We start from the raw sequence: 58,308 nt of genomic DNA on the forward strand, positions 1-58,308 counted from the left end.
CTGGAGTGCAGTGGCGCGATCTCGGCTCACTGCAGGCTCTGCCCCCCCGGGGTTCACGCCATTCTCCTGCCTCAGCCTCCCGAGTAGCTGGGACTACAGGCGCCCACCACCTCGCCCGGCTAATTTTTTGTATTTTTTTTAGTAGAGACGGGGTTTCACTGTGTTAGCCAGGATGGTCTTGATCTCCTGACCTCGTGATCCGCCCGCCTCGGCCTCCCAAAGTGCTGGGATTACAGGCGTGAGCCACCGTGCCCGGCCTGAAACTTTTCAAGGTTTGTTACAGTGGAAAACGTTTTGGAAAAAGTTCTGGATTGAGGGTAAGGTATTTAGGGCTTAGGAAATGAAATTTGGTGAACCTGATGAGCTCATTTGCCATTTTGTACCTCAGTTCCACTTTTCTGGAGCTAGAGTAACTCTTCTTTATATACTAGTTAATAAAATCAACAGGTGTTTACTAAGCACTTACTATGTGCCAGTACTGTAGGGCTGTAAAGGGAAGTGATTGGTCTTAGTGATTCTTGGCCTTTTTTGGGGGAAGGTGAGGGTACAGCTTATAGACGTTTGAGAATGATAAACTCCTATGCTGTCCTGTATGGTAGCCACTAGCCACATTTGGCTATTACAATTAAAATTAATTATTGTTAAATATAATTTAAAAAGTTGGTTTCTCAGTTGCAGTAGCCACATTTTAAGTGCTCAATAGCTACATGTAACCAATGGCTACCATATAGAACTCAAATATAAAATGTTTTCATCATCCTAGAAAGTTCTGTGGGACAGTGCTACGTGGAGATTCTCCCCAAAATAAAAACACTTTTCTGCCCACATACAATATTTTGCATACAACTGTTACAACTTTGCAGGATCAGGGTCAGGAGGTGGAGGTTGAGGGGGCAGGGAGGCAGGAGTTCACTGATCCCAGAAGCCCATTAATCCAAGAAAAGGAAGCCCTGCTATAAAAAGCTGTTTGAAGGCTCCATCTCAGAATTTAACAAGTTAGTAAAAATAAAGCAACTGAGCTGCTACAAATACAGTATGTTCACTTGAAGTAACTTCATATAAAATCAAGCCCTTGTGTTCCCACCTGTTTGGCCATATTCAAAGAAAACACCAGTTCATTATCTAAAAATTATTGAAAAATAATGTTAAAGATTTTTTGCAATCTCTGAAAAAAACACCAGAGGGGAATTATATTCACAATATACTGCAAATCTTGAATAATCTTTCCCATTTTTCTCTTCTCATCCTCCCACACTTGACACTTGCTTTCCTAAAGCTCACCCCCAATTCCAAACTCTCTTCCAAACCTCCTAGTTCTGCTGCTGTTTCTCTCCTTCCTCCCCTGCATGGCTCAGTTCTTTATTATGTAGCTTTCCAGAATATGTTTTATTTTACTCCATCACACAAGTACAGTGGTAGAGAATGACAGAGAAAGCTCCCAGGGTGCTGTGACCAGGAACACGTTTCCCAGTGACTCATTCCATAGCTCTCCTGCCAAGCGGGACCAGTTCCTCATTTTCTCGGATGGTCTACTCCCCCATCACTTCCTCTCTGCCCACTGATACCTAGGGCCAAGGTCTGGGAGAAGCTCATGACTGAGCCTGACAGAGAGGAAAATGTTTTGCTGGGATGCCAGAGGGGACTGATGTCACAGAGAAAAGGAGAAAACCAGATGGGCAGGTTTGCAGCCTGTTTTATGCCTGGCGTTGTTGGTTTTTTTGTTTGTTTTAAATTTTTATTTCAATAGGTTTTTGGGGAACAGGTGGTGTTTGGTTATATGGATAAGTTCTTTAGTGGTGATTTCTGAGATTTTCATGCACTCATCACCCGAACTGTTGTTGGTTTTGGGTTTTTTTTTTTTTTTTTGGTGGTGTTTTTTTCAGTTGGGCACTGCCCTACACTCTGGTGGAGAATAAATGGCTTGCTGTGGGAACTGCATTAATTCTTAATAGTCTGCCAACATCAAAGCCTTCTTTTCAGTTTGGTGAAAAGAAGGACAAGCCCATTTCTGTAACAGGATCTCACTCTGTCGCCCAGGCTGGAGTGCAGTGGTGCAATATCGGCTCACTGCAACCTCTGCCTCCTGGACTTAAGTGATTCTCCCACCTCAGCCTCCCGAGTAGCTGGGACTATGGGTGTGTGCCACCACGCCCAGCTAATTTTTGTATTTTTTGTAGAGATGGGGTTTTGACATGTTGCCCAGGCTGGTGGTGCCTCAGCTCCTTCTCTCTTCTTCCCTATTTGAACTCCTTGCCTCAGTCACACTAGTGGGGATTTTCCCTGGTCTGCCACTCTGTCTCCTATTTGGGTGATTTCTCATGGTGTCCTTTTTTATGTTTTGAGACAGAGTCTCACTCTGTTGCCCAGGCTGGAGTGCAGTGGGGCAATTGTGGCTAACTACAGCTTCAACCTCCCAGGCTCAAGCAATCCTCCCACCTCAGCCTCTTAAGTAGCTGGGACTGTCAGGTGCCGTGGCTTATGCCTGTAATCCCAGCACTTTGGGAGGCTGAGATGGGCGGATCACTTGAGCGCTAGAGTTCGAGATCAAGTAGCTGAGATCTTAGGTGCATGTTACCATGCCTAGATAATTTTTTAATTTTTTGAGACAGAGTCTCGGTGTTGACCAGGCTGGAGTTCAGTGGTGCAATCTCGGCTCACTGCAACCTCTGCCTCCCGGGTTCAAGCAATTCTCCTGCCTCAGCCTCCCAAGTAGCTGGGATTACTAATTGTTGTGTTTTTAGTAGAGATGAGGTTTTGCCATGTTGACCAGGCTGGTCTCGAACTCCTGACTTCAAGTGATCCACCCACCTTGGCCTCCCCAAAGTGCTAGGATTGCAGGCATGAGCCACCGGGCCTGGCAATTTTTAAATTTTTTGTAGAGCTAGGGGTCTCACTACATTGCCTAGGCTGGTCTCAAACTCCTGGACTCAAGCCATCCTCCTGCCTCAGCCTCCCAAAGTGCTGGGATTACTGCCACTGCACCCAGCAGTCATGCCTTTCTTTTTGTCTGAAATGCCCTTCCCTCTTCCCCCTGGTTAACTCCTACTGGTTCTTCAAGACTGTATCTAAACATCTCCTCCCAGAAGCCTTCCTTAGAATCTCTAAGACTGTGGTAGGTGGCCCTCCATGTAGTCTCAAGCACCTTATCCTTATCACAACTGTACTCTACATGACTAAATAGCAACTTATGTACACAACTCAAGTACGGAGCTGTATTATTGCATGCCCTGGGCCTCATACAGGACCTAAATCATAAATAATGTTGAATATCTAGATGAACAAAATGTTTAAAAGGTGTCCCTGCCTAGAGTCTCTGGCCTTAGCAGAGAATGGAACCTATGAACCCTTTGAGCATGAAGCCATAATTGTGGTCTCGTTTGTGTTCTAACCTGCAAAGGTCAGTATAGGAATAAAGGGGGTTTCATGGATGATCATAAATGCCTCCTAATGATTTAGCTGTGCTCTGTCTAATCCAAGAAGTCTGTACTAACCACATCCCTATATTTTCTGCTGGGTAACTGAACTCCTTTGGAGATTGTATGCTGCAGGACTTTGCACAAGTAAAGCTGAATTATTATTATTTGCAAGCAGTTTTCTACCTACAGTCCTATTGAGTCACTTAGCTGACTCTATTTCTCTCTCCCTAGGACACTGCCCAATTGTCTCCAACAGCACTTTTTTTTCCTTTTTTGTCTTTCCAGGCAACAATCACATAGGAGTGGTAGGACTCAGAGAATGGTATTAATACACCTAAGCACACCACCCAAAATGAGGAGGCATCTGGACTTTCGGATGCCTTTAGGATATGTAAGCTCCTATAAGGCTGCATACTTAGACTCGAGATCATATTTGGCCAGGGCTCTTTCCTGCTTGTCTAGAGAACAGCTAGACGCTTTACATAATCCAGAATACAACAGACAGTTATAATGGTTTTATTTTAGGAATAATTTATTGTGTTTTATTCCAATTATAAAAGTAGTACATGCTAATTACAATTTGAGAAATACAGAAAAGCATAAATAAAAACATAGAAATCACTGCCATCAAGAGATATCTCCATAACATTTGGAAAGCTTTTTCTTTCTATTATTTTTTGTTACAAGCAGCAAATACATTATATATGTGTATACATTAAATACCACTTTCAATTCACTTTAACTGTAAATTAGTGACTTTAATATCTGTCATATTAAAAACATGACTTAATAATTGTGTAACATTCAAAGTTAATGTGTTGAGCCACTCCCTTATTATCAAGTTTAATTTTTTTAATTGCACAGGATGCAATGATAAACATACACATGTAATTTATTATGAGAATCTCTTGCTTATTTCCATCTGATAAAAATCCTACAAGCAGCCGGGCACAGTGGCTCACGCATGTAATCCCAGCACTTTGGGAGGCTGAGGCGGGTGGATCACGAGGTCAGGAGATTGAGATCATCCTGGCAAACACGGTGAAACCCCGTCTCTACTAAAAATACAAAAAAATTAGCCGGGCATGGTGGCAGCCACCTGTAGTCCCAGCTACTCGGGAGGCTGAGGCAGGAGAATGGCATGAACCCGGGAGGCGGAGCTTGCATTGAGCCGAGATCACGCCACTGCACTCCAGCCTGGGTGACAGCGTGAGACTCCGTCTAAAAACAAACAAACAAAAAATCCTACAAGTAGAATTACAAGATCGAAGGGTATATGTATATTATGAAAGCCTGATGTATACTATCAACTTGTATTCCAAAAAAGATATACACTCAGTAGTATATGTGGGTGTCTAATTTTTGGTTTGTTTTGATTTTAAAATGCTCAGATGGTATAATGAGAAATCAACTACCTTCTGATTAAATGTTTGGTTTTAGTCTCTTTTTTTGTTTGTTTATTTTTGTTTTGTCTTGTTTTTGAGACAGAATCTCCCTCTGTCACCCAGGCTGGAGGAGTGCAGTGGCACAATCTCGACTCACTGCAACCTCTGCCTCCCAGATTCAAGCAATTCTCGTGCCTCATCCTCCCAAGCAGCTGGGACTACAGGCGTGCTACCAAGCCAGGCTAATTTTTTTGTTGTTGTATTTTTAGTAGAGATGGGGGGGGGGGTCTTGCCATGTTGGCAAGGCTGGTCTTGAACTCTTGGCCTCAGGTGATCCACCCACCTCAGCCTCCTAAAGTGCTGGGATTACAGGCATGAGCCACCACGCCCGGCCAGGTTTCATTTTTAATATGAAAAATCTCTACTTATTTTTAAGACAGTCTCACCCTGTCACCCAGGCTGAAGTGCAGTGGCGTGATCTCGGCTCACTGCAACCTCCGCCTCCCGGGCTCAAGCAATTCTCCTGCCTCAGCCTCCCGCGTAACTGGGATTATAGGAACACGCCACTACGCCCAGCTAATTTTTGTATTTTTAGTAGAGACGGGGTTTCCCCATGTTGCCCAGGCTAGTCTCGAACTCCTGACCTCAAGTGATCCGCCCGCCTTGGCCTCTCAAAGTGTTGGGATTACAGGCGTGAGCCACCGCACCCAGCCTGAAAAATCTTTAGATTAGGAGTATTCCAGCCGGGCGCCGGGCTCAAGCCGGTAATCCAACACTTTGGGAGGCCAAGGCTGGAGGATCACTTGAGCCCAGGAGTTCGAGACCAGCCTCTCTACAAAAAATAGAAAATAAACTAGCTGGACGCAGCGCAGACCCCTCATGGCGCCCCGAGGTGGGAGGATCACCTGAGTCCAGCAAGATCGAGACTGCAGTGAGCCGTGTTTACGCCATTGCACTCCAGCCTGAGCAACAGAGTAAGACCCTGTATCAAAAACAAAAAGTCTTCTGGTGCAAGGCCTCACTGTAAGGTCCCTGGGTTCAATGCTCCGCGTTCTGGGATGTGAATGTGGAAAAGTATGTGCCAAGGTGGGTGTCTACCTGAGCTCCGTAAGGACTCAGTACTTAGGATGCGAGCATGGCTCTGGGTTCCATTCCTGACCCCTCTGTGGCCTCAAGTCTCCTCCCGGGAGAGGATGAAAAGCAGAAGTCGGATGCACTCTATAGTGATCGCTGTGATAGTCATTACGAGTCTTCCTCGACTCCGACAAACTCAAGGCCAAGCTATGGAGTCCATCTCATGCTGACACCGTCAGTTCTGAGCAACTGTAAAATGGGGACAGGGTGGCCCGGAGGCCTACTGACCTGAGGCTGGGGGCCGCGACGGCCCAGCCGCAGGGGGCTCCTTGCGGCCGCTGCGCGGTCAGCCTGCGGTCTCCGCCTGACTCCAGCTCTCCTGCGCCCCGCAGGCCCTGGGCGCTACCCACGTCAGTGAGTGCTCACAAGTTTGTGAGGTAGGCGGCGCCACAGAGAGAAACTGAGGCGCGGGAGCCCAAGTCACTTGTCCAGCGCCTCAGCCGAGCGCGAACCGCGCTCTGGGGTGGCATCCACACGGCCCGGCCCCAAACTTTCCCTGTCAGCGCCCGAAGGCCCTTCGCACCTCCAGGGGGCGCCGGCCTGCGCGCACGCGCAATGGACGCATCCGCGTTCCCTTTAAGAGGACTCCTTTTGCCTCCGCCGATCCTTTCGCTTCCGCTCCGCGTTCCCACAATGCAGTGCGGCTGAGCGCCTCGGAGCCCGCGGGGACGCTGCGGGGGGACCCGTGCTGAAGCGGCGGCGGCGGCGGCGGCGACGTGGGCTGCGGCGGGCCCGCGGCGTCGGGCGGTGCGGATGTCGGGCTGGGCGGACGAGCGCGGCGGCGAGGGCGACGGGCGCATCTACGTGGGGAACCTTCCGACCGACGTGCGCGAGAAGGACTTGGAGGACCTGTTCTACAAGTACGGCCGCATCCGCGAGATCGAGCTCAAGAACCGGCACGGCCTCGTGCCCTTCGCCTTCGTGCGCTTCGAGGACCCCCGGTGAGGCCCCCGCGCCCCTGCCCTCTCCCCCTCGGTGCCTGAGTCCCCCGCCTTCCCTGCTGTCCCCTCCCCCAGGGCTCCCCTCCCCCCGGCCTCCCCTCCTCCCGCCTCCGCGCAGACCCCTCACGGCGCCCCCTCACGGGTGGAGGATGAGGCAGCCTCTCCTCGCAGGCCCGGGCCGTCCTTCGCGCCGTCGTCACTTCCTTTATTTTTATTATTCCAATATTTTACTTAGAAACCCAAAAGCTGAGCCTTTGGAGGGCCCAAGCCCGCCTGCACCGGCCTCGGGGGGTCCCAGTGTGCCCTGTCCGCCTCCTGCCTGGGGCAGCACCGTGGGGGGAAGCGGCCCTGGGACAGCGCGGGGGTCGCCGTTCGCCCTTCCCGCCCGCCTCTCCCCCGGCCTGTGCTCGCCGTGACTGGAGAGCAAGCTGCAGGGTCGCGGATGCCGCCGGAGGTCGGGGAGGGGTCTCTGGTGGAACAGCTCGCCGTTCGCGCGCCCCGCCCCGCCAGGCCAGGACCTGGGCTTTGTAGAGGGATCAGGGATTTGGGAAAACTTCTAAAACAGCCGGAGTGGGGCTCTGATTTCACTTCCCTCCTTTAATGAGGGAGGCTTGGCGAGATGCTAAAGGTTCCAGGGGTTTGGAAACTCTAGATTCCTAACCCGGCTCTAAGGAGTGCTTGTGATTTTGCAAACAGCGTCGGCCCTCAGGCCGGAAAAAGCCCAGGAACTTTCAAAACTGTGGTTGGTGGTGGTTAGCAGCTGCGGCGCTGACTTGGTCACTCCACTCCGGCCAAATAAGAGCCCGCACCCTGTTTTCCTAGCATCATTTGCTCCCGGGGAACGCGGAATGTTGGTAGGGTGTTCGACCTACCTGGGGTGGACGTACTGATAGAGCAAGGAGAGCATCTGAGGAAGGGCAGGCAGGAAGCACCGCGAGGCTTTGATGGCTGAAGAGTCGACTCTGACAGCTCATCCCTAGTATCTCCTCATTTGCCTCAAAACCGGAACTGGGCATTTTTACCTCTAAGCTGGAAAAGGCTATGCCTCGCTTATTTAGTAACCGTGCCATTGTGGTTTTTCAACAGTTGCTATGGGTTGAGTGCCGTGGTGTGTATTTAGCTTTTTTTCTTTCCTTTTTATTTTTTTAGATTGACAAAATAGGGGGTTTCACCATGTTGCCCAGGTTGGTCTCGAACTCCTGAGCTCAGGTGATTCGCCCATCTCAGCGGATCAAATTGTTAGGATTACAGGCGTGAGCAACCCGCCCAGCCTGTATTTAGTATTTTTAACAATTTATGAGGTGTAGGTGCTTTTTTTTTTTTTTTTGAGACGGGTCTTCACTCTTGTTGCCCAGGCTGGAGTGCAGTGGCGCGATCTCGGCCCACCGCAGCCTCCGCCTCCTGGGTTCAAGCGATTCTCCTGCCTCAGCCTCCTGAGTAGCTGGGATTATAGGCATGCGCCACCATGCCCGGCTAATTTTTTTGTATTTTTATTAGAGACGGGGTTTCTTCTTGTTGGTCAGGCTGGTCTCGAACTCCCGACCTGAGGTGATCCGCCCGCCTCAGCCTCCCAAAGTGCTGGGATTACAGGCGTGAGCCACCTCACCTGGCCTGTATGGTTAACCAGATTTTACAGATCAGGATATTGAGGATCTAGAGTTACTAATAAAAGAGAAAGCTAGTGGCAATCCCAGCACTTTAGGAGGCCGAGGCAGGCGGATCACAAGGTCAGGAGATCGAGACCATCCTGGCCAACATGGTGAAACCCCGTCTCTACTAAAAATACAAAAATGAGCTGGGCGTGGTGGCGCGCGCCTGTAGTCCCAGTTACTCGGGAGGCTGAGGCAGGAGAATCGCTTGAACCCAGGAGGTGGAGGTTGCAGTGAGCCGAGATGGCGCCACTACATTCCAGCCTGGTGACAGAGCAAGACTCCATCTGAAAAACAAAAAAAAAAAGGCAGGGGTGGGGGGGAGAGAAAAAGCTCTTAAGGGATCGAGGGATTTTTTTTTTTTTCCTTATTTTTTTGAGACAGAGTTTTGCTCTTGTTGCCCAGGCTGGAGTGCGATGTCACTGTCTCTGCTCACTGCAACCTCGGCCTCCCAGGTTCAATCGATTCTTCTGCCTCAGCTTCCCAGTAGCTGGGATTACAGGCGCCCGCCATCACACCTGGCTGATTTTTCTATGTTCAGCAGAGACGGGGTTTCTCCATGTTGGCCAGGTTTGTCTTGAACTCCTAACCTCAAGTGATCCACCCGCCTTGGCCTCCCAAAGTGCTGAGATTACAGGCTTGAGCCACCACCCCAGGCCGGGATCAATGGATTTGAACTCCCTCTTCTGTTTTTTGAATGCAAACCTACTATATGATACGCTACATTGTCATCTTCCCTCATTCCTTTCATAATAGAAAAACTATCTTTTGGTGTCACTAGATGTGAAGACTCAAGCAAAGCATTTCATGTAGTATCTTATTTAACCATTATAGTAACCCTGTGAGATAGGCATACTATTCACATTAGAGATGTAAAAACTTGATTAAACACTTACCCAGAGATGACTACTAGTAATTTGCAGAATAATGATTTGAATGCAGGCTAATTTTATTTATTTATTTATTGAGATGGAGTCTCGCTCTGTCGTGCAGGCTGGAGTGTCGTGGCACAGTCTCAGCTCACTGCAACCTTCGCCTCCTGGGTTCAAGAGATTCTCGTGCCTCAGCCTCCTGAGTAGCTGGGATTACAGCTGCGCACTGCCATGCCCAGCTAATTTTTATCTTTTTAGTAGAGACGAGGGGTTTCACCATGTTGCCCAGACTGGTCTCAAGCTGCTAACCTCAAGTGATCCACCTGCCTCTGCCTCCGCCTCCTAAAGTGCTGGGATTACAGGCATGTGCCACAGCGCCCAGCCTGAATGCTGGCCAATTTTTATTCAGAGTCTGTTCTGACCTCCTAGCAGTTCTGCCTCTCCCAGTCTGCATTTTACGTAGTCAAGGTTGCACTGGATATGGTCCTTGTTGCTTTTAGTTCTAAAATCTTACAAGTGATTATGTGCCTGTGACACTGAACAATGCCTTCATTAGCACATTCACCTCCTCTCGTCCACCCAAGCTCCAAGGTCACACTTTCTACCATCCAATACTGGAGAATCAGCGTGGCATTCCTGACTCTTCTAGAGTCCTAGGAAAGACTTAAAGTAATTTTATTGATATTTATCTCTTTTGGCAAAACTGCATCCAAAGAATGTTTTTTGACAAAATAGTTCTCCAAACTATGCTGAAAAGGTACACTTAAGAGTTCCAAGGCCAGGCGCAGTGGCTTATGCCTGTAATCTTAGCACTTTGGGAGACTGAGGGGAAGGATCGCCTGAGCCCGGGAGTTCAAGACCAGGCTGGCCAACATAGGGAGACCTGTCTCTACAAAAAATCCAAAAATTAGCTGGGTGCAGTGGTACATGCCTGTGGCCCTAGCTATTCAGGAGGCTGAGGTGGGAGGATTGCTTGAGCCCAAGAGTTAGAAGCTGCAGTGAGTTATGCTCCAGCCACTACACTCAGCCTTGGTGACAGAGCAAGACCCTGTTTCAAAAAAAAAAAAAAGTTCCACATTCATCACAAAACACTCTTGCAGTTGTCTTTTGTCCTTTGAGCCTTATTTATTTTTTTAAAAGACTGGGTCTCACTATATTACCCAGGCTGGCCTTAATCTGGGTTCAAACATCACGCCCAGCTACTTTATTTACCCTCAAATACTCTCCTATCCAACTGGCTACTTTTTTTTTTCTTTTTCTTTTTCTTTTTTTTAAGACAGGGTCTCTGTCACCCAGGCTGGAGTACAGTAGTGTGATCTCGGCTCTGCACTCCCATCTCAGCCTCTCGAGTAGCTGGGACTACAGGCGTGCAACACCATGCCTGGCTAACCGCCTACTTTTTATTTCCATAGACTTTATGACACTAGGCCTTGTAGAAAAATATTAAGAGGTTAGTGTGTGGTGTGCTTTTTGAGAAAATGCTCACCAAGGTTAGGAAAACACTGGTGGTTTATTGGCAAAATCAATAATCTGTCAGCAATTGATTCTTTTTTTTTCTCTGAATTAGCCCTCTTTTAAGTAATCTGTTTGCTCATTCATTATAATTTCATACCTCTAAAACTGTGTGTGACAGCTGTAAAGGTTAATTCCAGTATCATGAAACATCGCCAAACCAAAGCAGAAGTGCATCAAAATCCTGATTTGTGTGTTTTTTTCTTCACTCTCAGTTTCCCTTTTATGCTTACTACTCATGCCCCTCACTTGGAAAGTCACTTGGCCTCCTGAACAGCACTAACTCCAAACTTTTTTTTTTTTTTTTTTTAGAGATGCAGAGGATGCTATTTATGGAAGAAATGGTTATGATTATGGCCAGTGTCGTCTTCGTGTGGAGTTCCCCAGGACTTATGGAGGTCGGGGTGGGTGGCCCCGTGGTGGGAGGAATGGGCCTCCTACAAGAAGATCTGATTTCCGAGTTCTTGTTTCAGGTATGTTTCTTTCAAACAGAATGAGATGATACATGTAAAATACTTAACACAGAGTCTGTCTTCCAAGAAATGATGGCTGTTATTCTTCAGTGCATGGGACACAGGGGCGTTCTTTTCAATAGCCTGTGTGAAGCCTTGCCTTGGATTGCCAGTGAGGCAAGTATCCTGCAAATGAAATTGCGCTGGGAGTGCAGCCTTGGAAGAACATAACCATATTTCTTGTAAAGGAGTTTTCTAGTGGTGAGAAGGGAAGATGATGGGAAAACTCCTTGAGCTACAATCCTAAAGATGCTTCTTTTGGAATATACTTGGCATCAGACATGGTAGAAAGGCATTCAAGGAGCCAGATTTTTTTTTTTCTTTCTTTCTTTTTTTCTTTTTTTTTTTTTGAGACGGAGTCTCGCTCCGTCGTCCAGGCTGGAGTGCAGTGGCGCAATCTCAGCTCACTGCAAGCTCCGCCTCCCGGGTTCCCGCCATTCTCCTGCCTCAGCCTCTCCGAGTAGCTGGGACTGCAAGGCGCCCGCCACGACGCCCGGCTAATTTTTTTGTATTTCTAGTAGAGACGGGGTTTCACCGTGGTCTCGATCTCCTGACCTCGTGATCCGCCCGCCTCGGCCTCCCAAAGTGCTGGGATTACAAGCGTGAGCCACTGCGCCCGGCCTCAAGGAGCCAGATTTGAACAACTTACCCAGCCTTGGATCTTGAAGAAGATCAGATTTTGTGGTGGTTTTAGAATTAAATATTTTTTAAAACCCCGTAACTTAAGAGTCTTACAGATTTTATTGGAAAGTATAGACTATTTCTGTCTAGCGTTTATAGTGATGAAATGCTAAACTGGGAGGTTTATCTATCTTCAAAATATTAACACACTGGAAAGACCTGGGGCCTTCTGCATATTGCATGGGAGTTTTAGGGCCCTGGTGGAATGAAGTAAATCGAGGAGCCTGGCACGTTTTTAAGATGTGAATGTCACACAATCACAGCATACTCCCATGTGCTTAAGAGTGATACTCTCAGTATCTGCCTATCTTGTGTCCCTTTATAATTTTTTAACCCCAGAACTCTATTCCCTCCTTCAGGATGTCATACGTTATCTTTTTTTCTCTCCATGCTGCTCTGAAATCCTGCTTAGAAAACTATTAGGAAATGGCTGCAGTCCTGAGCTGTGAGCGGTAAACACAGCCTTTGAGAGCAGGAGCACATTTCCCTTTCATGACATCAGGTAGGGTTGTATGACTCCCGACTAGTTTTAGCATCTGAGTCTTACCTTCCCCCCCACTGTATTGAAGAATGTTGGTGATCTTTTAAGAGGTACTCTGTATAGTTTGTCATTCACACCTACAAGAAAACAAACTTCAGATTTTTTTGTTGTTGTTACCTTCAGCTACTCTTTGGTTATTTCATTGTCTGGTTTCAAAATTCCCATGTCCTGTGAAACCCTGTCAAGCAATAAATAATTGGTACTGTTAAATTTCATAATGGAAAAAATTGGAACTCTAAGTATTAGGGGTTTGACATTGATTTTAAAGGACAAAGAAAGAGGCTACGAATTCTCGGAGATACTAAACCTGTAATGGGATGAACTTCTTGCTCTGTTGAAAAGGCCTGGTCTCTGGAAGATGAACTTAAAACCAGCTTCTCAAGGTGGTTTATTTACCACACATACTTCAGTGCTCTTTTCTGATTTCATGTCCCTTATCAAGGTTTATGATTTGGGGACCCTCAGGATTTAAGTGATCATGGAGAAGGGACCGTAGGTATTGCTGGCTCTTAACAGGGCAGTTAACATAGCTGAAGGATGTGGGCTTTCTTATGTTCTCCATGCCTAGGACTTCCTCCGTCAGGCAGCTGGCAGGACCTGAAGGATCACATGCGAGAAGCTGGGGATGTCTGTTATGCTGATGTGCAGAAGGATGGAGTGGGAATGGTCGAGTATCTCAGAAAAGAAGACATGGAATATGCCCTGCGTAAACTGGATGACACCAAATTCCGCTCTCATGAGGTGGGTGCTTGCCTTCTGTTGAGCTTGTACTCAAATCACTCCACTTGAACCTGACCTAGCAGAGGTAGCAAGAGGCCATGCCATTTGGTAACCTCACAGTACCATAAGAGATCTATTTTAGATGGACAAAGCCATGGAATTTGCTATGCCTAAGTCCTTCAGGGTCATAGCTGAAAGAAGTATGCATTCATGGTATGTTTGTTTTTTAATATGCTTTATTCTGCATATTAGTATCACATGAACAGTTTGGTCATGGTATTTATTTTTTTTTTTTTTGAGACGGAGTCTCGCTCTGTCGCCCAGGCTGGAGTGCAGTGGCGCAATCTCGGCTCACTGCAAGCTCCGCCTCCCGGGTTCACGCCATTCTCCTGCCTCAGCCTCTCCCAGTAGCTGGGACTACAGGCGCCTGCCACTACGCCCGGCTAATTTTTTTGTATTTTTAGTAGAGACGGGGTTTCACCGTGGTCTCGATCTCCTGACCTCGTGATCCGCCCGCCTCGGCCTCCCAAAGTGCTGGGATTACAAGCGTGAGCCACCGCGCCCGGCTGGTCATGGTATTTATAACCTGGAGAGAATACTAGTGCAGTCAGTCTTGATACCACCCCATTCACAACCAGCTTAAATGACAGTATCCTTCTGTGAACTCAGCTACCCCTCCTGTGGGTCTAGGCTGAGCTCTACAGGCCAGCCTCTTCATCTCAGCCCTTCTAGGTCCTGCTGTCTGGGCTGAACTGTCACTTCACTTTTTTCCCAGAGTAGTGCAGCATCATCTCTGAAACCTGAGCTATCATGACATTTTCTTTTTTAATTTTATAATTTTTGTATTTCTCTAATTTTTTATTTTAGAGACAGAGTCTCATTATATTGCCCAGGCTGACCTTGAACTCCTGGGCCCAAGCAGTCCTCCCACCTCAGCCTCTCCAGTAGTTGGGACTGCAGGCATGCACCACTGTGCCAGGCTAAACCGTAACATTTTCTTGTGGTTGATTACCTCACCCTTGAGACTCAGTAGTTCTTGATGTCTTTCCTTGTAGGAAAGCAGCCGCTGTTTTGGATCTCAGTTTGATTGAAGTGGTGACTATCCCTTTGGTACCACTGAGACCAGAAACCAGACCACCAATTGGACGTTGTTTTTTTTTGGTTATCCTGTCCTGCCTTACTATGAGATTTACAGATGTTTGGGGACACAGGTCTCTGGGCTCATTTCTTTTTCTGAGGATTCATATAATTCCCTAGTTTTTGGCTTAGAGGTTGGTCCTTCCCTGGTTTAATGATGCTTTTGTTCAGACTGTCCTCTAGGACTTGAATTTGGAGCAGAAACAGAACAGTACCTGATCCTCAGTTATACTGCAAAGCAGGGCCTCAGAAAGGGTAACTCCAATTACTGACTTTCACCTAAGGTGAAAAAGCATCCGGCTTCTTTCCCCTTGGCATCTTTGGATCTTCTGAGAATGGTGGCTGAAGGCAGAGGGCCTGGGGACAAGCCAGCCTGGACATGACTCCTCTGCTGCTTATTAATTCCTTACCTGAACTACTCTTGGAACCTCGATTCCTTCATGGGCAAAATGGTCACAAAATAGCACCATCACAAGACTTGCCAGGAATCTACAGCAAGAGAATAACCTCTAAAGCATCTAGCTCAGGTCCTCACACCTGGAAGGTATTAAATACAGGCTAGCTCCTTCCATAGATGCCCATCCAAAGATGCATAAATGAGGTGGCAGGGGATTAAACTATATGACCCCTGAGATTCTTTCCAGTTCTTAGCTTTGAGGGGGGTCAATGGCAGTAATTCAGATATATTGTTTATAATAGTTAATTGAGTATCAACATGTGAAACTTGGCATTTATTGTGTTACCTTGGGCAAATGATGTAACTTAAGTCTTAATTTTCTTCATTCTTGAAATGGGATAATAAGAGTACCTACCTCATAATGTTATGAGAGTTTAATGAGATAGCCTCATGCCAGGCACAGAGTACACAGTAAGTGCTCAATACTTAACTATTATTGTTAGATGTTGGTTTGCTTATTCTTCTGGCTCTGATTTTTTTCCCCTTTGCTCTTTTTGTTTTTGTTTGCATTTCAGGGTGAAACTTCCTACATCCGAGTTTATCCTGAGAGAAGCACCAGCTATGGCTACTCACGGTCTCGGTCTGGGTCAAGGGGCCGTGACTCTCCATACCAAAGCAGGGGTTCCCCACACTACTTCTCTCCTTTCAGGCCCTACTGAGACAGGTGATGGGAATTTTTTCTTTATTTTTTAGGTTAACTGAGCTGCTTTGTGCTCAGAATCTACATTCCAGATTGAGGATTTAGTGTCTTAGGAAATTTTTTTAATTTTTTTTTTTTTTAAAGAAAAAAAAAACTACATAATTTCTACCAGGGCCATATTAGCAGTGAAACATTTTAAACTGCAGAAATTGTGGTTTTGGTTCAGAAACAAGTTGTATATTTTTCACCCCTGATTATGGGAAAAAAATCAGTTCTGTCTTTGTGGGTTGCTCTACTATGGAGATCAACAGTTACTGTGACTGAGTCGGCCCATTCTGTTTAGAAATATATTTTAAACGTTTAGTAATTGACATGTGTGGTTGTCCTTGATTAAGTTCACAGATTTCACCAAATAGGCACACTAATTTAAAAAATCACTGAGTTGTAGTCATAACTTGTACCCAGTTAGTAAGGAGCAGGGGTAGATAACTTTATTTATATGGGGATAGACAGTTGCTCTGATGTTGGTTTGAGAACGTAAACTCCAAGAGCGGGTTCTGGGTTCTTTTTTAATTCAAGGCCAAGTCGTAAATTAGGCTGCCTTAAAGAAAAAAGCATTGCAGATAAAGGAAGGGAATAGGAAAAATAAACACATGGTGGCTTTTGCCTGTGATCCTAGCCCTTTGGGAGGCCAAGGCATGCTGGAGGATCCCTTGAGGCTAAGAGTTCATGACCAGATAGGCAACATAGCAAGACCCCATCTCTACTTAAAAAAAAAATTAACTGGACGCGATGATGCACATATATAGTCCCGGTTACTTAGGAGGCTGAGGTGGGAGGATCACTTGAGCCCAGGAGTTGGAGGCTGCAGTGATCTGTGATCCCACCACTGCACTCCAGCCTGGGTGAGAGCGAGACCCCTGTCTCAGAAAACTAAAAAAATGAGCAGCAGCATAAATATGATTGGGAAATTCTTAGCCAAAACCAACTTTGGCAGTTTGGTTAGAGGAAAAACTCTCTCTGATTCTATCAATCACTTTTTTTTTTTTTTTGAGACTTGCTCTGTCGCCCAGGCTGGGTGCAGTGGCGCAATCTCGGCTTACTGCAAGCTCTGCCTCCCGGGTTCACGCCATTCTCCTGCCTCAGCCTCCTGAGTAGCTGGGACTACAGGTGCCCGCCACTATGCCCAGCTAATTTTTTGTATTTTTAGTAGAGATGGGGTTTCACCGCATTAGCCAGGATGGTCTCTCCTGACCTCGTGATCTGCCCGTCTCAGCCTCCCAAAGTGCTGGGATTACAGGAGTGAGCCACTGCGCCTGGCCCACTTTTATCCCTAAATAAGTTTCATCTATCTTTGGTATCTGAGTTTTATCTTGGACTCATCTCAATTTAATAATCATTTTGGGGGTGGAGAGGGCTCCTTTGTCCCAGGCCCAGGGCTAATTTTAGGATAAGTTCTCTTTTCAGAAAGAGAAACACTAGGTATGACTAGTATCCCTTTGGCATATAATCACTTTGTGGGATGGCAGATAGTTCTAGGTTAGGAGTTCCCAAGCTCTAGTCTACTTTCAACACTCTTCAGACCTTAGTAGGAAGTTAGCCCTTTTCTAGGAAGAAAGTGGGAGCCCAGGAACAAATTCAGGTATGTTCGGTAAAGATAGGCCTGCTCAAATCAATGCAAATGGCAACTAAAAATGACAGCCAAGGTTGTCACATAGTGATCAAGATGCTCCGTCTACCAGTTACGTAGATAGAAAAGTTCACTTTCATGCAGCTGGTATGGTCCTTTGGGGGAGTTAAAGGCAGATAAATAATGTCTTCCATACTGAACAGTCCTGTGAAGTGAATTCCTTGGAAGCTGACTTTTGCTTTTCTTTACCTCAGTTAGCATCAGGAACTCATTGCCTTGTTGGGTCCAGATCTTTCCCAATTCTGTCTTCAGAAGAATCTGTTATTAAGAAATGCTTAAGCATCCATTTTTTTCAGGTGACTGAAAAAAGCAGGAACATTAGTGTTCACAGTAAGAAAATGCTGTCATGCTTCCACATGTTCACAGAGTACCCTTTCCAGAATGAGCTACTCAGCTGTGTGGGAATGGCTCTTGTTCATCCAGCTTTGGCAAAGAGATATTACCTGTTTGAAAATAACAAAAGAATGTTATAGCTGAGCCTGCCGCCCAGCTGGCTCTACTGAGCTAACTGATCACTACTTTCTCATGGAAAATATGGAAGTAATGTAGCTACTGTCCTGTTTTCCTAACTGGGAGTATCTGAAAGAATCAGTTCTAAGTGAAGCCAAGTTTACCTTTTTCAGTAAGGAGTATACAGGTTGATTAGCCACTAATATGCAGATAGGAGTAGAAGGAAAGACTGACCGTGAACTCAGGTGGTCCCAAGAAGCGAAGTCTGAAGTAAGGTTCTGTGTGGGAGATAGCATGTCTGATCAAAAGATATGTCTGCTGGAGCCACAACTATCAGGCTCTGAGATGGAGAGTCTCCTTTCTCTCCACAGTTAACAGGTGGTTTAGTGGATCGGAGGCATGATTAAGTTTAGCTCACGGCCGGGCGCGGTGGCTCACGCCTGTAATCCCAGCACTCTGGGAGGCCAAAGCGGGCGGATCACGAGGTCAGGAGATAGAGACCATCCTGGCTAACATGGTGAAACCCCGTCTCTACTAAAAATACAAAAAATTAGCTGGGCGTGGTGGTGGGCGCCTGTAGTCCTAGCTACTTGGGAGGCTAAGGCAGGAGAATGGCGTGAACCTGGGAGGCGGAGCTTGCAGTGAGCTGAGATCGCGCCACTACACTCCAGCCTGGGCAACACAGCAAGACTCCGTCTCAAAACAAACAAAAAGTTTAGCTCACAGAATTTCTAGCTTTCTTTCCCATCCTTGCATTAACCAGAGCCTGCCTTTAACTGGCACCTTGAGCTGACCAGGGCCAATGTCTTCTGTGGAGTCTGCTCAGAATGATTCTCCCTCAGGGGATGTCCTGAACTGGAAGTTGGCACTTAGCAGGCTACCTGACTGCTTTTGGCTAGTCCCACTCCCAGATGCCCAGAGGGGTAGTACAACAGCTCCGAGTACTCACCTACCTGCAGAGGAGATAAAAACAGTCAACCTATCCAAGGTTCTGGATTTTACTGTCAGCCCAGAGTAATTTTAAAGCTTCTATTTATTTACAGTAGGTAGATGATGCAAATCTCTATACCAGTTGTTGTAAACTGATGGCTCACAGACTGCACCTGGCTTGCAGATGTGTTTTATTTGGCTTGGATGGTATTTTGTTTTTTAAATTTTGAATTGGTTGCCAGCACTTAAAATTTAAGAAATATTGGCGGGGTGCAGTGGCTCACCCCTGTAATCCCAGCACTTTGGGAGGCTGAGGCGGGTGGATCACGAGGTCGAGTTCAAGACTAGCCTGGCCAAGATGGTGAAATCCCGTCTCTACTAAAAATACAAAAAAATTAGCCAGGCATGGTGGCAGGAACCTGTAATCCCAGCTACTCGGCAGGCCGAGGCAGAGAATTGCTTGAACCCAGGAGGCAGAGGTTGCAGTGAGTCGAGATTGCACTCCAGCCTGGGTGACCGAGCGAGACTCTGTCTCAAAAAAAAAAAAAAAAAAAAAAAAAAAAAAAAATTTAAGAAATATCACACAAAATGCCAGGTATCCAGGTTCTCTGGAGAAATGGGTTTACATTCCTGCCTGGCACCACTGATAGGGTAGCAGCCATGCTCCTCCTGCTTTGAATGGGTACAGACTGAGGGCAGACCCTAATGGTGTTTGAATCATGTCATAGGCAAAGATGTGACAGAAACATCTGGGCTAAGGCCACACATGATAACTAAGTTGTCACAATAAGATTCCTTTTGGGAGGCCAAGGGGGGTGGATCACCTGAGGTGGGGAGATCGAGACCATCCTGGCTAACACAGTGAAACCCTGTCTCTACTAAAAATACAAAAAATTAGCCAGGTGTGGTGGTGCATGCCTGTAATCCCAGCTACTGGGGAGCCTGAGGCAGGAGAATCGCTTGAACCCGGGAGGTGGAGGTTGTGGTGAGCCGAGATTGCACCATTGCACTCCAGCCTGGGCAACAAAAGCAAAACTCCATCTCAAAAAAAAAAAAAAAGGATTCCTTTAGGAAAGGACTGTTTTTTTTGTGGTAACCCAGCCCAAAGCTAGACCTAACGAATATTTATTCATGGTACGAATACTAGAAAGTTGGAGTCGATTACAGGATCTGGCACAGTCTTAACTGTGGCTTTGAGAAACACTGAATACCAGCTGCCCCTTTAGGCAGATCTTGAGCTCCAGATTTCCACCTACTCTAAACCCCCCGCATCCCCCCAATCCTGTTTTGCTTATTCCTGTTCCTAACTGCCCCCTAGAGGTGCGTATGACCCTGGACCCTACTGCCACCTTAATGCCACCATCTGTATGCACTTTATCCTTTTCAAAGTGCCTTCACATATCATCTTTGGTCCTCACGCTTCCTGCTTCATTCCTAAGGTTACTGTGAGACTATCTGTTAAACCATTCTGGGCAGCACATACCTGGAGGGGCCACAAAATACTCCTCCATGACGCGATGGGAGTTTTGTAGTAATTCATCAGCACAGTTGCCTTCTACCACATTGTCGGATCTCAGGTATAGACATCTACAAAACCCAGAAGCCCAAGGTTACCCTCTCAGAGAAGGGGGATTTTAGAGGATGGTGGAGAGGGGCAAGAAGGAGAGAACAAGGAAACGGTATATTCTTGAGTTAATGGGCACCGTTCAAAGATAGAGAAGCTGGGATCATCGGTAGACCAAATAACAGCCTACAGTTTATAGACTGTCCGAACAACCCTGAGAAGTAAGTGCTAATTACTTCTCTGGATTGATTTAACAAATAGTTTTTAATGATTATATGGGCAACTGTCTTTTGGTGGGGACAGGTAAAAGCAATTACAAAACAATATTTTAGATCTAACAGAAGTTAGTACAGCCTGCCAAAGGATAGAAAGGGTACCTAGTCCAGCCTGGGTGAGTAGCACATCCTCAGAATAGCTGATGTCACTGTTCAAGGATGGGCAAGAAATAGCTGGATTGGGGGATGAAGGTATGAGAAAGGGACTTCCTGGCAGGTATAGCAGCATGAATCCCAAAGCAAGAGAGCCGAGAGCGCAGAGATTCAGAGAAGGACAGGGAGTTTAGCAGGCTGGGGTGTGGTCTGCTGGAGGTGAAAGATGAAGCTAGAAAGCTAAGCAGAGATGGGGAAGCAAACTTGCTGCAAGAGTGACTTAAGGATGTTGGCTCCTAAGTAACAACTGGGATCTTAGCCCAATATGGTACCCCTAAGATGAATGCTTTTTCCACCACAGCAACTTTGGTGGATGTGCCTGCCCTTGAGCAAGATGTGCCACAAACAGCTCAAGAATCTCCCAGTGTTCTGTGGGACCTAGTGACTTTACTAAAGCCTTCAGATGGCAAACAGGTAAAAAGGAGCTTGAACATATGCATGAGGCTTCACTATTGTTTCAAGGTGTAAAAGTGTGTAAGCCTGCTTCCACATACTTGGACTAAAAAAATAAGCAGTCTGTTAAATCACTGATACTGTATTCAGTAGTAGCCATGCTCCTCCTGCTTTCAGTGGGCACAGACTGAGGGCAGACCCTAATGGCATTTGTCATGTCAGAGAGGCTGCACATGACTCGACTCACAGAGAGGCTGCACATGTCTAAGGCTGCACATAAGAACTAAGTTGTCAGCCAGGCGCGGTGGCTCACACCTGTAATCGCAGCACTTTGGGAGGCCAAGGCAGGCAGATCACGAGGTCAGGAGATCGAGACCATCCTAGCTAACACGGTGAAACCCCATCTCTACTAAAAATACAAAAAAAATTAGCCGGGCGTGGTGGTTGGCACCTATAGTCCCAGCTACTTGGGAGGCTGAGGCAGGAGAATGGCGTGAACCTGGGAGGCGGAGCTTGCAGTGAGTCGAGATCGTGCCACTGCACTCCAGCCTGGTAGACAGAGCGAGACTCTGCCTCAAAAAAAAAAATAATAAAATAATAATAAGTTGTCACAATAAGATTATTTTAGGAAAGGACTAGTTCTTTTTTTGTGGCACCCAGCCCAAAGCTAGACACAACAAATATTTACTCATGGTATGAATATTAGAAAGTTGAAGTCTGTTATGGGACCTGGCACGTTCTTAACTATGTGGCCTTGAACAAGTATGATCTTTTTAGACATTAAATTTCTTTTTTTTTTTTTTTTTGAGACGGAGTCTCGCTCTGTCACCCAGGCTGGAGTGCAGTGGCGCAATCTCGGCTCACTGCAAGCTCTGCCTCCCGGGTTCACGCCATTCTCCTGCCTTAGCCTCTCCGAGTAGCTGGGACTACAGGCGCCCGCCACCACGCCCAGCTAATTTTTTTTTTGTATTTTTAGTAGAGACGGGGTTTCACTGTGGTCTCGATCTCCTGACCTCGTGATCCGCCCGCCTCGGCCTCCCAAAGTGCTGGGATTACAAGCGTGAGCCACCGCGCCCGGCCAGACATTAAATTTCTTGAGGGGGTGAGGTGGGGGAGAAAGGCCGGGTGCGGTGGCTCCTGCATGTAATCCCAGCACTTTGGGAGGCTAAGGCGGGTGGATCACCTGAATTCAGGAGTTCAAGACCAGCCTGGGCAACATGGGGAAACCACATCTCTCTAAAAATACAAAAATTAGCCAAGCGTGGTGGCACGCACGTGTAATCCCAGCTACTCGGGAGGCTGAGGCAGGAGAATCGCCTGAACCCAGGAGGCGGAGGTTGCAGTGAGCTGAGATGGCACCACTGCACTCCAGCCTGGGCGACAGAGCAAGAAGGAAAAAAAAAAAAAGGCCAGGCGCAGTGGCTCACACCTGTAATCCCAGTGCTTTGGGAGGCCAAAGCGGGTGGATCACCTGAGGTCAGGAGTTCGAGACCATCCAATATGGTGAAACCCTGTCTCTACTAAAAATACAAACGTTTGCCGGGCATGGTGGTGCATACCTGTAATCCCAGCTACCCGGGAGGCTGAGGCACAAGAATCACTTGAATGTGGGAAGCAGAGTTTGTAGTGAGCAGAGATCACACCGTTGTACTCCAACCTGGGTGACAGAGTGAGACAGTGTCTCTCTCACACACACACAAAAGAGAGTTGTACTAGATTTTTTTTTTCTTTTTGTAATAACACAAGGACTGTGTATTCATTTAAGAAAACTTGGGAGAACAAAAGTAAAATAAAAATCATAATTATACCATTCAAAGGTAACCGTTGGACTTTCTGGAGTTTGTAGTTTCTGTTGGACAGTATTAAAAAATGGCTAAGACGCCGGGCGCAGTGGCTTATGCCCGTAATCCCAGCACTTTGGGAGGCCGAGGCGGGCGGATCACGAGGTCAGGAGATCAAGACCATCCTGGCTGACAGGTGAAACCCCATCTCTACTAAAAAGAAAAAAAAAATTAGCCGGGCGTGGTGGCGGGGGCCTCTAGCAAGAGGCTGAGGCGGGGAACGGTGTGAACCCTGGAGGTGGAGCTTGCAGTGAGCAGAGATCATGCTACTGCACTCCAGCCTGGGCGACAGAGCGAGACTCCGTCTCAAAAAAGAAAAAAAAGGCTAAGAGCTTAGGCTCTCAAGTCACAGCTGAATTCAGATCCCATTGCTACACATTACTTATCCTCTATATTTCAGTTTCCTTGTTTGTTGAATGCTTCATAGGATTTCTGGGAAGATTAAATGAAATGTTAAAAAACAAGATCTGATAATGCTGAGGCTGCATTCACAGCAGTAAGAGAGGGCTCTGAGTAGCACCTGCTCCTTTCAGAAAGCTTTAGTGCACCGCAGTACATCTCAGTCCCTACCACTCTCATTCAAAGTCTGTGCACTCCTGATGAGGCCTAACCTGCCTAGCATTTGAAGGTTTGGGAAGACTCTCTACTACCGCCAACAGGCGGTTAAATGCTACTGCTTCCCCAAGAGTAGATCTAATAGCAACTAATTTATTTACTCATCAAGTAATCAAGTTTGGTAATTAAGTTTCCTGCGTAAGTGAAATTTCCAGGAAAACAAAATTCACCCCTTTACATACCTTTCTATTTATGTATGTATGTACATACATACATACATTTCTATTTATTGTTATTCTATCTAGTTATTGGTTATGATGGAGTTGTTCCTAAAATAGACACATTTTCTTTGTTTGTTTTTTTGGGTTTTTTTTTTACTATTTTTTTGAGACAGGGTCTTGCTGTGTTGCCTAGGCTGGTCTCAAACTTCTGGGCTCAAGTGATCCTCCCGCCTTAGCTTCCCAAGTAGCTGGGATTACAGGTGTGCACCACCATGCCTAGCTTTATTAATTACAGGCTCCTGAACCCACAGTCTCTGTGACAGGGGTACAGCAAGCATACCTCTCACTTGGTAAGTTGCTTCACTTTCTTGGACCTCAGAATTGTATAAAACACCGAACAGGACCAGATGAGCTTTTCAGATCAATTACTGATTGACCAAACTTCTACCTCACCACCTGTCTTTCCCAATCAGGGTTCTGTAAGATAAGTTAGCCTACATACCCCAAGACACCCATTCTGATGATAAATTAACTTATCTCCTATGTGTTTGAGTTAACATTTGTCATATACTGTCCTTGGGAGAACTGAAAAAAGTCACTTGAATCTTTCTGTGTTCTGGTTTGGCTGAGGAACCCTGGTTGAGAAAGACTAGAAGTCCCTGCTGGTTAAAACTCAGGAACAATAACTTAAGTAACTGTGGGAAATGCTGCTACGGTGGCACTGGAAAGTGCTGTGGCAACAGGGAGGACAAAGTGGCTCCATTTGTGATTCTGTCAGCCCTTGGACTCACTGATGGGACAGTTCTCCCACTGCTTTTCTTTCTTTGAGCTTCTTTCCTGCTATCTGGCTGGAAAGAATAGCTTCTTGTGGACCCCTCTACTTCCATCTAAAAGCCTTTTCCCTTCCTCCTACTTTATTTCTAGTTTGATGCAGACTGAAATGGGGGCTAATTAACTTGGTTAAAAGTTCTGAGCCAGGCAAGGTGGCTCACATCTATATTCCCAACACTTCAGGAGGCCGAGGTGGGTGAATTGCTTGAGCCCAGGAGTTCAAGACCAGCCTGGGAAACATGGTGAGACCCGATCTCCCCTAAAAAATACAAAAGTTAGCCAGGGTGGTGGCATGTGCCTATAGTCTCAGCTACTCGGGAGGCTGAGGTGGGAGGATCACTTGAGTTCAGGAGGTGGAGGCTGCAGTGAGCCAAGATTGCACCACTGTACTGCAGCCTGGGCAACAGAATGAGAAAAAAAAAAGTTCTGGGTTCAGGCCAGGCATGATGGCCGACCCCTATAATCCCAACACTTTGGGAGGCTGAGGCAGGAGGATCACTTGAGCCCAGGAGTTCGACACCAGCTTGGGCAACACAACAAGATCCTGTCTCCACGAAAAAAAAAAAATAATAATAAAGAAAAAAATTAGCTGGCCATAGGGGTGCACACCTGTAGTCCCAGCTACTTGAGAGGCTGAGACAGGAGGAGGGCTTGAGCCCAAGAGTTTGAAGGTTTTGGTTCATAAGACTATGAGGGACATTTAACTATTTGGCTGCAATCAGAGTTGCTGTCAACTCATTCTCTGGATTTCAGATGAAAGAGAATAAAGTTCCTAGGAATTGACTTTAGCCGGCATATCTTAGAACAGCATTTGGCAGCAGAAGCTCTGAGTTCCAAATCCTCTGTTTATTACCTGTGAAACTTTGGGCACATTATGTAACCTTTCTGAACCTCAGTTTTTTCCATCTATAAAATAGATAACTTGTATTGACCTTCCAGGACCGCATGTGAACATTGAAATAATTTAGGCCGGGCACGGTGGCTCATGCCTGTAATCCCAGCACTATGGGAGGCCAAGGCAGGTGGATCACCTGAGGGCACCTGTAGTCCCAGCTACTTGGGAGGCTGAGACAGGAGAACTGCTTCAACCTGGGAGGCAGAGGTTGCAGTGAACTGAGATCGTGCCACTGCATCCAGCCTGGGGTGAGACTCCGGCTCAAAAAAAAAAAAAGAATTTATATAATTTATTAGCCCCTGGCACGTAAGCACACTACTGTTTTTAGCTCAAACCAAATGACATGTTATTAGTGTGCAAAGAGGTTTCTATTAGCCAGTCAAGGTGTTTTTTTTGTTTTTTTTGTTTTTTTTTTTTGAGACGGAGTCTTGCTCTGTCGCCCAGGCTGGAGTGCAGTGGTGAGATCTCGGCTCACTGCAACCTCTGCTCCCCGGGTTCAAGCAATTCTCCTGTCTCAGCCTCCCCGGGTTCAAGCAATTCTCCTGTCTCAGCCTCCCGAACAGCTGGGACTACAGGAGTAGGCCACCATGCCCGGCTAATTTTTGTATTTTTAGTAGAGAAGGAGTTTCACCATATTGGTCAGGCTGGTCTCGAACTCCTGACCTCAGGTGATCCACCTGCCTCAGCCTCCCAAAGTGCTGGGATATAGGCGTGAAACACCACGCCCAGCCTTGTTTCGTATTTTTTAAGACGGAGTCTTACTCTGTTGCCCAGGCTGGAGTGCAGTGGCTCCATCTCAGCTCACTGCAACCTCTGCCGCCCTGGTTCAACCAATTCTCCTGCCTCAGCCTCCCGAGTAGCTGGGATTACAGGCGCCTGCCACCTTGCCTGGCTAATTTTGTATTTTTAGTACAGATGGGGTTTCACCATCTTGGCCAGGCTGGTCTTCAACTCCTGACCCTGTGATCCACCCACCTCCGCCTCCCAAAGTGCTGGGATTACAGGTGTGAGCCACCGTGCCCAGTCTACCTTTTTTTTTTTGAGATGGAGTCTTGCTCTGTCGCCCAGGCTGGAGTGCAGTGGCATGATCTCGGCTCACTGCAACCTCCGCCTCCTGAGTTCAAGCAATTCTCCTGCCTCAGCCTTCAGAGTAGCTGAGATTACAGGCATGCACCACCATGCCTGGCAAATTTTTGTATTTTTTAAGTAGAGACAGGGTTTTGCCATGTTGGCCAGGCTGGTCTCGAACTCCTGGCCTAAAGTGATCTGCCTGCCTCGGCCTCCCAAAATGCTGGGATTATAGGAGTGAGCCATCGTGCCCGGCCAAGTCAGGGCTTTTATAGCTAAGATGCCTACTACCTAAAACATTTAAGCAACTTGGGGTCCTGCAAAGAAGGATGGTGAGAAGAATGGCCATTATGCCATCAACTAGGTGGTGACCCAAGAGTACACCGTTAATATTCACAAGTGTATCCATGGAGTGGGCTTTAAGAGGTGTGCCCCTCAGGCTCTTAAAGAGACTGGAAATTTGCAATGAAGGAGATAGAAAACTCCAGATATGTGCATTGATACCAGGCTTAACAAAGCTGTCTGGGCCAAAGTAGTAAGGAATGTCCATACTGCGTCCATGTGTAGTGGATGGTCCAGAAAACATAATGAGGTTAGAAATTCACCAAACAAGCTCTATACTTTGGTTATATACTTGTTACCACTTTCACAAATCTACAGTCAGTGTGGATGGGAACTAACTGCTGATCATCAAATACATCAAATAAAGTTATAAAAACTACAAAAAAAATAAAAGGTTTAATAGTTGTCTTCACTTTACATTCTGTGTGTGCAAAGCATTAAAGTCCTACAAGTGTCACGTTAAAATGATTAATGGGAATCATTAACCCAAACTGGTTTCCAAATTTATGAAAAACAGTACAGATCACTGAACACCAGGTTGAGATGCTAGCTACTGGATCCAAATTCCTCATCATCTTTTTTCACGACCTTTTCCCTTATTAATAATGGTTATATTTCTTTATATTTACCCTCTAGATAACTTGGGAAATTCTGATGACTCTGTGCTTCTAGTCCCTCCTTTCCTAGAGATATTAATAAAGAATACTGGGACCGGGCACGGTGGCTCACGCCTGTAATCCCAGCACTTTGGGAGGCCAAGATGGGCAGATCACCTGAGGTCGGGAGTTTGAGACCAGCCTGACCAACATGGAGAAACCCTGTCTGTACTAAAAATACAAAATTAGCCAGGCTTGGTGGCATGCGCCTATAATCCCAGCTACTTCGGAGGCTGAGGCAGGAGAATAGCTTGAACCTGGGAGGCAGAGGTTGTGGTGAGCTGAGATCGCGCCATTGCACTCCAGCCTGGGCAACAAGAGCAAAACTCTGTCTCAAAACAAAACAAAACAAAACAAAACAAAATTCATTAAACATTTACTGAGGCCGGGCACGGCGGCTCACATCTGTATTCCCAGCACTTTGGGAGGCCGAAGCAGGCAGATCACCTGAGGTCAGGAGTTCAAGATGAGCCTTGCCAACATGGTGAAACCCCTCTCTACTAAAAATACAAAAATTAACCAGGCATGGTGGTGCATGCCTGTAATCCCGGGTGCTCAGGAGGCTGAGGCAAGAGAATCTCAAACCCAGGAGGCAGAGGTTGCAGTAAGCCGAGATCGCGCCACTGCACTCCAGCGTGGGCAACAGAGTGAGACTCCATCTCAAAAAAAAAAAACAAAAAAAAAAACCCAAAACAAAACACATTTACCGAATACTCAGTGCCAACCACTGAGAACATGATGAGGAAAAACAGACATGCTCTGGAAGGTGGGTGAGCAGGAGAGGGGCAGAGACTCAACACATCCCTTAAATAGATGTATAAACGCATGTATAAATCAGCCCTTTTGGATATCACAAGAGCCACAGGTAGAGAACCTAAGTATAGCCAGGTGCAGTGGCTCACACCTGTAATCCCAGCACTTTGGGAGGCTGAGGCGGGCGGATCACGAGGTCAGGAGATCGAGACCATCCTGGCTACGGTGAAACCCCGTCTCTACTAAAAATACAAAAAATTAGCCAGGTGTGGTAGCGGGCACCTGTAGACTCAGCTACTCGGGAGGCTGAGGCAGGAGAATGGCATGAACCCAGGAGGCGGAGCTTGCAGTGAGCCGAGATTGCGCCACTGCACTCCAGCCTGGGCGACAGAGCGAGACTCTGTCTCAATTTAAAAAAAAAAAAAAAAAAGAACCTAAGTATGAAAGAACGAAGACTTGTGGCTCATGCCTATAATCCCAGCACTTTGGAAGGCCGAGGCGGGTGGACTGCGAGGTCATGAGTTCGAGACTAGCCTGGCCAACATGGTGAAACCCCGTCTCTACTAAAAATACAAAAATTAGCTAGGCGTGGTGGTGGGCGCCTGTAATCCCAGCTACTCGGGGAGCTGAGGCAGAGAATTGCTTGAACACGGGAGGAGAAGGTTGCAGTGAGCCGAGATTGAGCTACTGCACTCCAGCCTGGGCAACACAGCGAGACTCCGTCTCAAAAAAAAAAAATAAAAAACAAAGGCAATGATTAGCAGTTCAGGTTTTGTTTCCACTTACACTAGGAGGACACGAGCGAGAGCATCAGTAATGAACAAGGGGAAGAGTGAAGCCACTAACTCGCGAGGTGACCGAGGGCAAGTTCCTGAATCTCGCTAACACTCTTTAAGCCCCTGGAAAACTGTTCGCTAATCGTCACATTAAACGGCTGCGAACGGGCCACGGTCAAGGCTTCGGGGCTGCAGCCGCGAGTTTACCTGTCCTCCAGGACCGACTCCATGGGCTCCACCCCGTCGGTGTCCACGGCGCGTAGCCGGTCAGCGAAGGCGATAGCTTTCTCCAGTCGCGCCACTGCCTCGCGGCTGCCGAAGTCCACAAGCGCTAGACGCTCCAGGTGCTCGATCAACTCGGCCGTGATCCGGCCACTGCCCTGGAGGAGGGATGAGGCGGGGAGTGTGGGTCACCGGCGCTCCGGAGTGCCTCCCAGCTTGCTCCGCCACCCGCCTAGATGGCCCTGGCCTTTACCTGAAGATCTGCCTTGGAGGTGAAGCCCTGGCGCCCGCCCAGAAGGGCCCGAAGGCCCAGCCACCCCAACCGCGACCACATATCTTCCTTCCTTGGCCCCCGTAGTGCGCCCGCGCGTAACGCCGAGCGACGCGCGTAAGAGTGATGACATCAGAGTGCGCCGTCGTCGCCGCCGCCACCACTGTCGCCATGAACAGTGTGGGGGAGGCATGCACGGACATGAAGCGCGAGTACGACCAGTGCTTCAATCGCTGGTTCGCCGAGAAGTTTCTCAAGGGGGACAGCTCCGGAGACCCGTGCACCGACCTCTTCAAGCGCTACCAACAGTGTGTTCAGGTGAGCCCTCCCGCCTCCGTTCCCAGGCCCCGCATTCTCCGCGCTGTGTCCCACCACACTCATCGTATTTTACGGGGGTTGGACTGGACTGGAAGGGTGGAGAAAAGTCGCAGTGAGGCCAGTGGCAGGAGCTCGCTCCCCTACCATCACCACCGAGGCCACTTGGGTGTCTCTCCGAATGACAAATATTGGTGCAGTGCTTTTCAAGAAGCACAGTCACATCCTTTGGTTCATTTGGTGTTCATCCTAAACTCGCAAGGTGGGCATAGTTACTCATATTTTATACATAAAAAACTAACATTCAGAAATGGGAAGTGATTAATCCAAGTTCACTAGCATCAGGTTTCCTTGATTCTTTCGCAGGTGGTGCACTTTTCCACTATTACTGCTGGGGTCTGGGCGGGGTTATACTTTAGACTTCAGACTGGAGGGTCACATTTTTTTGTTGTTATAAACCCTTCGTTAGCCTGTTTATCTCTCTTGACCAGTCTCCGCAACTGCAGCCAGTAAATGTTTATTCTGGCCCAATGGATGTGGAACTGCTTTGAATTGTAAGAACAGCACTGGACAAAGCACTTCCAATAAGTTAACCCAACACATCCTCACGGCAATTCCCCGACGTAGTTGCTGTCTTCATCCCATTTACAGTTGGTCACATAGCCAGTAAGTCCTGGAACCCAGATTTGAACCTAAGTCACTAACACAAAGTGATGATTATTTTTCAAATTTCACTTAATTTTTTTTTTTTTTTTTTTTTTTTGAGACGGAGTCTTTCTCTGTCCCCCAGGCTGGAGTGCACTGGCGCGATCGCGGCTCACTGCAAGCTCTGCCTCCCGGGTTCACGCCATTCTCCTGCCTCAGCCTCCCGAGTAGCTGGGATTACAGGCGCCCGCCACCACGCCCGGCTAATTTTTTGTATTTTTAGTAGAGACGGGGTTTCACCGTGTTAGCCAGGATGGTCTCGATCTCCTGACCTCGTGATCCGCCCGCCTCGGCCTCCCAAAGTGCTGGGATTACAGGCTTGAGCCACTGCGCCCGGCCATTTCACTTAATTTTAACGGTTCCCTCACAACTCCTTTTCCAGTCTCCCTCAGGTCTTACACTTGATTTATTCATTATGGTACTTCTGGTTTTTATTTATTTTTGAGGCACAGTCTCATTCTGTCTCCCAGCCTGGAGTGCAATGGCACGATCTCAATTCACTGCAACCTCCGCCTCCCAGGTTCAAGCTATTCTCATGCCTCAGCCACCCGAGTAGCCGGGATTACAGGCATGCGCCACCATGCCCAGCTAATTTTTGTATTTTTAGTATAAACAGGGTCTCGCCATGTTGGCCAGGTTGGTCTCTAACTTCTGGCCTCAAGTGACCCACCTGCCTTGGTCTCCCAAAATGCTGCAGTTATAGGCGTGAGCCACCACACCCGACCGGTACTTGTTTTTTAAAAAGTATGTGGTTTGAATCATGGTTATAAGTCTTTATAATCAGCTTGATTTTACTTTTGTACTGTCATATTTACAAAGCTTGCAACTTAAGCTTCATATAGGTCTTTATAATGTGTTTTCTCCTCCTACCAGAAAGCAATAAAGGAGAAAGAGATTCCTATTGAAGGACTGGAGTTCATGGGCCATGGCAAAGAAAAGCCTGAAAATTCTTCTTGACCTTGACAGTCACCTTGAAGGATTTCGCAAGTCCAGAAATTGAGGACTCTGGATTTTTGTCAACTAACTCTGTGAACATAGCCATCAGATTTGATGAGGAACGTAGGAGAGAGGAGTTTTATTTCCTCCTTCGATGTTTTCCTCTCAGTTGTAAAAGATGAACTCTTTGAGATGATTTCTCACCTGCTGTGGCATCTTGCAGGAACTCAGTGTGCTAAAATTGAGCAATTTTTTGAGATTACAGTTGCAATACTTGGCGTGGAATCAGCTTTACATAAATATACCTTGTATGCAAACGATGATAAACTAGGCAGGATGAGCAGAGCTGCCTGACCTCTCGATTTCTGCTGCGAAAGACATTATATACACTGTACTGGGGTCATCGTTCATGAAAGCAATTTGTTAGGACCTCTTTTTTTCCTCTCAGGGAACTAATGCTCTGAAAAGGGATCTGGGCACAACAGTTTCAGTGAGTGCTTTTGAGCACACTTTTATTTTTATATAGTAACTAATGGTTAAGATTGGTGGTGGCCTGGATTAGCAAAGAGGAAGACAGCTTTTAACACACTCCCTGCCTTCACAAGAGGTGTCAGATTAAGATGTGAAAGCTGCAAGAATGTTGCAGTGCACACCATTTCAGAGCTCTCAGTGTGTAGTTCTGGAATTAAGATACTTGGAATAGCTGTGGAAGAAGAACCTAAATTGCAAAGATCTGCTATTGCCAGCTCTCAACCCAAGTCAGTGAATTGTCAACCTGCATATCCTAAAAATGTCAAAATGCTGCATCTGGTTAAATGTGGGGGTGGGGGAAGCTGAAGGTGCTCGCTTCATTTGCCTTGTTTACTCATCCTGCCCTGTAATGTCTGTAATCCTGAAGATGGAATAAATTGTAACATTTAGTTTCTATCATTATTTGCCTCTGGAACTCAGTGCATTTTATGGAACTATTACCCTGTTACCCTACAAACCTCATATATACACTGGGGAGAGTTTTGTGTTTTGTAACTTAAAGGTGAAGAAAAAGTGACTTGTCTAAGCTAGGTGGTACAGTATGGCAATCAGAAACCTCACTGATTTTTTTTTTTTTTTTGAGACAGTCTGGCTCTGTCGCCCAGGCTGGAGTGCAGTGGTGCAATCTCGGCTTACTGCAAACTCCACCTCCTGGGTTCCAGTGATTCTCCTGCCTCAGTCTCCTGAGTATCTGGGATTACAGGCATGCACCACAATGCCCAGCTAATTTTTGTATTTTTAGTAGAGATGGGGTTTCACCATGTTGGCTGGTCTTTTTTTTTTTTTGAGACAGAGTCTCGCTCTGTCACCCAGGCTGGAGTGCAGTGGCGTGATCTTGGCTCACTGCTAGCTCCACCTCCCGGATTCACGCCATTCTCCTGCCTCAGCCTCTCCGAGTAGCTGGGACTACAGGCGCCCGCCACCACGCCTGGCTAATTTTTTGTATTTTTAGTAGAGACGGGGTTTCACCGTGGTCTTGATCTCCTGAGCTCGTGATCCTCCCGCCTTAGCCCCCCAAAGTGCTGGGATTACAAGCGTGAGCCACTGCGCCCGGCCTGTTGGCTGGTCTTGAACTCTTGACCTCAGGTGATCTGCCAGTCTCGACCTCCCAAAGTGCTGGGTTTACAGGCGTGAGCCACTGCACCCAGCCAAACCCTCACTGACTTCTAAAATTTCCACAGTAGGCTATACAAATACACTATGGTACCAAAAAAGGATCAGGAGAGCACTCACATACCTCAGAATGTCACGTAATCCCCACAATTACTTGAGTAATTTGGTTTTATTATATGCCCAAAGTATGAAACTTGAATTACAGGCTGGGTATGTGGCTCATGCCTGTAATCTTAACACTTTGGGAAGCTGAGATGGGCGGATCACTTGAGCTCAGGAATTCGAGACCAGCCTGGGTAACATGGTGAAACCCCGTCTCTACAAAAAAATTAGCTAGGTATGGTGGTGTGTGCCTGTAGTCCCAGCTCTCGAAAGGCTGAGGTGGGAGAATCACCTGAGCCTGGATGGTGGAGACTGCAGTGAGCTGTGATTGCACCCCTGCACTCCAGGCTGGGTCACAGAGCAAGACCGTCTGAAAAATAAACCAAGAATCTTGATTTATAGAAGGCCCTAATTCTATTGTCTTTTCTCCACTTTACCAACTGCTACATCATATTTAATGTGACTTGTCCTTAATGTCATTTCAAAACATTCTTCATTTATATTTTATGACTGGCTAGGGTCCATTATCCAAGGATTATAAAAGATGTTTGGAACCCAGCCAAGGGAGGCCAGGCAGCAAGCTTAAATATAATGCATCTGTCCTAAACTCAGACTGGCCACAACCAAAACAGCTCCACAGGGACTCAAGTGCAGGCTGTTATATCACAAAATGGCAAAGATAATGAGATTCTCTATTCCATACTGTATATGCCTTACTTTTGCATTACCAGTTTAATGTAATATAATATGAAATACCTTGTTGCCTGTTGAACCTTACCACGAAAGTGTTCCTTTGAGCCTCAAGAATAAACCAGCTGGCTGGGCGCAGTGGCTCACGCTGGTAATCCCAGCACTTTGGGAGACTGAGGTGGGCAGATCACCTGAGGCTGGGAGTTTGAGACTAGCCTGACCAACATGGAGAAACCCCATCTCTACTTAAAATACAAAAAAATTAGCCGGGTGTGGTGCAACATGCCTGTAATCCCAGCTACTCAAGAGGGTGAGGCAGAATTGCTTGAACCTGGGAGGTGGAGGTTGTGGTGAGCTAAGATCACGCCATTGCACTCTAGCCTGGGCAACAAAAGCGAAAGTCTGTCTCAAAAAAAAATAAAATAAAATGGCTGGGTGCGGTGGCTCACGCTTGTAATCCCAGCACTTTGGGAGGCCGAGGCGGGCGGATCACGAGGTCAGGAGATCGAGACCACGGTGAAACCCCGTCTCTACTAAAAATACAAAAAATTAGCCAGGCGTGGTGGCGGGCGCCTGTAGTCCTAGCTACTTGGAGAGGCTGAGGCAGGAGCATGGCGTGAACCTGGGAGGCAGAGCTTGCAGTGAGCCGAGATTGCACCACTGCACTCCAGCCTGGGTGACAGAGCGAGACTCCGTCTCAAAAAAAAAGAAAAGAACTTGACACGTTCAAGACAATTATGACTACAGGGAAGATTCTGCAGTAAATGCTAGTGGAATGGGACAGGAAAAAGATGAGACCCAGATCAAGCACTTCCTCTTGAGAAATACAGATACCTCTTTCAGGTGTAAATTGCAGCCATTCTGCTAATCATTCAATGTCTTTGATATCTCAGGCCCGTCAAGGACCAATCTTTTGTTTTTTGAGACAGAGTCTCACTCTGTTGCCCAGGCTGGAGTGCAGTGGCACGATCTTGGCTCACTGCAACCTCCACCTCCCGGGTTCAAGCCTCCACACCCAGCTATAGGAGTGCGCTACCACACCCAACTAATTTTTGTATTTTTAGTAGAGACAGGATTTCATCATGTTGGCCCGGCTAGTCTCGAACTCCTTACCTCAGGTATCTGCCAGCCTCAGCCTCCCAAAGTGCTGGGATTACAGGCATGAGCCACCGCACCTGGCCAAGGACTAATCTTGATCCTTAATTAGCACCACTCCACTTGGACCCTTTACCCACATCAGGCACAAGAAACCAAGCGGGGCTGTAATAAACACTTATTCAGTGGGCTGAATTGGACCTGTAACACTAAACAGCAGCCTAGACCTTCACTGTGGAAACAGAAATAACTAATGCCAATTTCTTTTCAACTTGGACACTGACTGGAAGCTCAAATGCTAATTTCTGCGAAAAAACACAACCAAAGAAAGTAACTCTCAGCTCACGACCAATCTAAGTTTAAGTTATTTATTTAAGCCATCTCTTGCCACAAGCAAAGGGATGGAAGACCAGTATACCAGTCATCATTTGATACAAGTAAAGAAGGTGAGCTTAAGGTCCCATATACTTTTTCTGGTCCATGTGCAGAGTAATGGTCCAAACCAGTGCTGTGGTCCCTGGTGCCCGGGTAGTGGTCCAGACTCTCTTTATTCATCTTCGTAGCCAGTTGGAAGTGGATTCACATGAGGGTTATGGAACAGAGTATGGTTACCATCTCCCCAGGGAAACGGCTGTGGAGTGAAGATGTCAGTTAGATAATTCCAGAAAATAATTCAGAAAGAACACTGTCATGAACTGCTTATAACAGGGCGACAGATCATATATAAAAACAAAATGGAAATTAGTCCTTTATCTACTGGCATAGTTCAATCTTCCCATTATTTAAGGAGCTCTTATAACTACCAGGGGAGCCCTTAAAGTTATCCTGGCTACAGGACAGTTTTAATTCCAGAAACAAATATGGATGGCAGAAAATGCAAGCTCAAGTTAGTTACTCATAATCCTCTCCCTAGTAACTAGTATATCCAGTGCTGTGTTTATGAAAGTGTAATCCTCAAATCACCTGTATCAAAATGGTGGCAGTGAGTATTAGGGGAGGGAGATGCTTAATTAAATGCAGACTTCTGGCACCATCCCAGACTTCAAACAATATCTGGGCTGGGAAACTGCAGCCCACCCTCAATTATCTTGCCTATTACCTTTGAAAAGCATTACTTTAGGGCAACGGTCTCCAACCCAGGGTGATTTTGCCCCTCCAGGGGACACCGGGTAGTATGGGGAGACATTGTGATGGGGGTGGGGGAGGAGGAAGCGGGAGCGGGGTTGCGCAGGTACTACTGCCACCTAGTGGGTACAGGCCAAGGATATGGCTAAACATTTCACAATGCGCAGGATAGCCCCCCAACAAGAATTACCCAGCCCCAAATGTTACCAGTGCTGAGGTTGAGAAACCTTTACTGTTTGGCTTCTAATTCCACTGTACAAGGGTGGGAGTGCCGCTCAAAGACTTAAAAAATTCAAGAGTCTAGGTTAAGTTTCTACAAGGCCGGTCCTATATGGGCTAGGTGATGTAATAATAATAACAATAATAATAATAATAACAATAATAATTTTTTTCATCGCTTCTCGGCCTTTTGGCCAATATCAAGTATACTATTATTATTTTGTTTTTTGAGACAGAGTTTCACTCCTGTTGCCCAGACTGCAGAGCAATGGCTGGATCTTGGCTCACTGCAACCTCCTCCTCCTGGGTTCAACCTCCTGGATTCTCCCACCTCGGCCTCCCGAGTAGCTGGGATTACAGGCGCCCGCCACCATGCCCGGCTATTTTTTGTACTTTTAGTAGAGATAGTGTTTCGCCATGTTGACCAGGCTGGTCTTGAACTCCTGACCTCAGGTGATCCACCTGCCTCGGCCTCCCAAAGTGATGGGATTACAGGCGTGAGCCACCGCGCATGGCCAGTATTGAAGAATCAGAATAAGCCCTTGTTAAAGATACAGCAAACAACAGAGGACACATCATTGTAATATTATCTACATCAACAGCCAATGATAAAACAGTCGAGAAAATAAGGTATTGGTGGGGAACAGAGAAAGCTGTCAGTCTCTTCATTATGCAACTAGTAGCTGCCAGATGCCCATGTTTTGTTGTTGTTGTTTTGTTTTGGGACCAGAGTCTCGCTCTGTTGCCCAGGCTGGAGTGCAGTGGCACGATCTCAGCTCACTACAAACTCCGCCTCCTAGGTTCGAGGGATTCTCCTGCTTCAGCCTCCCATGTAGCTGGGTTCGCTTACGCCAACCACCTTCAGACTTTGCCACTCTAATTGGATTTCCCAAACCTCCAGGCTTTACACAACGGACACCTGTTTCAGAACTGTCTCAGAAGAAAGAAAAAAAAAAAAAGAACTGTCTCAGAAGGCAGGAGGTAGGATGAATCGGAGAAAAGGGAAACTTAAGGGCACTTACTGTATGACCTTGAAGAAGAAAATTGAGACGTAATCTCAAGTGTCAGTTGTCCTTCCACAAAATGGAAGAACATACATTTTCTGTTTGTGAGGATAAACAAGCTGTACACGCCTGGCACCCATGCCTTCAGAGAATGAAGAACTTGCACTAAGGCACACATAACGAAAAGAGAACGGACGCTTGAAGAGATGTGCAAGGGCGTACCTTGGTCCTGATGCGGAGATGGGGGTAGGCGATGAACTCGGGTCTCTCGTGCTCTCCGTGGTGCGACTTCAGGTACACATTCAGCATGCTGACTGCCACCCCGGGGAGCGCGACGAAGAAGGTGAGGGTCTTCCACATGCGAGCTGCGGAGAAGCCACAACCGTTCAGCCCCGGTATGAGGCGGGCCCGGGCCTCACTTTCCCTCCCGCAAGGCCTCGGGCCAAGGTCACAGTCCCTCCCTGTCTCGCCCAAGTAGGGCTGAGGCCCGACCCGTCGACCCTGGCTCCAGTACCTGAGCCCTCTTCGCCATGGGCGCCACTCGACATAGGCCGCCCCAGCTGTGGGCGTGACCGACCCAGCAGCCGAGACACCGACAACACACCAACTGCCACCATTTTCGATCTGGACTGCCGCAGCGCCGGAAGCGGAAGTAGAAAATTGGCTATGGGGGCGGGACTGCAACCTCCAAAGGATGTTACTATTGGGCACCGCCCTCCCACTGGCGTTAACCTGAGCACTATCATCCCGGACGACAGAGTCCTTCTCAAAATCCTCGGCGTCTGAGGCAAGAGAGAGCATGCGCTCTGCACCTCCCTTCAGGCTTTACCGTTTCCTTCGTGCGCATGCGTGTGCTCTCCGGTCTCCCTACCGTCCCCACCTGGGCTAGGCGGACGCTCAAGAGAGGTTTGTGCAGGGTGCCCTGGTACCTGGAATCGCTCCCTTCGTTGGAGTCCATGGACGGGCATCTGGAGGTTCTGATCCCAGACTGCCCTATCTAAAATTCCGTTCCCCTTCCTCGCCATCCTCTGACTGCGTGTTCTCATGGCACATAACATTGCACCTTCGTCGTCATATTATTATTTTGTCTGTCTCCACCACTAGAATACAAAGTCTGTGATACCAAGAGTTTGGCACTGCAGCATTCTCAGAATAATCTGGGAATGGTGTAATTTGGAATCATACCTGGCACATACCAGATACTTGATATAAATTTGCTGAATGAATGGATGAATGAATGAATAGCAACAGAAAGTATAAAGAGCACTGAAATTGGTGCCAGCAGATCTGGATCCTAATCCTGACTCAACAGTCTCATCTTTTTTTTTTTTTTTTTTGAGACGGAGTTTCACTCTTGTTGCTTAGGCTGGAGGCTCACTGCAACCTCTGCATCCCAGGTTCAAGCAGTTCTCCTGCCTCAGCCTCCTGAGTAGCTGGGATTACAGGCGTGCACCACCACGCCCAGCAAATTTTTTTGTATTTTTAGTAGAGATGGTGTTTCACCATGTTAGCCAGGCTGGTCTCAAACTCTTGACCTCAGGTGATCTGTCTGCCTCGGCCTCCCAAAATAGTGGGATGACATGCATGAGCCACCGTGCCAGGCCAACACATTCTCATCTTTTGACCTCTGGTCACACTGGCTTTCTCTTCCTTGAAATTGTGGAAACAAAAATTGACATCTGGCCGGGAGTGGTGGTTCACGCCTGTAATCCCAGCACTTTGGGATACCGAGACTGGCGGATCACTTGACGTCAGAAGTTCGAGACCAGCCTGGCCAACATGGTGAAACCCCAACTCTACTAAAAATACAAAAATTACCTGGGCATGGTGGCGCACACCTGTAATCTCAGCTACCCGGGTGGCTGAGGCACAAGAATCGCTTGAACCCAGGAGGGCAAGTTGCAGTGAGCTGAGATCATGCCACTGCACTCCAGCCTGGGAGACAAAAAAAAAAAAAGTTGACATCTGTTAAATTTTGTCTACAAAATTCTTTCCTCCTTACCCCCTTCTTCCTTTCTTTTTCTTCCTTCGACTTGTCTAAAAGCAGCTTTAAAAATAAAACAAAAAAAAGTATATAACATAAAATGACAGCAAACTTTTTTTTTTTTTTTTAAACGGAATCTTGCTCTGTTGCCAGGCTGGAGTGCAGTGGCGCGATCTCAGTTCACTGCAATCTCCGCCTCCCAGGTTCAAGCGATTCCCCTGCCTCAGCCTCCTGAGTAGGTGGGATTACAGGCACGCACCACCATACCTGGCTAATATTTTTTTTTGTACTTTGGTAGAGACGGGGTTTCACCATATTGGCCAGGATGGTCTCCATCTCCTGACCTTGTGATCCGCCTTCCTCGGCCTCCCAAAGTGCTGGGATTACAGGCGTGAGCCACCGCGCCCGCCAGGCTTTTTTTTTTTTTTTTTTTAATAGGCCCCTTTGAGAATGTAATGAGGACCAGCGTGGTGGCTCATGGCTGTAATCCCAACACTTTGGGAGGCCAAGGCAGACAGATTGCTTGAGCTTGAGAGTTTGAGACCAGCCTGGGCAACAAAGCTTTTTTCTTTATTAGAAAAAAAAAGAATCTAATGAAAGCTTTGAACCCTTTCCTGTAAAAACACACCTATGTGTAAACACACAGTATAGCAGACATTGTTGGGAGAATAGGTGACCATAAAATATATTTGGAAACCCCCTAAGCATCTTTGTGCCTCAGATCAAGAGCTCCTGGGGGCTGCATGTAGTGGCTCATGCCTGTAATCCCAGCACTTTGGGTGTCTGAGGTGGGTGGATCACCTGAGGTCAGGAGTTCGAGACTAGCCTAACCAACACAGTGAAACCCCATCTCTACTAAAAATACAAAATTAGCTGAGCATGGTGGTACATGCCTGTAATCCCAGCTACTTGGGAGGCTGAGGCAGAAGAATCCCTTGAACCCAGGAGGCGGAGGTTGCAGTGAGCTGAGATCGCACCATTGCACTCCAATCTGGGCAACAAGAGTTGAACTCCCATCTCAAAACAAAACAAAACAAAAGCCCGGAACTGTGGCTCACGCCTGTAATCCCAGCACTTTGGGAGGCGGAGACAGGTGGATCACTTGAGGTCAGAGTTAGAGACCAGCCTGGCCAACATGGTGAAACTCCGTCTCCACTAAAAATACAAAAATTATTTAGCATCGTGGCACAAGTCTGTAGTCTCAGCTACATGGGAGGCTGAAGCAAGAGAATCCCTTGAACCTAGGAGGCGGAGTTTGCAGTGAGCTGAGATCATGCCACTGCACTCCAGCCTGGGCGACAGAGCAAGACTCTGGTCTCAAAACAACAACAACAACAACAACAACAACAACAACAACAACAACAACAACAAAGTCCTGGGTAGGAGAACAAACAGGGACTCTAGTGTGAGAAGACTGGGCTCACATCTTGTTCCCTTATAGCCTGTGTGGCCTTGGGCAGGTTAGCTGAAACTGATGCCTTAAGGTCATGCAGTTTCATGAAGACGAAACCTTAGGATCATATTACTAGAGCTTTACAACCTGATTTACCATGAAATCTTTCTCGAGTAGCCTAAGTTTTTATACTTCATGGTGCAATCAAGATCATCAAATCTGTCAAACACGTCCTCAAACACAGCCAAAGGGTATATGAGGCCCCACGCTGGGGCCATACAAAGGGTCTAAGCTAGCTGGGCTTGCTTAGGTCTAAGTCCTAGCTACTTGAGAGGCTGAGGCCAGAGGATCCGTTAAGCCCAGGAGTTCAAGTCCAGCCTGGGCAACATAGCAAGACACCATCTCTAAAAAAAAAAAAGAAAAAGAAAGTGTTCAAGACAGGGATCAGGAACTCCTGGGTTCAAATCTCTGGTTTGCCACCAGCTATACTTCCTCTTCTATACAATAGGAATGTAATAATGTAATATGCATTTATTCATTCCTTTGTATATATATATATATAGAGAGAGAGAGAGAGAGAGAGATGGAGTCTTGCTCTATCACCCAAGCTGGAGTGCAGTGGCACAATCTTGGCTCATTGCAACCTCCACCTCCTGGGTTCAAGCAATTCTCCTGCCTCAGCCTCCCGAGTAGCTGGGATTACAGGCGTGTGCCACCACACATGGCTAATTTTTGTATTTTTTAGTAGAGATGGGGCTTCACCACATTGGCCAGGCTGGTCTCAAACTCCTGACCTCAAGTGATCCACCTGCCTTGGCCTCCCAAAGTGCTGGGATTACAAGCATGTGCCACTGCACCCAGCCTACAACAAATATTTATTAAAACCCAGCTCCACCTTGGGAAGTTACTCAGTCTCCATCTCTGTTAATGTAGGTTCATTTAATAAATACTAAGGTGACTACTATGTGTTAAGTGTGTACACTAGTCCACAGAACTATAAGCTCCCTCTCTCTCATGCAGCGTAGTCTAGTGGTGGAGATAGAATTAAATGAAAAATTCCCAATTCCTGGAATATGTTAAGAAATTAAAGAAATGTTCATTTTTTCATAGGGCTTTCATACACCTTGCAGGGTAGCCCTTCTTTTTTTTTTTTGTTTTTTGTTTTTGGTTTTTTTTTTAGACGGAGTCTCACTCTGTCGCCCAGGTTGGAGTGCAGTGGCATGATCTTGGCTCACTGCAACCTCTGCTTCCCAGGTTCAAGTGATTCTCCGCCTCAGCTGGGACTACAGGCACGTGTCACCACGGCCGGCTAATTTTTGTATTTTTAGTAGGGATGGGATTTCACCATGTTGCCCAGGTTGGTCTCGAACTCCTGACCTCAAGTGATCCGCCCACCTTTGGCCTCCCAAAGCGCTGGGATTACAGGCATAAGCCACCGTGTCCGGCCACAGTAGAATAGCCCTTCTAAGTAAAGATTCTGTCTGCCATGTGCTTGACAGTATGTATATACAGCACATACAGAAGCATGATAGCTATGATTTTTTTTTTGCTTTTGTTTTCTTTAGAGATGGGGTCTTGCTATGTTGCCCAGGCTGGAGTGCAGCAGCTATTCACAGGCAGGATCCCCCTACTGATCAGCACAGGAGTTTGACCTGCTCTGTTTCCGACATGGGCCAGTTCACCCCTTCTTAGGCAACCAGGTGGCCCCTCACTCCCCAGAGGTCACCATATTGATGCCAAGCTTAGTGCAGACACCTAAACAGCATAGCGCACTATAGCTCAGGACTGCCAGACTTAAGTGATCCTCCTGCCTCAGCTTCCCAAGTAGCTGGGACCACAGGTGCACACCACCACACCCAGTGATAGCTACAATGTTATTGCCAGGTATGCTCAGCATTTGCAAAGCTTTGTGTGACTGAAGTTAGAAAGCTCAGGAAACCAAAATCATTAATACAAAGAATATCTAAAGAATATCTAATATTTATTGAGCACTTATTTTGTGTCCATATCTGTGGTAAGCACTTTACATAAATTGTTTTCCCTACCTCTAAATGACCACTCCTTAAGTCAGGTCGAGCACTCTAGAATCATCTTTGACTTTCTCTCTGTCTCTCTCTTTCTGTCTCTCTCTCTTTCTCTCTCTCTCACACACACACATACACACGCTTCATATCCAATCCATCAACAACAAATCTTGCCAGTTCTTCCGACATATCTAGCATCTGACCACTTTACCACTTTTTTTTTAGACAGGGTCTTGCTCTGCCACCTAGGCTGGAATGCAGTGGTGTGATCACAGCTCATTGTAGCCTCAGCTTCCTGGGCTCAAGCAATCCTCCCACTCACCTCAGCTTCCCCTGTAGCTAGGACTACAGGTGTGCACCACAACGCCCAGCTAATATTTTTTTTTTTTTTTTGAGACAGAGTCTTACTCTGTCATCCCGGCTGCAGTGCAGTGGTGCTATCTCAGCTCACTGCAACCTCTGCCTCCTGGGTTCAAGCGATTCTCATGCCTCAGCCTCCCAAGTAGCTGGGATTACAGGCATACACTACCATGCCGGCTAATTTTTGTACTTTTAGTAGAGATGGGGTTTTGCCATGTTGGCCAGGCTGTCTCAAACTCCTCAGCTCAAAGTGATCTGCCCGCCTCGGCCTCCCAAAGTGCTGGGATTAGAGATGTGTCAACATCTTTAATTCATTCAACTAGGGTCTCAACTGAGTCCTTGGGCTGGTGCCACAACAGTGGCCCCCATGGAACACCCAGTCCAGAGGGAAAGACTGACAGGTAACCAGATTATAACAACCGGTGTGATGAGCTCTACAATGTGAAGGCAGGAAGGCATGGGCCTTGGTGTCAAGTTCAAGTCTCAGATCTGCTGCTTAGCTATGTAATCATGGAAAAAGTCCATTTACCTCTTAGAGCCTCATCTGGGAATTGCAATTATGACAAGGACGTTATAGGATACAGATATTAGCTAACATTAATTAAGCACTTACTATGTAATGGGCCCTTCACATGTATTAATTTAGTCATTACAAAACAACACTCCTATGAGATGGATGCTATTCTTATCTGTACTTTATGGAGAAGGAAAGTGAGGCACAAAATGGTTAAGTCATTTGCCTGTTCCACAGCCCTTTAAGTGATAGAGTCAGAATCTTTTTTTCTTGCCTTGTCACCCAGGCTGGAGCACAGTGGTGCAGTCATGACTCACTGCAGCCTTGAACTCCAGTGCTCAGGTGATCCTCCCACCTCAGTGTCCCCAGTAGTTAGGACTACGAGTGCACACCACCTCATCCAGCTAATTTTTTTTTTTTAGAGATGGGGTCTTGCTATGTTGCTCAGGCTGATCTCAAACTCCTGAGTTTAAGCGATCCTCCCACTTCAGCCTCTCAAAGTTCTGGAATTACAGGTGTTGGCCACTGTTCCTGACCCAGAGCCAGAATTTAAATCTAGAAGTCTGGCCCCAAAGCCTCCATGTTTAACCACTCTGAGATACTGCATTCTTAGCATAGTGCCTGGCACAAAATGAGTGCTCAATAATTGTTAACTGTTAGAATTGTCTTGTTCTAGTCCAGGTGCGGTGGCTCACGCCTGTAATCCCAGCACTTTGGGAGGCCGAGGCGGGTGGATCACCTGAGGTCAGGAGTTCGAGACCAGCCTGGCCAACGTGGTGAAACCCTGTCTCTACTAAAAATACAAAAATTAGCCGGGCGTGATGGCGGGCACCTGTAATTCCAGCTACTTGGAGGGCTGAGGCAGGAGAATCGCTTGAACCTGGGAGGCGGAGGTTGCAGTGAGCGGAGATCGCACCATTGCACTCCAGCCTGGGTGACAAGAGTGAAACTCTTGTCTCAAAAAAAAAAAAAAAAAAAGAATTAAAAAAAAGAATTATCGTGATCTGTTGAAACAAAACCACTTAAAGTTGGAACTAGTCTTAAATTTTTTGACCATAAAAAAAAAAAACAAAGAATTGTCTTGATCGAGGTGGTACAGGGTCAATAGAAGTGGATCAAAATGGCATTTGGCTTTGGAGGAGCAGTCAGTCCAGTCAGTCTGCCCTCCTGTAGGATATGACATCTAAGTCACCTACCCTCAAATAAATGAGTGAGTCAGAGACAAGTTTGGGCTGGGATGGAAAGAGTTTTCCAGAAAGATATCTTTCCAAAAGATACCACCAGAGAGGCTGGGTGCAGTGGCTCATGAATGTAAATCCCAGCACTTTGGGAGGCCAAGGCAGGTGGATCATCTGAGGTCAGGAGTTCGAGACCAGCCTGGCCAACCTGACAAAACCCCGTCTCTGCTAAAAATACAAAAATTAGCTAGGCGTGGTGACACACACCTGTAATCCCAGCTACTTGGGAAGCTGAGGCATGAGAATCGCTTGAACCCAGGAGGCAGAGGTTGCAGTGAGAAGTGATTGCACTACTGCACTCCAGCCTGGGCAACGGAGAGAGACTCTGTCAAAAAAAAAAAAAAAAAAAAGGCCAGGTGCTGTGACTCACACCTGTAATCCCAGCACTTTGGGAGGCTGAGGCGGGTGGATCACCTGAGGTCAGGAGTTCTAGACCAGCCTGGCCAACATGGTAAAACCCCGTCTCTACTAAAAATACAAAAAAAAAAAAAATTAGCCAGGCGTGGTGGCAGACATCTGTAATCCCAGCTACTCGGGAGGCTGAGGCAGGAGAGTCGCTTGACCTGGGAGGCAGAGGTTGCAGTGAGCCAAGATCACGCCATCGCACTCCAGCCTGGATGACAAGAGTGAAACATTGTCTTAAAAAAAATTAGCCAGGTGTGGTGGCGGGCACCTAGAATCCCAGCTACCTGGGAGGCTGAAGCACAAGAATCACTTGAACCTGGGAGGCAGAGGTTGCAGTGAGCCAAGATCCAGCCTGGGCGACAGAGCCAGACTCCGTCTCAAAAAAAAAAAAGATTTCTGACTGAAGTGCACCTAGAGGTTTGCATAGAAGGCTGGGTATGAGGGTTGGTTTCCTTGCAGTGGGAGGGGGTGGTCCAGCTGGGGTAGGCTGAATAGCATAGCTGTGCAGGTTAGAACACTGGGTTTAGACCTTGAGCCACCCAGGTTTGAGCCTTGGCCCTAGCCCTTCCTGCTAGGAAGACCTAGAGCAATCTGCTTTACTCTGAGCCTTTCTTTCTTCATTTATAAATGGGGCTAATAACTGGATCTTCCAGAGATGTTGTCAGCTTAAATGTGTCCATGTAGGTAGAAAGCCTGACACATGGGGGCGGGGTGCACAGTGATAGCTATTACTTATTTCTGTGTTCCTACCCCCACCTCTCAACCTTCTGCCGAGCTACATTGTCAGCTTTGGAGGGCAGACCCCCAGTATTATCTGTCTCTGTGACCCCATAGAATTTGGTGCCCAGTTATTTTTCCTTGCTGGTCCCTGTTGATGCTCATACACTTGTCTACACCTGAGGTTCTGCTTAGGCCAGCCCCACATGGTTCCCCACCTCTGTCTGCACACATCACACTCGGTTCTCACCTCTTCCAGGAAGCCTTTCCTGGTTACATACTGACCCTGGCCTCTGGTCCCCCAGTGATGTTCGGCTCACTGTACCTCGTATGATGACTATTCCACTTCCTCATTCCACTTCAGTTCCCAGGAGACCCCCTAACCTTTTTTTATTTTTATTTTTATTTTTATTTTTTTTTGAGACGGAGTCTTTCTCTGTCCCCCAGGCTGGAGTGCAGTGGCGCGATCTCGGCTCACCGCAACCTCCACCTCCTGGGTTCACGCCATTCTCCTGCCTCAGCCTCCCAAGTAGCTGGGAATACAGGCGCCCGCCAACACGCCCGGCTAATTTTTTGTGTTTTTAGTAGAGACGGGGTTTCACCGTGTTAGCCAGGATGGTCTCGATCTCCTGACCTCGTGATCCGCCCGCCTCAGCCTCCCAAAGTGCTGGGATTACAGGCTTGAGCCACCGCGCCCGGCTTATTTTTATTTTTTTTAGACAGAGTCTTGCTCTGTCACCCAGGCTGTAGTGTAGTGACACAATCTCAGCTCGTTGCAACCTCCGCCTCCTGGATTCAAGCAATTCTCCTGCCTCAGCCTTCTGAGTAGCTGGGATTACAGGCATCTGCCACCATGCCCGGCTAATTTTTGTATTTTTAGTAGAGACAGGGTTTCACCATGTTGGCCAGGCTGGTCTCGAACTTCTGACCTCAGGTGATCTGCCCACCTCGGCCTCCCAAAGTGCTGGGATTACAGGCGTGAGCCACTGCGCCCAGCCAGGAGACCCCTTTTTTTTTTCAGATTCCTCTAAATTCTCTCAAAGCCTGGCACAGGCCAGGCATAACAAAATGGTTAAGAACTCAGGTTCTCAGACAAAGCTGGATTTAAGTCCACCTCTGGCTGGGTGAGGTGGCTCACTCCTATAATCCCAGCTCTTTGGGAGGCTGAGATAGGAGGATCACTTGATCCCTGAAGTTCAGGACCAACCTAGGCAACATGGCGAACCCCTATCTCTACAAAAAATACAGAAATTAGCTGGGCATGGTGGTGCCTGCCTGTAATCTCAGCTATTTGTGACGCTGAGGTGGAGGATTGCTTGAGTCCAGCCGAGATCACTACTGACTCATCCTGGGCAACGATGAGACCCTATCTTTTTTTTTTTTTTTTTCTGTCACCCAGGCTGGAGTGCAGTGGCACAATCAATCTCAGCTCACTGCAACCTCCGCCTCCCTGTTTCATGCGATTCTCCTGCCTCAGCCTCCCGAGTGGCTGGGATTACAGGCACCTGCCAACTTGCCTGGCTAATTTTTGTATTTTTAGTAGAGACGGGGTTTCACCATCTTGGCCAGGCTAGTCTCGAACTCCTGACCTCGTGATCCACCTGCTTCGGCCTCCCAAAGTGCTGGCATGAGCCACCACACCCGGCCAAAACCCTATCTTAAAATATAAAAATAAATCCAGGTTCTGCTGCTATTGCCGGACAAGTAATTTTATGCTTCCGTTTCTTCATCTGCAGAATGAGGAAAATAATAGTACCTACTATTAGGGGTTTTGGGAGAACTGAACATGATGATGTGTGCAAAGCACTTAGCACTTTCCTCAACCTATAGCAGTGATTTGTGTTATATTATTATTAATAATCCACTATTACATTAAGTTTAAAACAAAGCAGATATATTGTATGTGAAAAGGTGGTATATTGGAATGTATTGATATCAGTCCCTCTTACATTATATCTCAATAAAGCTGTTAAAAACAAGAAAGCAGGCTACAAAATATTAAATGTATACTTCTTTTTTTTTTTTTTTTTTTTTTTCGCAATCTCGGCTCACTGCAAGCTCCGCCTCCCGGGTTCACGCCATTCTCCTGCCTCAGCCTCTCCGAGTAGCTGGGACTACAGGCGCCCGCCACAACGCCCGGCCAATTTTTTGTATTTTTTAGTAGAGATGGGGTTTCACCGTGGTCTTGATCTCCTGACCTCGTGATCCGCCCGCCTCGGCCTCCCAAAGTGCTGGGATTACAAGCGTGAGCCACCGCGCCCGGCCTAAATGTATACTTCTATTTTTGTAAAACACACAGGACAATTCTGTAAGGGCTACACTCACATGTTGACAGAAGTTATGTCTGGGCTTTAAATTTTCTTTTTAAATTTTCTACCATGAACGTACAGTACTTGTATTACAAGAACAAAAGCTTTCATCAAAAAGCAGATTATAAAGTTGCTATAGGCTAGGCGTGGTGTCTCATGCCTGTAATCGGAACATTTTGGGAGGCTGAGGCAGGAGGATTGCTTGATTCCAGGACTTTAAGACCAGCCTGGGCAACATAGGGAGATCCCATCTCTATTAAAAAAAAAAAAAGTTTTTTCTTGCATTGCTGGAAAGAAATTTTAAAAAGGTCAGGCGTGGTGACTCACGCCTGGAATCCCAGCACTTTAGGAGGCCGAGGTGGGTGGATCACCTGAGGTCAGGAGCTCGAGACCAGCCTGTGACCAATATGATGAAACCCCGTCTCTACTAAAAATAAAAAAATTGGCCGGGCACGGTGGCTCACCCCTGTAATCCCAGCACTTTGGGAGGCCGAGGCGGGTGGATCACGAGGTCAGGAGATGAGACCCTCCTGGCTAACACGGTGAAACCCCATCTCTACTAAAAATACAAAAAAATTAGCCCGGCGTGGTGGCGGGCGCCTGTAGTCCTAGCTACTCGGTAGGCTGAGAAGAATCGCTTGAGCCCCGGAGGCGGAGGTTGCAGTGAGCCGAGATTGCGCCATTGCACTCCAGCCTGGAGCAACAAGAGCGAAACTCCGTCTCAAAAAAAAAAAAGTTTTAATCAAGTCGCTAGCAGCACTTCCGTTGCTGGTATTAGTTCCATTAGATTGTAAGCCACATGAGGGCAGGGACCCCTTCTGCCTGGAGCAGAAAAGGCGCTCAGTGAACATTTACAGCAAAGCCACCGGGTGCGGCGACTGACACCCGCGTCTGCAGTACCGCTCTCGCCCAGTGGGTGGCAGGCTCCGCATGTGCGGGCGCCGCCCACGAGCCTGGCCAGAGGAGTCACGCCCGCCACCTTATACGTGGCTGTCTGGTCTCAGGATCCTTGAAGGAGGAGGGGAGGTGGAGCTTGTGCCAGGGCTGGAGAGGACCCGTCCTGGGCCTCAAGGACTCCTTTTTTTTTAAAATAATTTTTTTAGAGACAGGGTCTCTGTCGCCCAGGCTGGAGTTCAATGGCGCCAGGTTAGTGCTCGCTTTGAGAGAAAGACCTCGGCCAGGCGCAGAGTGGCTCACGCCTGTAATCCCAGCACTTTGGGAGGCCGAGGCGGGCGGATCACCTGACATCAGGAGTTCAAGACCAGCCTGGCCAACATGGCGAAACCCTGTCTCTACTAAAAATACAAAAATTAAACGGGCTTAGTGGCACATGCCTGTAATCCCAGCTACTCGGGAGGCTGAGGCAGGAGAATCGTGTGAACCCGGGAGGCAGAGGTTGCAGTGAGCCAAGATCACAACACTGCACTCCAACCTGGGCGACAGAAAGAGATTCCATATCAAAAAATAAAAGAAAGAGACAGACCTCAGCTGTGACGAATTCCAAATCCCTTCCTCTGACCCACCCCTGTGTGTCAAGCTGAGCCCATATTTTTTTTCTTAATAATTATTTCAGTTTTGAATAGCTAATACATCCACATGGTTCAAATGAAAAAAAAAAAAAAAGATAGGCCAGGCATGCTGGCTTACGCTTGTCATCCCAGAACTTTGGGAGGCCGAGGCGGAAGGGTAGCTTGAGCTCAGGAGTTCAAGGCCAGCCTAGACAACATAGAGACCCCATCTCTACAAATAAAGTAAGTTAGCCAGATGTGGTGGTGCATGCCTGTAGTCCCAGCTACTAAAGAGGCTGAGACAGGAGGACTGCTTGAACCCAAGAGGTCGAGGCTGCAGTGCGTCCCTGTACTCCAGCCTGGGTGGACAGAGTGAGACCCTGTCTCTAAAATATATGCATACATACTTTAAAAAAAAAAAAAGATAAGTCCAGGTGAAGTGGCTCATGTCTATAATCCCAGCACTTTGAGGGCCAAGGTGGACAGATCACTTGAGCCAGGAGTTCAAGACCAGCTGGGGCAACATGGTGCAACCCCATCTCTACGAAAAATACAAAAATTAGCTGGGCATGGTGGCGTGTAGCTGTAGTGCCAGCTACTTCAGAAGCTGAGGTGGGAGGATTCCTTGAGCACAGGAGGTTGAGGCTTCAATGAGCCATGAGCGCACCGTGGTACTCCAGCCTGAGTGACAGAACGAGACCTCATCTAAAAAAATAGATAAAGAATGAAAAGGCTCCCCGCTCCTGTCCTCCAGCCACTCCAGTTTCATTCCCAAGAAGTTTACCACACTAGAGATTTCTGACATGGTCTTCTAGAGATATTCTATGCATAGATGAGCATCTATTTTACTGCCTCTCACAAACTCATCACTAATTTTAATTTTTCTTTCTTTTTTTTTTTTTTTTTTTGAGGCAGAGTCTCACTCTGTCACCCAGGCTGGAGTGCAGTGGTGAGCCGTGATCGCACCACTTCACTTCAGCCTCGACCTCCTGAGCTCAAGCGATCCTCCCACTTTATTTTTTTTTTTGAGACGGAGTCTCGCTCTGTCTCCCAGGCTGGAGTGCACTGGCGCAATCTCGGCTCACTGCAAGCTCCGCCTCCTGGGGTTCACGCCATTCTCCTGCCTCAGCCTCTCCGAGTAGCTGGGACTACAGGCGCCCGCCACCACGCCCGGCTAATTTTTTTGTATTTTTTTTTTTTAGTAGAGACGGGGTTTCACCGTGGTCTCGATCTCCTGACCTCGTGATCCGCCCACCTCGGCCTCCCAAAGTGCTGGGATTACAAGCGTGAGCCACCGCGCCCGGCCTCGATCCTCCCACTTTAACATCCCAAGTAGCTGGGACTACAGGTGCATGCCACCATGCCCAGCTAAGTTTTGTGTTTTTTTTGAGGTGGAGTTTTGCTCTTTCGCCCAGGCTGGGGTGAAATGGCGTGATCTCGGCTCACTGCAACCTCTGCCTCCCAGGTTCAAGCAATTCTCCTGCCTCAGCCTCTTGAGTAGCTGGGATTACAGGCGCCTGCCACCATGCCCAGCTAATTTTTGTATTTTTAGTAGAGACCGGGTTTCACCATGTTGGCCAGGCTGGTCTGGAATTCCTGACCTCAGGTGATCCGCCTGCCTCAGCCTCCCAAAGTGCTAGGATTACAGGTATGAGCCACCACGCCGGACTGTTTTGTATTTTTTGTAGAGAGGGGGTTTCACCATGTTGCCCAGGCTGTTTTCAAACTCCTGAATTCAAGTGATCCTCCTGCCTCAGCTTCCCAAAGTGTTGGGATTACAAGTGTGAGCCAGGGTGCCTGGCCAGGAGATCCTTCTAAAGTATAATCTGCCTATCCCACCATCCCTGTTTGAAACCCTGTTGCCCCCAGGATAGAACTCAAACTACTTACTCTGACCTCCAATGTGCTAAGGGATACGATCGCTGCCTAACTCCACCATTATCCCTAGGGACACTGCATCCATCCTCAGAGCTAGGCTTCCTTCTGTTTCTGAAATGTGCCAAGCCCCTTCCAACCTCAGGACCTTCGCTCAGGCAGTTCCCTGTCCCAGGACTGCTCTTCCCCCTCCCCCATTAACTTCTAAGTCGCCTGGAAAAAGCTTCACGGGAGCAGGAACCTTGTCTGTCTTGCTAACTCCTATATGCCAACACCAAACACAGTACCTGACACAAACAAAGTGCTTAATTTTTTTTTTTTCCTGAGATAGAGTCTCACTCTGTCACCCAGGCTGGAGTGCAGTGGCCTGATTTTGGCTCACTGCAATCTGTGTCTCCTAAGTTCAAGCAATTCTCCTGCCTCAGACTCCCTAGTAGCTGGGATTACAGGCATGTGCCACCACACCCAGCTTTATACATATATATATATATGTATCATCAAAAAAATATATATATACACACACACATACATATACACACAAGTCAATTCTGCTTCTTTAAATTTTGACACAATGTCTGGACTCTTACAGTGCAATGTAACAGGTCATGAATTATGAATTCTGTTTTTATTTAGCAGATTCATGTGCTCCACAGCTATTTTCTAAACTCCACCCAGGCAATCACCACAGTCCTGTCTGCATTTCCCACGACAGTCTGCACAGTAATAACAAACACAAATTGTTCTTAACTTTTTTTTTAAGCCAGGCGTGGTGGCTCACGCCTGTAATTCCAGCACTTTCAGAGGCTGAGGTGAAAGGATTGCTTGAACCCAGGTGTTCAAGACCAGCCTGGGCAACAAAGTGAGATTCCCATCTCTACAAAAAACAAAAAAATTAGCAGGGCGTGGTGGTGAGTGCCTATAAACCCAGCTACCAAGTGGGAGGTTGAGGTGGGAGGATAATTTGAGCCCAGGAGGTCAAAGCTGCAGTGAGCACCACTCTACTCCACCCTAGGGGACAGTGAGACCCTATCTCAAAAAACAAATCATTTTGGCCGGGTGCGGTGGCTCACGCCTGTAATCCCAGCACTTTGGGAGGCTGAGGTGGGCGGATCACGAGGTCAGGAGATCGAGACCATCCTGGCTAACATGGTGAAACCCCATCTCTACTAAAAATACAAAAAATTAGCCGGGTGTGGTGGCAGGCGCCTGTAGTCCCAGCTACTCGGTGGGGGGGGCTGAGGCAGGAGAATGGGGTGAACCTGGGAGGCGGAGCTTGCAGTGAGCTGAGATGGCACCACTGCACTCTAGCCTGGGTGACAGAGCGAGACTCTGTCTCAAAAAAAAAAAAAAAAAAATTAGCCTGGTGTGGTGGCACGTGCCTGTAGTCCCAGCTACTCGGGAGGCTGAGGCAGGAGAATTGCTTGAACCCGGGAGGTGGAGGTTGCAGTGAGCCAAGATCACACCGTACCACTGCATTCCAGCCTGGGAGACAGAGTGAGACTGTTTCAAAAACAAACGGAAAAAAAAAAAAGAAAAAAAAAAAAAAAAAAACGAAAAAATAGGTTACAAATTTCACAAGAGCATTTAACTTATTTAGCTTGTCTTTGTTGTTGTATCCCCAACACTCTGCACAGTTTTTGGTATATAACTGATAAAATCACAATACTTAATGTTTTCTGAGGTCTCACTGTGAATCAGGTGCTCTTCTAAAGATTTCATAAAAGGCTGGGGGCAGTGGCTCATACCTGTAATTCCAGCATTTTGGGAGGCTGAGGCGGGTGGATCACTTGAGCCCAGGAGTTCAAGATCAGCCTGGGCAACGTGGCGAAACCTATCAAAAAAATTAGCGCGGAATGGTGGTGCAAGCCTGCAGTTCCAGCTACTTGGGAGGCTGAGGCGGCCAGGAGGGTCACTTGAGCCCAGCAGGCAGAGGCTGCAGTGATCTTAGATCCTAAGAAGATTTCATAAGAAAATTCAAGGGTGGGAGTTGAGAGGAGGATAAGCAATTAGTTGACGGGTACGATGTATGTATGTTACTTGGGCCATGGATACCCTAAATGCCCTGCCTTGAGCACTAGGCAACCTATGGAAGTAACAAAATTACACATGCACCCCATAAACTTCTACAAATAAAAAACATGGGCGAAGCCAGGTGGCTCACATCTGTAATCCCAACACTTTGAGAGGCCAAAGTGGGAGGATTGCTTGAGGCCAGGAGTTCGAGACCAGCCTGGGTGACACAGATCAAGCCCCTATCTCTACAAAAATAAAAGACATGGCCAAGCACGGTGGCTAACACCTGTAATCCCAGCACTTTAGGAGGCTGAAGCGGGTGGATCACTTTAGGTCAGGAGTTCGAGACCAGCCTGGCCAACATGGTGAAACCCCATTTCTACTAAAAATACAAAAATTAGCCGGGTGTGGTGGCGGACACCTGTAATCTGAGCTACTCGGGAGGCTGAGGCAGGAGAATCGCTTGAACCTGGGAGGTAGAGGTTGCAGTGAGCCGAGATCACACCACTGCACTCTAGCCTAGGCTACACAGTGAGACTCCACCTCAAAAAAAAATTAAAAAATTAAAAATTAAAAAATAAAAGACATGCTGGGCACAGTGGCTCACGCCTGTAATCCCAGCACTTTGGGAGGCCGAGGTGGGCAGATCATGAGGTCAGGAGATCGAGACCATCCTGGCTAACACAGTGAAACCCTGTCTCTACTAAAAATACAAAAAATTAGCCGGGTGTGGTGGCACGCACCTGTAGTCCCAGCTGCTCAGGAGGCTGAGGCAGGAGAATGGCATGAACCGGGGAGGCAGAGGTTGCAGTGAGCTGAGATCATGCCACTGCACTCAAGCTTAGGCAACAGAGTGAGACCCTGTCTCAAATAAATAAATAAATATAAATAAATTAATAAATAAAAGACATTACCTAGGCATGGTGGTACATGCCTGCGGTCCCAGCTACTCGGGAGGCTGAGGTGGGAGGATCGCTTGAGCCCAATTCAAAGCTGCAGTGAGCTATGTTCATGCCACTGCACTCCAGCTGGGCAACAGAGCAAGACACTGTCTCAAACAACATACACAGACACAGACACACACACACACACACACACGGCATATATATATACACACACATATATATGTGTATATATATGTATATGTATAAATAATATATATAAATATATATTTCTTTTTTGTAAATGAAAACTTCTTTAACTCACACAAAAAATTAATAAATAAGAAAATTAATTGTTTTCAAAATAACTCTCTGGCAGTAGTAAGTACTATTATTAGCCTCCTTCGCCACAGTATGAGATTGCAGCATCAGAAGATTAAGTTTAAACACGTATCCAAGGACAGATAATTAGAAAGCAGCCATGTCAGGACTGAATGAAGGCTTGCCAGGGCCAGGACCAGAGTTCTACTACCCACTCCTCAGCAATGGTGGCCATGAAGGTTATTTCAAGGGGGATGAGATCCTGAGATTCCTCTGAATTAGCAGGTGTTCTCTGGGTCCCATTGCAAAGGAATCCTCCACTTATTTAAATGTCACCATTTACACCATTTACTGCCATCAGTCACTAAGGACTCCAGATAGAAGGACTTAGTTCAAACAAACAAAGGCTTAGCATTGACAATGGAGGTGAAAACAGTATCCAGATCAGAGGTTGATTGGGACTTCTATCCATCACTAGTTGGCTGTTAAGAGGCCTTTAACACTTAGGAGACCCCTCCCTCGCTCCTGGCCAGCCCTGATTCTCTTGAACACCCATTCTCTTCACCCAAGTTGTGACACAGTCTGCACTTATATCTGGGTGTTGGAAAACATGGTCCTCCTCAGCAAAGTCACCTGGATTTCTCAGGCTGAGTCAGGGCTTCTTTCACCTTCCAGAAACTCCTGGGAGCGTCACTCTGCTATGCTAGATTACTATATCCCCTCCACCCACCTGGCTGTCAACTCCTTAGGGGCAAGGACTGGGGCTTCTACATTGCTGTGTCTCTTCCCCCTTCTCGTTGACTTGTTCACTCCTACTCACCCCTCAGGTCTCATCTTAAAAGGTCACCTCTGGTTGGGCCTGGTGGCTCATGCCTGTAATCCCAGCATTTTGGGAGGCTAAGGCAGGAGGATCACTTGAGCCCAGGAGAACTAGCTTGGGCAACGTGGCGAGACCTTGTCTCTAAAACTCTAAAAAAAAAAAAAAAAAGGGTTACCTCCTCCCAAAAGCCTTCCCTGGCAACCCCCATAATCCCTATAGAAAATGTTCCTTGGCCGGGCACGGTGGCTTACACCTGTAATCCCAGCACTTTGGGAGGTCGATCATTTGAGGTCAGGAGAGTTCAAGACCAGCCTGGCCAACATGGTGAAACCTGGGCTCTACTAAAAATACAAATATTAGCTGGGTGTGGTGGTGCCCGCCTGTAATCCTAGCTACTGGGAGGGAGGGGTGAGGCATGAGAATCATTTGAACCCAGGAGGTGGAGGTTGCAGTGATCCGAGATTGTGCCACTGCACTCCAGCCTGGGTGACAGAGTGAGACTCTGTTTCAAAAAAAAAAAAAAAAAAAGAAAGAAAAGAGAAAACGTTTCTTGCTGTGTGAATTTTTGCTTGTCGAGGTCACCTCAGCCCCAACCTAGGGGTTCCCGCACCTCAGTGTTTATAAGGCATCTGGGAAGCTTGTAAGATGCAGATTCCTAGGCTTCAACCACGAAGCATCCGACTCTGCGGGATCAGAACAGGGCCCGAGACTCTGCACTGCAATAGTTCACACCTGAATCTGGTGGAGAGGAACAATAAAATAAATGTGACTGGCCAGGTGTGATGGCTCATGCCTGTAATTTCAGCACTTTGGGAGGCAGAGGTGGGAGTACTGCTTGAGCCCAGAGGTTTGAGAGCAACCTGGGCCACATAGTAAGACTCCATCTCTACAAAAAAAAAAAAATCGAAAAAAGTTATCCGGGCATGGTGGTGTGTACCTGTAGTCCTAGCTACTCAGGAGGCTGAGGTGGGAAGATTGCTTAAGCCCAGGAGTTCACGGCTGCAGTAAGCTATGATTACGCCATTGCACTCCAGCTTGGGCAACAGAGTGAGATTCTGTCTCTATAAATAAATACATGATAAATAAGTGGGGCTGCTTGAGGGCAGGGACCATGATCCTCATGAGCCCGCATCAGCCAGTCTGTGCCTGGCACACAGGAGGTGCTCACACATGATTTCTGAATGAATACTTAAATTCATGAATGGTTGCTAGTGTTATGATACACTCTTCAAATGCAGCAACTTGGGCCGGGAGTGGTGGCTCACGCCTATAATCCCAGCACTTTGGGAGGCTGAGGCAAGAGGATCACTTGAGGTCAGCAGCGCAAGATCAGCCTGGCCAACATGGTGAAACCCCGTCTCTACTAAAAATACAAAAATTAGCTGGGCGTGCTGGCAGGTGCCTGTAATCCCAGCTACTCAGGGAACTGAGGCAAGAGAATCACTGGGAGGCGGAGTTTGCAGTGAGCTGAGATGGTGCTACTGCACTCCAGCCTGGGCAACAGCGTGAGACTCCATCTCAAAAGAAAAGAAAAAAGCAACTTGAGTTTGCCCTTGAAAGAGCCCCATGGCCCCGTGGGCCAGGCACGGTGGCTCATGACTGTAATCCCAGCACTTTGGGTGGCTGACCTGAGGTCAGGAGCTCAAGACCAGCCTGGCCAATATAGTGAAACTCCCGTCTCTACTAAAAATAGAAAAATTAGCCGGGCATGTGGTGTGCACCTGTATTCCCAGCTACTTGGGAGGCTGAGGCAGAAGAATTGCTTGAATCCAGGGGGCAGAGGTTGCAGTGAGCCGAGATCACGCCACTGCACTCCAGCCTGGGTGACAGAGGGAAACTCCATCAAAAAAAAGAAAAAAGAAAGTAAGAAATGAAACAAAACAAAACGAAACAAAAAGAAGGAAGGAAGGAAAGAGAAGGGAAGGAAGGAAGGAGAAGGGGAAGGGGAGCGGGGAAGGGGAAGGGGAAGGGGAGCAGGAAGGGGAAGGGGAGCGGGGAAAGAGGGAAGGAAGGAAGGAAGGGCGGGCCCCATGGAGGTCCTACTCTTCTGTAATGGAGGTGGGGTAGTGCTGGGGCTCTGGTGTCCGCAATGCTAAATTGGAAACCATGGACTTCACTTTCAGGCTGTGCAACGTGAGCAAGTCATTTAGCCTCTCTAAGCCTCAGTTTTCTCATCTGCAAAATGGAGATGATAATAACCATGCCTGCGTCACAGGGCTGTAAAGAGATTACATGAGATAAAGCTTTTAGCACAGTGCCTGACCTAGAGCCAATATCCCAGAACTTCTGGATCCTACTATTATTACTATTATCATTATTACAACTATTAGCACCAGGGCTGGAAGTGACCTCAGATCCTCAAATTCAGGGGCTCCCTACATAGGATTCAGTGGATCACCCCCTCCTAAGGGATCCACAGTAGGGGTTCAGGAGGGTGGTCTATGTGCATCTGGAAATAAAGTACAATATTGTGTCTGCTCATTTTCCTAAGCATGAGAAACTTGGCTGTCAACAAGTAAAAAATGGGGAAATTGAGTCCAGAGAGGGCAAAGGGGTCTTACTCCAAGTTTCTCCCTTTATTCATTCATTTATTCATTCGCTTTTTTTTTTTTTTTTGGATGCTGTTGT

The 58,308-nt window shown here is 47.3% G+C and overlaps 4 protein-coding genes across 5 annotated transcripts; 2 read left to right on the plus strand and 2 right to left on the minus strand.

Annotated features, from left to right (window-relative positions):
- Positions 1 to 6,539: 6,539 nt before the first annotated feature.
- On the plus strand, positions 6,540 to 15,968 carry SRSF9 (serine and arginine rich splicing factor 9). Its single transcript, XM_032168521.2, has 4 exons — positions 6,540 to 6,876; positions 11,222 to 11,382; positions 13,212 to 13,384; positions 15,473 to 15,968. Exons 1-4 carry the CDS (start codon positions 6,689 to 6,691, stop codon positions 15,614 to 15,616), a joined length of 666 nt encoding a protein of 221 aa, XP_032024412.1. The 5' UTR covers positions 6,540 to 6,688; the 3' UTR covers positions 15,617 to 15,968.
- GATC (glutamyl-tRNA amidotransferase subunit C) lies at positions 15,697 to 29,561 on the minus strand. Of its 2 annotated transcripts, XM_032168522.3 has the most exons (4): positions 29,466 to 29,561; positions 29,198 to 29,370; positions 20,151 to 20,254; positions 15,697 to 17,730 (listed from the first exon to the last, which is right to left on the minus strand). In XM_032168522.3, the coding sequence occupies exons 1-4, from the start codon at positions 29,544 to 29,546 to the stop codon at positions 17,678 to 17,680; spliced, it is 411 nt and encodes a 136-aa protein (XP_032024413.1). In that variant the 5' UTR covers positions 29,547 to 29,561; the 3' UTR covers positions 15,697 to 17,677. The 2 variants fall into 2 exon arrangements, with proteins under 2 accessions (XP_032024413.1, XP_058280907.1); XM_058424924.1 differs by lacking the exons at positions 15,697 to 17,730; positions 20,151 to 20,254 and adding an exon at positions 22,132 to 22,709.
- A 78-nt stretch (positions 29,562 to 29,639) lies between these two features.
- TRIAP1 (TP53 regulated inhibitor of apoptosis 1) lies at positions 29,640 to 32,366 on the plus strand. Its single transcript, XM_032168523.2, has 2 exons — positions 29,640 to 29,801; positions 31,377 to 32,366. The coding sequence occupies exons 1-2, from the start codon at positions 29,655 to 29,657 to the stop codon at positions 31,458 to 31,460; spliced, it is 231 nt and encodes a 76-aa protein (XP_032024414.1). The 5' UTR covers positions 29,640 to 29,654; the 3' UTR covers positions 31,461 to 32,366.
- A 2,958-nt stretch (positions 32,367 to 35,324) lies between these two features.
- LOC116477827 (cytochrome c oxidase subunit 6A1, mitochondrial) lies at positions 35,325 to 38,077 on the minus strand. The gene is made up of 3 exons (XM_032168524.2): positions 37,833 to 38,077; positions 37,541 to 37,683; positions 35,325 to 35,601 (listed from the first exon to the last, which is right to left on the minus strand). The coding sequence occupies exons 1-3, from the start codon at positions 38,062 to 38,064 to the stop codon at positions 35,518 to 35,520; spliced, it is 459 nt and encodes a 152-aa protein (XP_032024415.2). The 5' UTR covers positions 38,065 to 38,077; the 3' UTR covers positions 35,325 to 35,517.
- Between the last annotated feature and the right edge of the window lie 20,231 nt (positions 38,078 to 58,308).

Source organism: Hylobates moloch, unplaced genomic scaffold, assembly GCF_009828535.3.
Source record: "Hylobates moloch isolate HMO894 unplaced genomic scaffold, HMol_V3 SCAFFOLD_12, whole genome shotgun sequence".
Classification (NCBI taxonomy): Eukaryota; Metazoa; Chordata; class Mammalia; order Primates; family Hylobatidae; genus Hylobates; species Hylobates moloch.

What these genes read in the sequence shown, in the direction of transcription:
- TRIAP1 (XM_032168523.2), top strand. Translation starts at nt 29,655, where the DNA reads ATGAACAGTGTGGGGGAGGCATGCACGGACATGAAGCGCGAGTACGAC. An exon ending in GCTACCAACAGTGTGTTCAG is followed by an intron (nt 29,802 to 31,376) that starts GTGAGCCCTCCC and finishes TCCTCCTACCAG; the next exon opens with AAAGCAATAAAGGAGAAAGA.
- SRSF9 (XM_032168521.2), top strand. Translation starts at nt 6,689, where the DNA reads ATGTCGGGCTGGGCGGACGAGCGCGGCGGCGAGGGCGACGGGCGCATC. An exon ending in TTTCCGAGTTCTTGTTTCAG is followed by an intron (nt 11,383 to 13,211) that starts GTATGTTTCTTT and finishes CTCCATGCCTAG; the next exon opens with GACTTCCTCCGTCAGGCAGC. An exon ending in CCAAATTCCGCTCTCATGAG is followed by an intron (nt 13,385 to 15,472) that starts GTGGGTGCTTGC and finishes TTTGCATTTCAG; the next exon opens with GGTGAAACTTCCTACATCCG.
- GATC (XM_058424924.1), bottom strand. Translation starts at nt 29,546, where the DNA reads ATGTGGTCGCGGTTGGGGTGGCTGGGCCTTCGGGCCCTTCTGGGCGGG. An exon ending in CCTCCAAGGCAGATCTTCAG is followed by an intron (nt 29,371 to 29,465) that starts GTAAAGGCCAGG and finishes TCCCTCCTCCAG; the next exon opens with GGCAGTGGCCGGATCACGGC. An exon ending in GAGTCGGTCCTGGAGGACAG is followed by an intron (nt 22,710 to 29,197) that starts GTAAACTCGCGG and finishes TCTGTCACCCAG; the next exon opens with GTTGGAGTACAACGGTGTGA.
- LOC116477827 (XM_032168524.2), bottom strand. Translation starts at nt 38,064, where the DNA reads ATGATAGTGCTCAGGTTAACGCCAGTGGGAGGGCGGTGCCCAATAGTA. An exon ending in CCATGGCGAAGAGGGCTCAG is followed by an intron (nt 37,684 to 37,832) that starts GTACTGGAGCCA and finishes GCTTCTCCGCAG; the next exon opens with CTCGCATGTGGAAGACCCTC. An exon ending in ATCTCCGCATCAGGACCAAG is followed by an intron (nt 35,602 to 37,540) that starts GTACGCCCTTGC and finishes TTCACTCCACAG; the next exon opens with CCGTTTCCCTGGGGAGATGG.